This window comes from Vulpes lagopus, chromosome 3 (genome assembly GCF_018345385.1).
Source record: "Vulpes lagopus strain Blue_001 chromosome 3, ASM1834538v1, whole genome shotgun sequence".
Taxonomy (NCBI): Eukaryota; Metazoa; Chordata; class Mammalia; order Carnivora; family Canidae; genus Vulpes; species Vulpes lagopus.
Genome location: NC_054826.1, coordinates 49,412,570 through 49,484,658, shown reverse-complemented (window position 1 = coordinate 49,484,658; position 72,089 = coordinate 49,412,570). Strand labels below are relative to the sequence as shown.

General features: G+C 46.5%; 1 long non-coding RNA gene across 1 annotated transcript; it reads right to left on the bottom strand.

Annotated features, from left to right (window-relative positions):
• Positions 1-24,639: 24,639 nt before the first annotated feature.
• LOC121487798 lies at positions 24,640-68,494 on the bottom strand. The gene is made up of 3 exons (XR_005986915.1): positions 68,326-68,494; positions 67,746-67,784; positions 24,640-33,785 (listed from the first exon to the last, which is right to left on the bottom strand). It is a non-coding gene; the product is annotated as an uncharacterized LOC121487798 (long non-coding RNA).
• Positions 68,495-72,089: the final 3,595 nt, after the last annotated feature.

Here is a 72,089-nt window from a genome sequence, read left to right as displayed (position 1 = left end):
ATCTGGAACAGCCCCTCTCTAAGATTCCAGGCCAGAACTTCTGTAGAACAGCTCTTACCCTGGGTTTGTCTGATGATTTCTTCATGATGAGATTCTAATCCTGCAGCTTTGTAGGAACATCTCAGAAGGGAAGATGCATTCTTGTCATAGCCTCCTGTTAGATGCTTGACTTAGATGGGTCCCTTTGTGGCTGACATTAACTTCGATCACCTGGTTAATGCGGTGTCGCCAGATTGCCAGATCACTCTTTTGTTCATTTGTGATAAATTAGTACTTTTGTGGGGAGGCATTTTGAGATTTTCTAAGTATTCTGCTCTTCATCAGACATTCGTGCCCGTTGACATAGCTCTGTTGAATCACATGTCACTCTTGACCTTGGCCAAGTGGGGGTTTTGCAATTCCCTCACTCCTTCTCCACTCATTAGTTGGCATCCTACTATAATCAAAAGTTTTCTCTTGTCCCTGTTTATTGGTTCACTTGTTTACTTCTGTCTGTAGAGACCCGTGGATTCCTATTTCACTCAATGTGTTATACAGTCTCGTTCTATCATTACCTCTTTCGACGTCAGATTGTCCCAGGTTTGGCTGGCTTTTGTATCCTGTGACATTCCTCCGTCTGGCCTTGAGCACCTCCTTACTTCCTGACACAAGGAGGTGGACTAGGCTTATCTAGGACTTTTCCTGCTCCTGCCCTGGAATCTGTCATTTCTCCAAGAAGTTTTGATTCCTTTATCTGGTATTTAAAAGTCAAACTGAGTTCCGGATGTGCCACTGCTCCCAGACTCACCTGTGGTCCGTCCGAGTTTCTTTCCTTCCTTTAACTGCCATTCTTTCTCTAGTCCCTCCCACTATCCTCAATACATTTACACTGCATCGGTCATCTCAACACAGACCAACCTCCTGTCACTGCCAGCACCCCGACCCCTGACAGATGGCTCCTCGCTAGTTCTGGTTCTGACAAACCATGCTGGTCTACTGCCCCCTGCTCCTATCTCCATGATGCTTACCGCGTTGCTCAGTAACTGTCTGCAAACTTCTGACCTGAGCTCTACTTAAGGGTCAGATGGTATGAACAGACAAGTTCTTCCTGAGAGGGAACTGGCCAGGGGTGAAGAGACACAATGGCTGACACAGTGGGTCATCACCATGTGACAGCCCCTGCCAGGCAGGGCAGGTGGCTCAGCTGTCCTTGGGCTTGATTACAAGAGGAAACAGGATGGTTACCTCCCAGACAGTGTGGCATAGCAGAGAGACAGCAAGTTTTGGAGGCAAGCTAGTCCTTCATATTCTCTTTGTTCACATTATCTAATTGTCTCCACCCTACCCCCACCCCCAACCTGCCTCCTGTGTCTCTTGCTGTGGCTCCATGTCAACTACTCTGGTAGCAGGCCACCTGTCTTTCTCATGCCTCCCCAGAATTTATTCTTCATACACCCAGCAAGACCCCTTCAAACATACCCACCAGGTTGGATGAAAGGCCATGCTGCCATTTGCATGAGCTGTGGAAACTGACAAAAACTTATTTATAGTTTGTATGTTATTAATAGGCTGGGATATTATTAGTCCCATCCCAAGCACAAACCTCCCCATAAATGCTTGGGCAGGGGTGGATGGAAACACAGTAAATATTATTGGATGAAACCCTCATTAAAGGAGTATCATAATACATCATTCTATTTCCCCTCATTAAGTCTGTGCTGAGAACATCCTGTGGTTTACAGTTGTAAACCAGTCCCATCCGACCTGGGAACTCAGGACCACTTCTATCCTTCCTTGGCCCAGCCTCCCGCCTCCCTGAAAGAACATGTTTGCACAGTTGGCATCAGTAAAATGGTCCTTTACTATCAGCAAAGCCTGTAGCCACAACTCACACAGAACTCCAGGGAGACAAGCCGGACTACAGAGGGGGCTGTTTGCCCAAGCCAGTTCTGGGATGATGTGGTTCTGAACAAAAATCAAATTTAAGAAGGCCAGCTCTGCCTGTTTCCCTACCTAAACCCTACTCCTGCAAGGCACTCCCTCTCCTACCTGCAGCAGAAAGGAGAGAGAATGGACACCAAGGGAGACATATGGGCCCCCAGTCCCAGAGTGCAGCCTATCTGAACCCAGGACAAGTCAGGCCAGAGAACAGTCCCATGCTGGGTAGTCACATGGAAGGAGGTACAACATGAGAAATGGAGAGGACTCTTCCAGAGCCAGTAGAACCAGGCCTTGCTCTCCTTGCTAGGCTCCTAAGCAGAAAAGAAAGAGGAAGAAGATGCCCTCTGAGGGAGCAGAGCCAGCTCTATACCACTCGAATCTCATAAGATGGGCAGAGAAAGGTGATGACCAAGGGCACTGGGCCTGTGAGTGGACACTTAGTGACTTCACACTAGCCCCGTGGCCCAACTAGGGCCCTGGAATTTGACCAGTTCCTACAGTTCTTGTTCCCCTGGTGAGTGCGGGTGTCCTTCGTGGGATCAGCCCCAGGGTAGAGTGAAGGGAGGTGCAGGGGCCCAGGGAGGCAGGAGCAGACCTTCTGCAAATATGTCTGGAATTGTTGTAAGAATCAGAAACAGGAGGTGTGTGGGGCACCTGGGTGGCTCAGTCAGTTAAGTGTCTGACTCTTGATTTCAGCTAATGTCATGATCTCGGGATTATGAGATCAAGCCCTGTGATGGGCTCTGTGCTGGAATGAAGCCTGCTTAAGATTCTCTCTCTCTCTTTCCCTCTGCCTCTTTCCTATACTTGCTCACTCTCTCTCTCTCTCTCAAAAGAAAAAAAAAGAGGAAGAAATAGGAATTGGCTTGGAGATGGTTTTCAAGTGCCCTGATGTGGCACTGGCCATGGACTTGTGGCCCATCCATTTGTGAGGAGTGATAACAACCATTATACTCAAGGAACAGGGTTGCCTCAACCTCTCCCTCTGTTATCTGGCAGCTTTTCTTGTTCCAGGGGCTCTGAGGTATGACACTCCTCTCAAGGCCATGCCAGGCCCTGTGGGAACAGAAGAGGGACAGGAGAGGAAAAGCAAGTAGAATAAGGAGAGGAAAGACCAGACAACAGAAAGCTCAGAAACACCCATGCCACTCAGCCTGCCTCTTTCCATCTTTCATGGAATAAGATTGTGCCTGAGAGCACTGGTTGCGTGGGGCACATAGTAAGTGCTCATCAAATATTGTTATTGCCCTTGGAAATGGCTGCAGGAGTACCAGAAGTTGTGGATGATTCATTCAACCATAAAACACCCCTGGATGCAGAGCAGCCATTATTCCCTCCATTTCTAGATGGAGATACTGAGGCTTAGGCTATGAAGTGACCTGGTCGGAGTCACCACCCCACTGGCCTGAGGGCAACAGAGCCGGAGCAAGGGCTTGTCTCCCGCAGGAGGTGCCAGGAGCCCAGCTCAAGGCACAGACTTTATCTTACAAGGAGGCTCCAAAAGACCTGGGAACATGACAGATAGAGATGGAAAAGGTGGGGCACGGACACGGCAGGGTGTACAAGAGAGGAGGCAGGAGATCTGAGGGGAAAGGGGTCAGAAGCCAGATAACCTGCTGGAGAGGGTACGATGGGTGTAGGGAAGGAAATGGAGAGGCCCTTGGAATTTGAGGGTCTTCAAGAGGCAAGGGGTAGCAGCCACTGTCTGAGCTCAGGAGTGAAAGCCACCTGGGTTAGTCTACCATGTGGGCTCTCAGTAGCTGGGTGACTCCTCCTTAGTAGCTGGGCAAATCCTCTTGGCCCTCTGAGCCTCCCTGTCCTCCTCAGTAAAATGAGAGAGATGGCTGTCCCTCCTCCAGAGAGATGGCTGAGCCGAGGGCAGAAAGGAAGTCCAGACCTCTGTCCTCCTCAGACGTGCCTCATGCAGCATGCCGAAGAGGAAGCCAGGGAGGCCACCTGCAAGACAGGTCGGGAGGGGGACACCATGGTTCTCCTAGAGGAAACGTGTCTGTCCTGGTGGGAAAGCCAGGCTCCTTCCCTCACAATTTGGAGGAGCTGGGTGATGTGCCCCAGCTCTGTCCCTTCCTTCTTGTGTGACCATGGGCAAAAGTCACTGGTCCCCTCTGAATCTTAGTCTCCTTATCCATAATAACACTGCTTTGAGGACTACAGATAGTCTTTAAAAAGGAACTGCCGGGGGAGGGGGGGCGGGGGGGAAAGGAACTGCCGGTCTTAATTTTACCGGGACGCAGAGTAACAAAGGGGAAGAGAGCACAGCCCTGCAGAGAGACCAGGGTCCAATCCTGGCTCTCCAGAAAAGTAGCTAAGCAGCCAGAGGCAGGTTTCTCAGCCTCTCTGGGGAGTAAATAGCGGGATAATGCACGGGAAGGCCTCAGTACAGCCTAGCACGCAGCAAGGACTTAAGACATTGCAACAGCTGCCTGCCTCACCCAGCTTTTGTCCCCAGATTCCCAGCCGGGTGGGGCCTGAAAGCTGTCTTGGTGGGGACAGCCCCCCCAGCCCAACCACAGGCTAGTCCCATCAGCGCCTCTGCTCTAAACAGACAGAGGCTGCGTAAGTAAACACCGACTCCCTGGCGGCCCTGGAGGCCATGGGCCTCGCAAGACATCAGCTGGAGGATGGCAGCCTGGTTTGATGCAAATAACAACCAAAGCAAGGGCAGGGCAGGTCATGAAAGACCCTGGCCAGGTGGAGCAGCTAGGGAGGTGCAGAAAGCCGGGGGGCATCCGGGCGCGTCCCTGACTGCTGCCCCGGCCCTGGGGTCTTTCTTGGGACTGAGCCATATGCCCTCCCCACAGTGAGCACCTGCCCCCCAGCGCAGCCTGCTCGCCGCAGCCCCGGGCGTCACCACACAGCCGTGCGGCCCGCAGTGAGCACCAGGCACCTCAGCCACGCCGTCTCACGTAAGCCCCCCACCATCCCAGGGTGATCAGTGCCATCACCCCAGTAAAACAGGTAGCCCCACATCAGAGCGCTGGTGAGCGACCACCGGCATCGGGATTCCGCCTCGGCTTTCCCGCCTGCCGCACCCTGGAAAATCGCCTCGGCCTGCCCTGGAGTCAACCCTCCAAGCTTGTCGGGCTCACCCTCCCCTTCTCTCACCAGCGCCGAGCAAGCGCTCCAACGCCCCGCAAGACACAAGGCACGTTTGTTGAACGACTCTACAAATGGACACGGAGACAAGAACCCGAATGGACAGTGCTTCTCTGAAGGAGGAGGGCCGGGTTGAGCGCTTCGCAAGCACCCACTCATCCCCCCTCAAAACCACCTGCGGGCCCTTACAGCTGAAGAAAGAGACAGAGCTGAAGGGGGGCCGGAGACTCATACCCTTAAGAGGCGGGGCTGGGGCCCTGATGCTGCACTCAGCCCGTCTGCCTGGTGAGAGCCACAGGTGGTGGTCCTTTGAGGGTGACCCCAGATGCTGTCCCTTCTGTGTGGCCAGCGCCCCATGTCGACCTGGCACAGCGCTGGTGACCGTCATGAGTCTGCTCAACGAATGGACGCGCAGGTAAACGAGTAGATGACTTCCTAGGCTCCTTGAAGTTCCTGAAGCATAGTGTAGGTGCTAAAGGCACGGACCCTGAAGCACACTGCCTGGATGTCTGGCCGCCCCTTGCCAGCTATGCATTTTGAGTGAGTTATTTCATTCTTCTATACCTCAGTATTCTCATCTGTAAAATGGGGATTCTAATAGTGCCTCCCTCACAAGGTTGACAGGAGCCCATAAGTCAGCATTTGTAGCCTCCTGGGAACATTTCCTGGCACAGAATGGGTTCCAAATAAGTGTTCTTTGTTGTTTGTTTGTTTTGTTTTTGGGGAGGGGGGAGAGGCAGAAGGAGAGGAGAGAGGGAATCTCAAGCCGACTCCCCAGTGAACACGGAGCCCAACACAGGCCTGGATCTCATGACCCTGAGCCATACAGGTGCTCCCAAGATACGTGTTTGTTAAGATATACATTTATATATATGAATTTATAACTCTACTTTACAGCTGTCTCTATTTTTGGAACAAGTCACAGTTGCGTGTACCTTTAAGGTATGCATTTCCTAACTAGTATCTGACCAAGCTGATACAAGCATTACCCCTTGGTTGCTTGTGCGTGGATACATGTACATAAACTCTTAACTTCTATTTGGTTTTATATAAGAGATTGACGTCAGGCCTTGGTCCGTAACATGGGTGGTGGGGGAGGGTGTCCCCCCTTAGTCTCAGCACTTGAGTCTCTTTGCTTTCTTTCTGTTTAAGGTAAAACACCCTGAAGGGGGTAATTTTAAAAGCCAAAGCTGTGCATGTTCTGTGCTCCTAGGGAAAAAGCTCAGAGCAAGCTTCTCAGAAGCCCTAAGGTGAAGATAAAAGTGGAAATGACTAGTGAGTTCTAGAAAAGCACCATTCCCAGGAGGGAGCTTGGAGCTCAGAGCATGTCAGGATGTGCAGAACCTTCCCCTCATGAGAGCAGAGGAAGGGCCTTGCCCAGGGACGGGGCAGAGACCACAGGCAGCACTCTTTCACCCCATCCACACATCATCTGTGCCGCTGGGGCCAGGCCCTGGTGTCACTAATAGAACATCACCCCTGTCATTGAGAAACTCATTTTTCAACTAGGGCTACAGATGCAGAAATGAAGTAACACAACAGGACCCCAAATGCATGCCACGGCCCTGCTTTCAGTTCCACACAAGGAAGGACCCACCAGGCAGGATATCTTATCTCTTTGAAAGAAATATTTTGATGGGGGCACCTGGGCGGCTCAATGGTTGAGCATCTGCCTTTGGCTCAAGTCATGATCCTGGGGTCCTGGGATCGAGTCCTACATCTGGCTCCCTGAGTGGAGCCTGCTTCTCTCTCTCCCTGTATCTCTGCCTCTCTGTGTGTGTCTTTCATGAATAAATAAATAAAATCTTTAAAAAAAGAAATATTTGGATAGAATGATTAGGATGGAAGGTGAGACCCTTAGCTTATGTACAAATGAGAAAGGATATGTCTCATTAGCACAGGGACAAGGACACAGGGAGAGGAATGCATCTTCTCCCAAAGGGAAGGGGAATCAAGACTAAAGAGACCGGAGAAGACTGGGGACTACCAGGGCAAAAGGCCAGAGAGAGACAGCCGGTGGCAGGATGACCACAAAGAACATGAGAGAAGGAGATCTTTAGAGTTTTGTTGTTGTTGTGGAGAGTACGATGTAACCCCAGGCCTCTGGCCCATGTGCCAAATCTTGAATAAAATCTGCAGTGACCACTGCTTCTTGTGTGTGAGTGGATGATTCCGAGAACTCTTGGAGGAGTGGCTACCAAATACCAGGCATTATTCCACGCACTTCATACAACTTACATATTTAATCTCCATGACAATTTTGTGAGGTTAGTCCTATTCTCATCCCCATTTTCTAAGTGAGGAAAATGAGGCACAAAGAGAATAAGGAACCCATCCCCAGGCTCACACTTAGTGGGTGGCAGACAGAGGATCCAGCCCAGGCAACCTAGCTTTAGACCCAGGGAGAAAGGACCTCTGCCCCCAGGCCACACATTCTAGAGATTTCTGCTCTGCTCCTTCTCTGACCATACCTGTCCCCAGGGCGAGGGCCAAGGACATACCCCTCTGGGCCCCCTGCTCTTCCCTCCCCACTCCTGCTAGACCTTGCCTGGGAGTTCCCTTCCTAAATGGCTCCAGCAGACAAGACAGGGGTGACCCCAAAAGATACTGAAAGGAATGGACTGAGGGGATCCCTGGGTGGCTCAGCGGTTTAGCGCCTGCCTTTGGCCCAGGGTGTGGTCCTGGAGTCCCAGGATCAGGTCCTGCGTTGGGCTTCTGGCATGGAGCCTGCTTCTCCCTCCGCTTGTGTCTCTGCCTCTCTCTCTCTATGTCTATCATGAATAAATAAATAAATAAATAAATAAATAAATAAATAAAATCTTAAAAAAAAAAAAAAAAAAAAAAGCAGGACTGAGTAAGGCCCTGGGATTTTTGGAAAAAATCAAAAGCAAGTATTAAACTTTTTAACAACAAAGTTTGGGGGATGGGGGAATATTCAAGTGATTAATTAGAAAAAACAAAATGTGACCAAATTCATACCCTAAGCTGTTGGTATAGGTCCTATCAGCTGCACAGGAAATGAATGCATCTGCATAGCTGTTAAGTAACTTCATATTAAAGTGTTTTTTAGTCCTTCAGACTGGCTGCTCTTTCAGTATAGCCCTAGCACATAAGGGCATAGGCACACCTAAATAGCCACAGAACATAGGGTGAGACTTTAGTGGTTCTCTCATAAAACGCCTTTTAAAAGTGAAAACCCAAGGCAGAGCCATTGTTTAGGGTCTAACTGGGGTAAACTGCCATGTTTAGATTTGTGGGAAGATTGGGATCTTTAAAAATCATATCAATATCTATTGAAATGTATGCTTTAAAAAAGTAATGTCTAAAATAAAAAATAAATTAAAAAAGTAATGTCTGGGGCACCTGGGTGGCTCAATGATTAAGCATCTGCCTTCGGCTCAGGGTGTGATCCTGGGGTCCTGGGATCGAGTCCCACATACAGCTCCCCGCAGAGAGCCTGCCTCTCCCTCTGCTTATATCTCTGCCTCTCTGTCTGAAATCTATTAAAAAATACAAATAAATAAACATTTAAAAAGTAATGGCTTATAACAAAAAGATACCACTACACACCTATTAGAATGACCCAAATCCAAAACACTGACACCAAATCCTGGCAAGGATGTAGAGTGGCAGGCGCTCTTAATCGTTGCTGGCGGGAGTGTAAAATGATACCGATGCTCTGGAAGGCAGTTTGGCTGCTTCTTACAAAACTAAATATAATCCTACCATACAATCCAGCAACAGCACTCCTTAGGTATTCACCCAAAGGAGTTGAAAACTTATGTCCACACAAAAACCTACATGCAGATGTTTTTTTTAATTTTTATTTATTTATGATAGTCAGAGAGAGAGAGAGAGAGAGAGGGAGGGAGGGAGGCAGAGACATAGGCAGAGGGAGAAGCAGGCTCCATGCACCGGGAGCCCGACGTGGGATTCGATCCCGGGTCTCCAGGATCACGCCCTGGGCCAAAGGCAGGCGCTAAACCGCTGGGTCACCCAGGGATCCCCCATGCAGATGTTAATAGCAGCTTTATTCATAATTGCCAAAAGTTGGATGCAACTGAGATGTCCTTCAATGGGTGCATGGATGAAAAAACAAAGCATGTGCATCTGGACACTGGAATATTATTTAGGGCTAAAAGAAGTGAGCTATCAAGCCAGGAAAAGGCATGGAGGGAACTTAAATGCAGATTGCTTACATGAAAGAAGCCACATGCTCTATGATTCTGACTCTATGACATTCTGGGAAAGGCAAAACTATGCAGACAGTAGAAAGATCAGTGGTCACCAGATTTGGGGGCGGGGAGATGAACAGCAGAGCACAGAGGATTTCTAGGGCAGGGAAAAGACTCTGTGTGACATGACAGTGGTGGATATGTGTCATTATACTTTCGTTCAAACTCATAGAATGCACAACACCAAGGGATAACCCTGAGGTAAACCATAGACTTGGGGTGATGATGATGTGTAGGTCCATCCTTGGTGATAGTGGGGAGACTGTGCGTGTGTGGGGACAGGGGACATGTGGGCAACCTCTATATGTACCTCTCAATTTTGTTGTGGACCTAAAACCGCTGTAAAAAAAAAAAAGTAAGGTCTTTTTAAAAAAAAAAAAGTGGTTGAAAGGTGAAATCATTGAGTTTTTAAAGAATCAAGAGCTGGGGCTGTATCAGAAGAGGAAATGTACTCTTTACCAGGAAATGTACTCTTGCTTTATTTTTTGCAATTCGCTGGTTTTCAGACATGGTACAGACATCGTGTCCTGTCATCCCCTCTCACAATTATAGAAACTGAGGAGCAGAGAGATGCTAGTGAATCACCCAAGGTCAAATAGTAAGTAAGAATAGATGTAGGATTCCAACCCAGTTTTGCCACTACTCTGCTGGTCTCTCTGTAAAAGGATGTGAAGTGTGCAGCAAGCATTGGGGGAAGTCTGAACGTGGATTTCAAATACCTGCTAGGAAGGCAATGGCTTATCTGACATCTCAAGTCAGGATTCAGGAATGCAGACACTGTGCTCACCCCTAAAACCTGTCTACAGACAACCATCAGAGATTATTTTCTGTCCAGTTGCAAAGGATTTGTGCCCAAGATGCATGAACTCCGCATGAAACTGCATCTCACACCTCAGAGTCCGCAGGCAGCCCCAGAACAGAACAACCAAGAATTTGTACAATGTCTCCTGCAGCCGCCCCCTCCTCAAGCTGACATGTGGGCGGAGCTCACGGCCTGACTAGGACAGCACTAAGGAAACATTATGTGACTATAACAAATGGAAGCCTCAATATTTCCTTCTGAAAATAAACCTCAGCCCTTAGGTGACACCAAATCCACTGGCAGGGACTCCATGACCTTGGCCAGGCTCTCACTGAACTCCTTGAGACGTTCACAGCATAATCAAAAGGACAGACACTTAAATACCCATAAAGTTTTCTGGGGTGGGGGAAAGACAAACTTTGGCAATGGTGGCATTTTATTAGATGGCTGGCCCTCTACAGTGAAAATAACCTTTGTATTTAGTAGCCAGATGTTGTTTTTTCCAAATTACTTTTGCCTTTCGTTAAACAGTCCAATCCAGAAGAGTCTTTCCTTTCATCACACAGTGGAAAATTCTTGGTGGCATGCTCCCAGACCCAGGACCCACCCACTCACAAGTCCCAAGAGCCCCATATGCCCTGATCAGGTGATTCTGGAGCCTTCGCTGGAGAGCATGTCATTTCAGGAGGTCTAGGCACACAGCTCAGTGCTGGCCACTCACTCAAAGAGGGGAGGAAGGAGGAGAAAGACTCATGGGACAGATTAGTTTGTTGTGGTTTTATAACTGACCTTTTTTCCTTTTTAAACAATCTGCTCAGAGCAAAAGAAAGAAAACTTTTCCACTATGCTTGGGAAACTAATGAACGTATTCTGTCAAGATTCCCAGGCATGCCATCAGCAGAAGTGGTACAGTTGAGACAGCCTGGGGTACCAGAGTCAGGAACATACCATCCCTCTTTCACTCTGTGTGTGAGGAAGGGAGAGGCCAGGCAAGCTCTCCTTCCCCCTGAGTGGCACCAGCTCCTCTTTTTCCCTAAATGACAGAAGACCAACTCCAGACCTGGAGACATGTCTTCCCTACCCCATCTCCCCCTTTGGTTGAGAACAGATTTTAAATGAATGATTCCAGTCTCCTGTTCAGAATTCCAAATAATTGATGTAGACACCCAACCCTCAAGGAGGGAAGCCATAACTCCCTGCTCTTTTAAGTGTGGGTTGCACCCGGTGACTTTCTCCAAAAGGGGAGATATGGAGACAGGGGGAAGGGTAACCGACAGAGGAGAAACCTGACAAAGCTTACCCTGGCCACGTGGTCAAGGTCAAAAAGAACAGTGAAAAGTCATGCTGACAGTATGTTCCCCTGACAGGATGTGATGTGAGTGGCACTTTACCTCTGTGGTCTTCCTCCCAAAACCATCACCTCATTTTACTCACGAGAAAAGTAACAGACAAATTTCAGGGTGGGAGGGGTCATCCTACAAAGTCCTTGACCACTACTCTTTCAAATGTCAAGGTCATCAAAAGCCCGATGGAAAAGGATAATGTTGAGAAACTGTCACGGCCAAGAGGAGCCTAAAAAGACACGGTCACTGATTCTCCTTTGGAGATACCGATACAAGTTTACTCTATCAAGCCAGTCATTGATCCAAAGGTGGACACACAAGTATGGCTCAGTCTTCCTCAGGCATTCTATTTCTTTTCTTTTCTCTTCTTTTTACAGATTTATTTATTTGTTTGTTTATTTATCTATTTATTTATTTATTGAGAGAGAGAGAGAAAGAGTGTGCACACTCCACTGAGCACAGAGCCCATTGTGGGGCTCCATCTTACAACCCTAAGATCATGACCTGAGCTGAAATCAGTTAAGAGTCAAGTACCCCTTCATCAGGCATTCTTAAGGGAGCTCGCAAGGTTTTGGAGCCAACAGCCTGTTCGATGGTTACTGCAGAGCTACTACTGGGTTAAGGCAGATACTTCACAGGGAGCTGAGATTCTCCTCCACTGGTTCCTCTTGGCATCTGTGAGTGGTAAATTAATAATGACATAACAATAATGTCATAACAATAACAATGACATAACAATAATGTTTATGACTTTTATATGTGTACTGCTATGGACTGTTTTGAAAGGAGGATGATACAGCAGCCCCCAGCCCTACCTACTATAAATTTGCCTAATTTTCATATTAACATATATATAGAATCACACAATATGTGGCCCTTTGGAACTATCATGTTTTCAAAGTTCATCCATGTTGTGTAACATTTATCAGTATTTTCTTTCTATTGCCAAATAGTATTCCATTGGATGTGGTGTATACCACATGTTACTTGTCCATTCATCAGTGGATGGACTCTTGGGTTATTCTCGCTCTTTCCTATTATGAATAATGCTTCCTTTAACATTTGTGTACTGTCCTAGTTTTTGTGGGGATATATGTTCCTATTTCTCTAGGGGTACAATTGCTGGATCATACAGAAACTCTCGGTTTAACCATTTCAGAAACTGCCAGGCTGATTTCCAAAGTGCTGCACCATTTCTATTCCCACCATTCCTATCAGGGCTCTGATTTCTCCACCTTCTTCCCAAGACTTGTTCTGACTGATCTTCGACTATAGCCATCCTAGTGGGTGTAGAGTCACTGGGGCTTTGATTTGCATTTTTCTGATGACTGATAACATTGAACATCTTTTCATGCGCTTATAGGCCACTTGTACATCTTCTCTGGAGAACTGTCTATTAAAACACTTTGCCCATTTTTTAATTAGTTTGTCATTTTATTATTGAGTTGTAATAGTTCATGAGGTGCATATTTATGTAAGCCATCCCAAATCATTCTGCAATAATATGGGATCTAAATTAACACATGTAGAAATAAGACTCATACTTTATTTATTTTTTATTTATTTTTATTTTTTTAATAATAAATTTATTTTTTATTGGTGTTCAATTTACCAACATACAGAATAACACCCAGTGCTCATCCCGTCAAGTGCCCGTCACCCATTCACCCCCACCCCCCGCCCTCCTCCCCTTCCATCACCCCTAGTTTGTTTCCCAGAGTTAGGAGTCTTTATGTTCTGTCTCCCTTTCTGATATTTCCCTCACATTTCTTCTCCCTTCCCTTATATTCCCTTTCACTACTATTTATATTCCCCAAATGAAAAACTCATACTTTATTACTACGGTCTTTTTTCCAATTCACTCAGAAGCCCTGAATTTTGACAATGAAATTTTAGAGGCCAAAATATATATATATATCCCAGATTTCTGAGGATCTAGCAATTTAATTATCTATCAAATTATCAGTAGCAACCATCATCCTTCAAAACAATAATTTGAAAGAAGGGTAATATGTAAATAGATTTCATCCTAGAAAAACCCTCTAATTTTTTTGAAAAAATCTTATAATAGCAGCAAATTATCACATCATTAAGAAAACCCTAGGAACTTCAAGTTCATGAAGGGGCCTCTGACAGGTGGTGAGTGCAAGTTCATTGTTAAACGTTATTTTTTGTGTTACCTAAGGGCAGATGTGTGTCTTACTTCATTTCTAGCTCCAGAACTGGTCCTGTGCCTGATACACAATAAGGATTTACTGAATATTGATAAGTTCTAATTCAGGTGAGCTGATTTGCTATCTCTTGCTTTAAGAACTACATTTCAATGTATTTCTAATCTCAAATGATTTTAACTCTGAAAACTTATTAATATATATTATAATATTAATATAATATATAATAATATATTGCACATATGTAATTATATAGTAAATATATATTAATATATAATGTATTATATTAATATTATATATTAATTATTTATATTAATATATTGCATATATTAATATAATATAATATAATATAATATATATAACATTTTTAATGGTGGTGAAGTTGGCCAGGTCTGTGCTACTCATAGGCTGTGGAACTAATGAATGAGAAAGTAAATTCCCTCCTTGTCAGCTGCACAGGATATGTGCTAGTATTCTCTCCAAGGATTGACTGGCCTCCCCCAACCCACCCATGGCATTGGTGTCGCATGGACAGATTCAGGAATTTTCCTCCTTGCCTGGAAAGTGGCAGAAGGGTTCAGTTCATGAGACTCTGTACTCTTCTATGCCTCCAAGTCTCATCATTGCTCAGTGCAAGGGCTTTCAGGATTTATTGCCCTTTTATCTTTTTCCAAGTATTTATTGCGGGACATCAAAAATGCCCAAAACTTAGTGATGTTATCATCCTATCACATTTCGTGAATCCGGAATTTAGCAGGACACATGCGGTTGATTCTTCTGCCCCACGTGGCATCCACTAAGGTCAATGGTAACCAGCTTAGGTGGGCTCATCTAGAGGATCCTAAATGGCTTTAGAGTCATACATCTGGTGACTTTGAAGGGTGGGAGCTGGCTGGTTGGCTGGCTGGGCTTAGTTACGATCATAAGCCAGAGTGCCTAAATATGGCCTCTCCAGTTAAAGGTGATCGTGCTAGTTGATTTAATGCATGGCAGTCAAGAGCTCCCAGAGACAAACTTCCATGAAAGGGGGGGTGGAAACTACCAATCTCTTAAGGCCCAGGCCCAGAAACTGACAGCACATCACTTCTGCTGTACTCTGTGGGCTAGTCAGAGGCCCACCCAGAGGTGTCGGCCCAGCTCTGGATAGAAGCAATGTCCAAAAATTTGGACATTTAACCTACTGCAACCCCAGAGCCCACTTGCAATCCCTTTCCTCGTAGGCAGACTTCCTATGTGTTTCATGTATATCCTTGAATTTAAGTGTAGTCTGTTCTATAGATTATGTCATTTGGTGTGTGTGTCACTTTCTTTGCTCTGCCTGATGGAACTGTGTGTGCTGATGGGAGCCTCCAGGGACGGCCTCCCCAGTGGCCTGCTACTCCCCTCTCACAAACAGTGTTGAATGAGCATCTTCTGGCATGTGCCTCTAGGATAGAGTGTCTCTGGCCCATATACCAAGGGGTGGCAGGCTGGCCTGGTTTGCAGCAGGGAATTCACACTGTTAATGTGAACCAACGCTGGCAGGCTACTCTGTAGAATGGCCGCACCTGCCCTCATTCCTTTGTAGAGAAGCAGGGTTCCCCTTCTACCCACACTATGGCCAACAGTTGGTATTATCTGACCTTCTAATCTTAACTCATCTGATGGGTATATGCAGTGAAGTTTCACATTGAAGTTTTAAATCAAAGCCTTCTCCCCTCTTGGGAAAATATAAGGGAAGGAAAGGAAGAGGCAGCTGGCTTCCCAGGCAGCTTGGCTAAAAGGTGTCCATCCCATACAGCCAAGGCTGGCTGCAGATCCTGGGATTTTAGGGAGTGTGGACCATTGGGCCTTGGAGTCACTGAGACTCCTCCTCCCCATTTCTCTCTCAGCCCTTCTGGGACCACAGACTTTAACTTTAGGGGGACCTATACCATTCTGTTTTAATCTTTAGCCTTCTTTGCACTCTCTTCTGTTCCAACCTTCCTCCCTTTCTCCTAATCCCCCCACAGAATAGATGTGGCCCAAGCCCAAATCTTTAGAAACACCTGTTGAGACACCGGCTGCCTTTCTCCAGAACCAGGGAACCCTTGAGCGCTCTGACTATTGGGTTTCATCTATGGACCAGGGATCTTTGGCCAGCATACTTGCACTGAAATCAGCAGGGTCCTCCAACTATTAAAATACCTTGCTAGAATCTCTGAAGATTTGCACAAATAAAAGAAAGAGGGAGATGCTTTTTTTTTTTTTTTTTTAACATTGGCTGCCATTGGAACCAGCTCACTTAGGATGAGGACAGAGTCACTCAGTTCCGCACAGACAGAATACATCTCTTTTGGAACTATCTGGATGCAGGGGAGATGCATAGAAAAAGAGAGTTGAACTGTTGTGATTGTGAAAGAAACAGCAGTTTGGAATCTAGGCAACTGCTGCATGCTGATTGCTGGAGGAAGCAGGGTTTGCAGGCGTCAACCCAAGGTCTTTAGGACAGAGCACTTTAACTATGGGAACAACACCCTTCATTCACTGCAGATCCTCAGGAAACATCTGCTAAACTTGACAGTTGTGTGCTGGTGATCAATGAAAACCAGCACTAAATTGACATGGACAGAAAGAAGGAAACAGTCCCAGGGGAGAGACAGTAATGGGATTGAGTGCTCAGTATGAACAGGAAACCAGAGGTAGGAAGTGACCAATAAAGCATAAGCCCCTGTGGTGGTTGGGGAGGTGGAGCATGGGAGGAGGCAGCAGGGTGAGGGGAGAGCTGACTGGGGTTAGCAGTGGGATTGGGGAACATCTGGGAAAGTTCCCCAGGCTCTTCATAATACATGGAATGGAGGTCTCAGGAAGGAGGACCTAAGAATTGTGAGCTTGGGAACATGCAAACTTGAAGGCATGTGGGACACACACACACACACACACACACACCCCTCTGCAGGACCAGCTATCCTAGAGCAGCAGTCTTCAACCTTGGCAGCATATTGGAATTATCTGGGGACTTTAAGAACCTGATGAACCTGCGCTTTCATCAAACCAATCATAACAGAATCTCTGGGGGTAGGACCTGGGCCTCAGGTTTTTAAAGCTCCCAGGAATACAATGTTGCCATTTTAAGAAGATGTGCCAGAGCATATTTTGTGACTATACTGTTAAATGAAAACATAGAGGTCAAGAACGATTTTGTCTAGTATTACTCAATTTTTGTAAAATTTTTAAAGCTCAGATTGATAAGATATACCCTAAAATGTTGACAGTATTTCTCAGAGTGGAGCTATTATGGGGTAGGTTTTCCAACTTTTATGCTAATCTGAATTTTCTTAAATTTCTATAAACATGTTACTTGTATAATGAAACACACACACACACACACACATATATATATAACATAAATATATATACAACATAAATAAATAAAACATATTCTTTCTCTTTAACTGTTTGTGCTCCAAGATGGCCCTCAATGAGCCCATATCCTGGCATCCATACTCCTGTGTATTCTCTCACATTGAGCCAGAGCTGGTCAGTGTGATTAACAGAACACTGCAGAAGGGATGGTGTACAACATCCAAGGCTAAGTCACAGGACACTATGACTTCCGCCTGTTCTCTTGGATCACTTGCTCTGGGGGAAGCCAGCTGCCATGCTGTTGGGTTGCTCAGGCAGTCCAGCGAAGAGAGCCATGTGGAGAGGAAACGAGGTCTTCACCACAGCCAGCACCAACAACCATCTAACTGAGCCACCTTGGAAGTGGGTCCTCCAGCCCCAATCCAGCCTTCAGATGATGGCCACTCCAGCTGACATTTTGACTGCAGCCTCATGAGAGCACCAGAGCCAGCTCTCAGCTAAGCTGTTCCCAAACTTCTGACTCACAGAAACTGTGAAAGATAATGTTTGCTGTTGTTTTAAGCTTCTAAGTTTTGAGGTACTCTGTTATACAGCAGTAGATAACCAGGATAAAGTTTGGTACCAGAGCTGGGGTGCCCATGGGAACATAAACCTAACCCGGCAGAAGCTGAGAGGCCTCGGAAGAAGTGTCCAAGAGTCTAAATGGGATCAGATTAGCAGAAGGGGGATGTTACTGAGGATTTAAAGGAAAATATACTGGAAACTGAAAAAATGGGATTTTGGTTGTGGAGAGGCAGAAATTTAGCAACACTACAGCAACATGGAAAGTAGAGACTGTACCTACTAAATGGTGTGATCTGGCTAGGGAGGTTTCCAGACAATTCCAGGTATTGGGATCCTCCACTAAAGGTACCTTACTCATCACACATACAGAAGAATCAGGACATGTGGGCCTGGCCTTGGCCTCTGGACAGATCTCATCCAGGAACTGGCCTCCGTGGAGTTGATGGTGTGTAGAAGGTTGTGACTCTTGCTGATGACTAGATTGGGTCTTCGAGAGCTTAGGAGCAAGACAACATCGTGTTCACATCCCCTCAGAGTCTAGAGAAGATTAAGCCCTCAATATATGTCTGAAGAAGAGGAGGGAAGTGAAGGGAAGTACCCAAGGGAAGCACCGAATAGATGCTCCACCTTGCCCAGTGGCCTGCATGGACCATGAGAAGCCTGTAAAGTTAATGACAAAGCAACATGGACCAAGCTACGGTGTACTGTGGGGTGCCTGTACCCTTCAGGGGGAGGGCCCTGGATAGGATTTGCATACTGGAGGAATAATATGGAGATATTACTCTCCCTAATGATGGAAGTCACTAACATACATGCTGTCCAGATAATGAGGTATATGATGGCCTGAACTTTAAAATAACTTACCTTTGGGCAGTCCCGGTGGCCCAGCAGTTTAGCACCACCTTCGGTCCAGGACATGATCCTAGAGACCCTGGATGGAGTCCCACATCGGACTCCCTGCATGGAGCCTGCTTCTCCCTCTGCCTGTGTCTCTGCCTCTCTCTCTCTCTCTGTCTCTCTCATGAATAAATAAATAAAATCTTTAAAATAAAATAAATAAAATAAAATAAAATAAAATAACTTACCTTTATTTACTTCTAATGCATATGTGTCCTTCTGCTTATCCAGCACCCTTAAACACCCTTCTTAGCTTTGGAGAATTCCCCCCTTCTGGGTCTCTGACTCCCCAGAGAAGCCAGAAACTCTGTTTCCCAGAACTAGGGTGCAGGCACGTGACTAGGCTCACCAGTTAGATGCACCAGCAGCCAGACTTTAAGAGCCAGCAGCAAGAAGATAAGGCAGCGTCCCATGGAGGCAGGGAGGCAGCAGAGGATCCAGGAGAGTGCCCCAGGCCCACTCAGGGGCTCACAGGGTCGCTCCCAGGAGCTGCCCTGCAGTGGCATATTTAGGCTATGCCCCCACTGCAGGGCTTCCCAGCGTGGTTCCTGGGCTAATCAAGAGATGCTGGGAGCCCCTCAGTATCCTGGAATAAATTCGGTTTCTGCTTAAACTCTCTGCAGATGGTTTCTGTGGTTTGCAGCCAAGCCTGCCCAAGACCTCCCCAAGGGTGCAGCATCTTTGCAAAGGAGGCATTTAATACACTCCAAGACGGCAGCAAGGGGTGAATTTTACCTCATTAGACACAGCTGACTCCAAAACTCTCCCAGACACCCCAGAGGGTAAACAGACCCCCAGTTGGGTTGCATTTATCTTTTAAAAGTACTATTTTGATCATCTGGAATGAGGTGGTCCTCCCATTGCTTCCGCCCTCTCTCCACTCAGATCCAGCCTCCTACTTGTGGCCAGAGAGATCTTTCTTGAAAATGACCCAGCAGTGCCACTGCCCCATGACATCTGTGCTGGGTGTTCCCCCACGCCATCCCACCCCACCCTTCTCCTCTCTGCTCTACCTGCAGGGGGGCATCAGCAGGCCATGGGAGGGCAAGAGGAGAGTGGGCTTGGGAATCCATAACCCAGGTCACTGGGAGTCAGCTGCTTCCCTTTCCTGCAGGCTCGTTGCCATGGGGCTGCCTTCTCTGGGTTCTGAGCATCCCTCCTTGCCTGCCTCCTTGGGGTGGTTACACCTTCCCAAAGAGGTGGTCACATATCACCGCTCAGTCCCAGGTAGGCCCCATCCCTGTTGGTCTTCCTGAATCCCATCCACCCCTTTGTAAGCAGCCCCTCTGAGGGTGACACCTGTGTCCTGAGAGGCCCCAGTCCAGACAATGACCTTTTGTCCATGTTTCACAGAGACCCACCTCCCCCAGGACGAAGCCAGACTTCCTAACTTGGTGCCCCAGGCCCTTCGAGACCTGGCCTCTGCCCTCACCAGACCTCTGTCAGCCTTTTCTGTGCCTCCTGGCCTTTGCTGGTGCCCATCCCCTGTGCAGGAGCCCTGCCTCATTGTTGTCTGCTCCGGGAAGCTATGCTGGGCCCCCAGATGTCCATGACATCTCCAGACTCCATGACATGTCCATGACTCCCCAGACACACTGCCCCATAAGGCAGTCTCTGCACAGGTGTGAGTTATGGATCTCCAGTCTGGGAGAGCATCACACATCACCCAAGTGGGCCCCAAATACCATCACAAGCATCCTTAAAGAGGGAGGCAGGGAGACATTTGAGCACATGGAAGCAGGCTGAGTCGTGACAGAGAAGAGATTGGGGTGATAGGCTTTGAAGACGAAGGAAGGGCCTATGAGTATGGTCAGACTCTAGAAGCTAATAAAAAAGGCAAGGAACATTTTCCACCCTCAGTAGTTCCAGAAGGGGCCAGCCCGGCCAACACCTTGACCTGAGCCAGTGACATGGATTTCAGGATACTGGTCTCCAGAACGAAAAGGGAATAAATTTATGCTGCCTTAAGCCATTGAGCTTGTGGCAATTTATCGCAGCAGGCCTAGGAAACCATCAGCCTTCCCCCCGCCCCCGGAGGCTGGCTTGGCGGCCCCATGGGAGCCACCCTCCCACCTGGTGCTAGCTCAGGCCCTGCTCCCGCCCACTGCACCTGCCCCTCCCCAGCAGCCCCTGGGCAGAGGTGTGCCTTTCCGTTTCTGTTTCCCTCGTATCCGCCGAGGGTCCAGCGTGAGGTGTGGCGTGAACACAAGGCTGAAGGACAAACTGCAGGCCTGGCATTGGCAGTTACCAGCGGAGATCGGAGGCAGGGACGCTCACTTCAGGTCATTGGGAACCTCCCTCCGCCCGCCCCCCGGTGACCCACTGGCCATCCACGCTGGCTCCCGGGACATCAGCTGTGGCTTTTCTACAACAGCTCCCGCAGGACCACATGAGGACTGAGACCCGGGTCCCCCAGGGACTAAACTCCTCTGGGAGCAGAGTGTCACGGCTCCCGTTCCTGGAGTCCCGGGGAGCAGGAGATCATTGGGGGACAGTGTCTCATAAAGCATGGAAGACAAAGCAAAGGACAAGGGAGCTGTGCACACCGGGCCTTTCTCTTCTGCCCCCATCCCCAGCTCCCCTCTGGGACCTGGGGACTGGAGGGGGCAGCTCAGCCCCTCCGGGGTGCTGGGAGGAGGGCGGGCAGCCTCCCCTGGGTGCTTAGCTCTGTGTGCCTGGGCATGGGGGAACCGCAGCGGCTGCCACGCTCTCGGTTAGACTCACAGCAGGGATCGGGAGTCCTCTCCCCGCTCCTTCTCTGAACAAGAAAGAGCCCACTTGTACCACCACGCTCAGCTCCACAGACCCCGGCCAATCAACACTGCCACCGGGGATGGGCTGCAGCCCGCTGGGCTCCCTGACGAAGCCCTCTGGCCTGGCCACCACAACCATGGGTCCGGACAGCCAGGTGCCTTGGAGCATGTCACACCTTTATATATAGCTTTATAAAGCTACTGTGCATTCATCCTTCCCCTGTCCCTTCTGCTAGCCTGAGGAGTCTTTGAGGGCAGCCACTGGCAACATCCTCTTGTGTCCCCAGAACCTAGGAAAGGGCCTGGCATGTAATTTTGCTGAGTGATGAAAACAGCAAGGCAGGGAGTGTGGGCACTGAACAGAAGGAAGGTGTTTGCCATGGTGGCCCCTCTAGTGGCCACTGCTTTACTCAGAATAAAGGTCTGGACACCATCCTCTTCTACCTCGTAAACTTCCTTCCTCCTTTGCCCTTCTGTCTCCTACTCTTTCTCCTTGTTCGTCCACTCCAACCACGCTGGAGTTCTTTGAAACTGCAAAAATGCTCCCTGCCTCAGGGTCTTTGCACTGCCTGTTCTCTCTGGCTAGAATGCTCTTCCCTCAGGTATCCTCATGACTCAAGCCCCCACCTCTTCAAAATTTTGTTCAAATGGAATTTTATTATTGGCCAATTGAATTTAAATAAAATATTAGGGATCCCTGGGTGGCTCAGTGGTTTAGTGCCTGCCTTTGGCCCAGGGTGTTATCCTGGAGTCCCGGGATCAGGTCCCACATCGGGCTCCCTGCATGGAGCCTGCTTCTCCCTCTGCCTGTGTCTCTGCCCCTCTCTCTCTCTCTCTCTCTCTCTCAGTGTCTCTCATGAATAAATAAAATCTTTTTTAAAAAAATAAATAAAATATTAAAAAATACAAAAACAATGGCATTTTATGAATTGCCCTGATTACCCCTTTTTTTTAAAGATTTTATTTATTTATTCATGACAGACACAGAAAGAGAGAGGCAGAGACATAGGCAGAGGGAGAAGCAGGCTCCATGCAGGGAGCCCGACGTGGGACTCAATCCCAGGACCCTGGGATCATGCTCTAAGCGGAAGGCAGGCGCTCAACCACTGAGCCACCCAGGCGTCCCGTGATTATGCAATTTTAAATTGCAACTCCTCCAGCACACCCAATTTCTCTTGCCTGCTCACCCGCCTCCTTTTAAATAGTTATCATCAACCTTATTATCTTATTGTTTAGAGTCTTTCTCCATGTGGGTAAGAAACTTGTTCAAAGATGTTTCCTCTGTACCTAGAGTGGGACCTGTCACAAAGTGAACCTTCGACAAGTATTTGTGGAAGAAATGAATAAATGTGTTGAATGAATGAACAATTAAGGGAAGCTTCACTGAAAAATGACGGTTAACCAAGTCCTATAGGAAGAGGTAGAGCAACGCAAGTATCAGAGAGAACATTCCAGGCAGAGGGAACAGCCAGCACAAAGCCCCTCAGGTTGAAGCATGCTTGTGCATTCAAGAAACAGCAAAGAACGCAGTGAGGCTGGAAGAGGACAAGGACAGGAAGGGTGGGAGAGAAAGGAGAGAGGTAGGGGAGACATTTACTCTGAGATGGGAAACCACTGGGGAGTTTACAGCAGGGATGGAACATGATCTAATTCATGTTTTACAAACAGTGTTGTGTCTTCCGTGTAGGACATAGACCCTAAAGCAGGCAGAGAAGAAGCAGGGAGACTAGTTGGACAATCTCTGTGATCATCTAGGTAGGGAGCTTGGGGAACGACCGTGCAGGTGGTGAGATGGGGCTGGAACTTGAATTGTAGGAAAAACTGATCAGATTTTCTCTTGGACTGGGTGTAGAGTATGAGAGAGAAGAGAGGCATCAGAGACAACTCCGGGTTTCACCATGAGCAACCAGAAAGACAGAGCCTCCACCTATGGAGGTGAGGACAAATGGGATCTGGCTGGGACTGGGGAATCAGGAGTTCCATCTGGCCATTTTAAGCATGAGACACCCATTGGATATCTAAGAGGAAATGTCAAATTACGCAGTTGGGTGTGTGGGCCTAGAATTCCCAGGAGATGCCAGGCTAGCTGTACAGACTTGGGAGTCTACAGCCTCTGGGCACTCTCTCACCTTCGGGGTTAAGCATTCACCCACACAGGAGTGCAGGTAAGAGGAGAGGGGTCCAGGACTGAACCCCGGGCCCAATACTGAGAGTGGAGGACCTATGGAGAGATCCAAAAAGAGCAGTCGGGGGGGGGGGGGGAGAAGAATCAGGAGGGAGAGTTGTCTGGGAGGCTAGATGGAGGCCATCTCCTGGAGGAGGGTGTAGGGGCTGTTGCAAATGATGCCAAAGGCCCCGGGAAGATGGGGCAGCCCTCGGAATAACCCCAAAACACAAGCAAGCCTTTCCCTTCACCTTCTGCTTTCTTAGCAAGCCCAGGAGACCTGAGATCATGGAACAGGACTCGAGTTCCAGCCTTGGCACCAGAGGAACTTTCCCCATCAGGTTGAGACTGTTCCGTTTTGGTGTAAAATAAAACTAGAGAGTTCTACCTTGGCAGGCAGGGGAAGAGAATGAAAAGAGCTCTCAAGGCATACGAATAAATGGGAAATAGGATTTATTGAGGAAAATGAACGACAGACACCTAAGGGGTAGGCACCCAATAGCTGGGAGAGGTGCCCCTAGCCAAGGGAGAGATGAGGAAAACATTCGTACTTTCCTATTTTGTAATAGGGATGTCATAAGGGACATCACTGCAACAACAGGTGAAATGAGAAGAAGGTCCGTAGAAGACCTAGCATTCCCTCCATGCTAATGTTCCCAACTCTGATAACCTGACTAGGCCATGGCAAAGTACGACCCTGTTCTTAGGAAATATCCACTGAACTATGAATGGGTGAAGGAGTCTCACGACCACCTTCTGTCAAATGGCTCAGAACTTAAAAATAATAATATGTATTTAGAGAGGGACACCTGGGCGGTTCAGTGGTTGAGTGTCTGCCTTCGGTTCAGGTCGTGATCCCAGGGCCCTGGAATCAAGTCCCCCATCGAGCTCCCTGAGGAGAGCCTGCTTCTCCCTCTGCCTGTGTCTCTGCCTCTCTCTGTGTCTCTCAGGAATAAATAAATAAATAAAATATTTTAAAAATACATGTATTTAGAGAGAGGACATGCTAAGCAAATGTGGCCAAATATGAACACTTGATGAAGCAGATAAGAGGTATATGAAAGTCCGCGCTATTCCTGCAACTTTTCAGTAAGTTCAGAATTATTTCAAAATGACAATTTTCTGGGGCACCTGGGTGGCTCAGTGGATTAAGTGTCAGACTTGCATCAGACTCTTGATTCTGGCTTGGGTCATACCTCAGGGTGGTGAGGTCAAGCCCCAGGTTGGCTCTGCCCTGGGTGGAGCCTGCTTTAGAGTCTCTCCCTCCCTTTGACCCTCCTGCCTCTCTCTCTCCCTCTCTAAGAAAAAGAGAGAGAGAGAGAGAGAGAGAGAAAGTTTTCTAAAGAACCTTAAAGATCCTTGTAGCATGTTCTTCCAAACCACTTGAATCTTGTTCAGTGAGAACACATTTACGCGTTACTAGAGTGTAGCGTTGTTAAGGTTAAAGTAGACACAGTAAGCAAAACGGCTTCTGAACGGTAGAGCTTCAGCTGTTAGACGTCAGTTACTACAGCATATGGTCACTACACTTCTTATAGTATTATTATTGATACCATTAACATCTCGGGTGGTCTGGAACTGCCAGGAGCCGGCTGCCCCGTGCCCGCCCCCCATCATTTTCCAGCTCTCCCCACCTGGACCAGGCCCCGGAGGTTCTTGCACGCAGCCCTCTGGCTTTCGGCGGTGCCGGCCTCTGACCACGAGGGGGCGCTCGCCACACCTCCTTGTCGGCCGGCAGGCGCCGCGGAGCCTGAAAGCAGGCTCGGGAGGGACCGCGGGAGCGCGGGACCTCCGCCAAGGCGGGCGGAGGAGCCCCTGCCAACCCCAGTGCCCAGGTTCTGGGATCTCTGACATCCAACTCAACTCCCTGCTCCCTTCTTTTTCGCCCTGCAAAGCTGGCTGGCTGTTGGCCCCAGGGTGACATTGAAAAGGCATAAACTTCAGTAATTAACTCGGGATACTGATCTGGAGACCTACAGGGAAACCCACCAATGCAGACTCCCTTCTGCACATTGGAGAGGGCTACGCAGAGGTGCTCACCACCACAGTCCTCACCAAGTCCTAGTGCCTCACCTTGGGAACACCTCACTGCCCGTCACCTGTCATGCCTGCTATGTCACCTGCCGGACTCCATGGACATCTGGATTTGCCACCCAGACCGAAGGAAAGCCTGGATTAGTCAGATACTCTGAGAACAGGCCAGTTCCCATCAGTCACATTTTCTGGTCAACCACCATTTAAGAAAAACCCTTGAGGTTGCAAGGATTTCAGGGAATAGATCTTTAAAAAATTATATAATATGTTGCCATGCCTCTGTGTCATCATTACAACCACCATGAAAACACAGAAGCAGATACTGGAGCTCAAGCCTGGGTGACCTCGAGCAGTCAATCTTTCCATGCCTTAGTTTCCTTGTCTATAAAATGGGGTTATTAATAGCCTGGTAGAATATTTGGGAATGAGGGAGACAACCCATGTCAAAGCATTTAGCCAGTGCCTGGCACATACTAATAGTCAAATGTGTTAGCAATGATTATTCTTAATCATTACACAGGGCAGCTGAACCCATGGGAAGGTGAGGCCAAGGGTTCTCAAATTAGAATGCATGTCAAGGTCACCCGGAGGTCATGCTGCACACAGAAGGCCGGGCCCCACCCCCATAGTTTCTGAACCAGTGGGTCTGGGCTGGGCCTGAGAATGTGCATGCTTTAGCAAGTGCACATGGGATCGCTGATCTGCCAACCCCTGGGACACTGCTCCTGTACATACTGCAAGACTAACTTACTAAAGGTGAAGTTTAAAACATGTGCCTACACATTTGCCTACTCCGTTTTAAAAGGGTCATGGTAGTATTTAAATGTGTTAACATATATAAAATGCTCTAAAACGTGCCTAGTAAATAATGCTTAATATATTAGAATTATTAATAATTAAATAGAGAATTACCAGGAAAATCTAAAAGATTTGGGCATTTGAGCTAGGGGCTTTGCAAGGGCAAAGTATTTTTAATTCCCTTAAAGCCTATGAAGGAACATGTAAGGAAAACAGTTCTTGGAAATGAAGGGCTGTGCACCAGGCCGCCCGATATGAGGTTGAGACCACCGCCAAACCCAGGTCCGTGTTTCCATGGGACCTGGGATCTTCCCACTCCCTAGCGCCCCTCTGAACTGTAGCCAATCCAAACTTCACTCCTGATCTGCAGGTGGCTCTGTCCTGATCCTCTACAAAAGGCCTACACACCCTGGGGTCCAAGGTTAGAATTCACAGTACAGGATACAGAGCACGAAGGTCAGGCACATGGGTGCCAGGAGGAGGAAAAGGACGTGTGCAGAAGGAATGCAATTGGGTAGGGGAGCCATGCAACTGCACTTGGCCCTGGTTTGGGGGAGGCCACCCAAGGGAGGCATGCCTATCCATATCTAGCCTTGCCTTTCATCTCCCAGATTAGTGAAGGGCACAGGCTCAATGGGCAAATAGCCCCAAATTATCTCCAAATCCTACTGGACCCAGAGTTTTGGATGGGGCTGATCCCAGACCCCCAAAAGGCTCAAACCCATTTCCAAGATTGTAGAGCTGAGAAGTGCCCCGGTTTGGGGAGCTCTTAGGCTGAGGCATGGCCAAGGATGGCTGCTCGCAGGAGGCAAGGACAGCACGCAGGTGGCACACATCGTGCGTGGAGTCCCTTGCAGTGTGTGCAATGTAGCACGGGTGAAAAGAGAAGGTGGCCACCATTATGGAGAGCTGACTCTCCATGGGGTCCACACTCCAGCTGGAGCTTCGAGATATCCAAAGACTCTGAATTTGAAGCTGACCTTCCAGATAGTGATGAAAGCACATTTTCCAAGAGAAGTACTTAGCGCATATTGTATTAAGTAGCTTTTTCATTTGATGAGAACTCTTAACTCTAGAAACCGATGACGTGGGAACCTCCCTTCATGCTTCTGCCTGGGTCTTGCATTTTCAGAGACATACCTGCCCACCAGCACCTAGAACACTGCTGGTGCACACAGTAGATAGATGCTCAAGAGGAATTAGTTGAAATAATGAGCTGTGAGGCTGGGGTGGGGGCAATGGTAGGGTTAGGGGCCAATGGCTACCAAGGGTGAGATTTCTTACACCCGCCCACTAGTAGGGCTACATTCCTACTCAAGTGCCTCCAGCACAGGAATGGTACAGTTGTCCTCATGCTCAGCCACCAGAGGAAGCCAGCTGATAGACTCTTCAAGTCTCCAGAATGCCCGGCATCATAGAGGAAAAGTTATGTTTCACATCCCACCACTGAGGGAACATAGGTTTGCATCGGTTAAACTTAGAGACTTAATTGTGTGCTGGAGCTACTGCCCTGGGTCTGAGGGTCCAGGATGTCTTGGGAAAAGGCCTCCTCAGGGAGGGCTCCAGGGAGGCAGATACCTGGGGCACCTGTGTGGGATGATCTGGACACAGGCACACGTGTCACGTGGTGGTGAACTGGCATTGACACCAGACCCACATTGCCAAGGAGCAGGAAGCCGCTGCACAGGTGCATCCAAGGCCATGTGCTGCTCTTATCTGACTGAATCCTCTTTCTCTCCCAGCATCTAGACTCACCTGAGCCCAACCTTCTTCCCTCTGCCCTCTGCCCTTTTCCAGGTGCTTTGAGGGCCTAGACCGCTTGTTGCTAATTGCATCCCCCTGCCCTAATTTTAAATCACTAGGTACAAAACTACTCATTTCTAAGAGTTTGAACTCATGTGTCTTGAGCATTTTGCCCTGACACCATTTCTTCCCTGTGGGCTCTATTAGGAAATCTGCCCCTAACAATGTGTGTTCTACAGAGTGATGGACCCAAATGTCCTACCTGACTGTGGTCTCCTAACTCAAGAGGCCAACTCAACTTCCAAAGTGGTCAACATATTTGCAGAGGAAGCTTGCAGAGTAAGTAATCTCTAAGAAGCACTCAAAAGAATGGGGATTATTTCACATGGAGAAGCCTGATTATATAATAGGTCTTCAGGTTTATGAAAGATTTTGAGAGACAGTGGCCACCAGCTGTTCTGCATCTCCACTCTGGACCAGAGAGGAGGAAATTGGCTTAAGCAGCAGCCCGAGGATGTCAATATGGGAGAATTTCCTGACCCTGGAATGGGTCAGTTCAGATTCTTTTTTTTAAAGCAGGCCCTTTTTCTGAGGATACCAAATGGAGACAAGCATCACCATGGTGTGTGTGGGCTTTTTAGAAACCAACATCTTTCTGCCTACTAATCAGACTCACTAGGTGTATGCCTCAAGATTCTGTCTCTAAGAAGCACTCAGGGTCGAAGGGGAGTGTTGTGGGATCCCTTAAGCATCTTCTCTGACAGCTCCAATGGAGCTATGCTCCTGTTAGAGCCCAGTACCTCTTAATAATGATGGATCTTGCCAAGCACTAGGGCATTTGCATAAGGAAGTGCCAAGGCTCTATGCCACTGCTCTTCCCCTGGCAGTTTTCTGGCCCCTAAAATGGGCTAAGGGTATCTCATGGGATTCTGGGGAGGGGGCAATGAAATAATTTATATGTAGGTCTAGAAGAATGCTTGGCATGTAGTAGCACTCAGTAAATGATAGGCTTCTGCTCCCACAACCCAAATCTCTAGAATTTCTGTGAAGTCTAAATAAACTCCATTTTTGGACAGTAAAACTAGCTGATTTTGAGTTGAGTTTTACAAGATCATTAGGCAAAGCTTCAAGGTGCACGACTTGTGCAGTATGGGGTAAAGTGCAAATTAAAATCCTACAGCCCTGTTGTAGGGACGGAATCAGAATTTACAAAGCACCTGACACAACGTTTTGTGCACAACTGCCAAGTGAATGTTGAGACTAAGACGTGTCGTGGGATTTTTTTTTCTCAGCTCTTGGCCATACCCAAACCTCCTGGGAGCCCCTCCTGGGTCTATCAGACTCTGCAGATTTATGGACAACGTGAACTGGTCTATAGAGGGGAGGAACATCCTCCCTTTTAGCAGAGGTGCTAGGGAGGGAGCTTCTGCAATCTCCTCCTTTGCTTAGTTTCCCGGAGTGGCTACTCTGATTGGACAGCGCTCGCAGGAAGCGGGGTCCCTGATGATGTACAGTGCTGGTCTGTGGCTCCCATTCTGGCTGGCTGTTTTCTGGAAGAAATCTCTGCTGCAGAAGGTGGGTTTAGACTTTAACACCTCCTGACATGCAGTCTTCCAGGAGGCCAGCCTTTGAGAAGGAGAGGGGCGATTAAATGCTTCCTTAGCCATTAATTAAGCCAGGGTTTCTCACCTTCAGACTTATTGGACATTTTAGGTAGGAAAATTCTTCCTTGCATACATTATAGGATGTTTAGCGACATCCCTGGCCTCTCTACCCGTTAGATGCCAGTAGCATTCCTCCCTTAGCTGTGACAGCCAAAAATGTCTCCAAGATGTTGCCAGATGTCCCCTGGCAGGTAAAATTGCCCCTGGTTGAGATCTCTCTCAAAGGCTTGGGTCATGATCCGGTATTGGACCTAAAAGAGGGAGCAGGGACTTTTATTCCCACCAACCCTTGAACTCTTCAGCTTTGCTACAGGGTGGCTAAAAGACAGGCTTTCTTTAGTTTCCTTCATAGCAAGAGAAGAACAGCAAGAAATAGCAAACAGGAGAGAGGTGTAAAGGGAAACTGAGGCACAAGCCAGCAGTGAGTGACTTCCATGACTTCTCAAAGGTGCCACCTATGTGGGAGCAGGGGAGCCTCAGGGCCTGGTGGTAAGGGCTGCCTTGTGCCTGGCAAGTACACTGTCTGGGGTGGAAGGGCCGGCCAGTCAATTTTAGTGACCATCTCTGCTGCGGCTACTGGAGGACTAACGTGTGAGCAAAGACACACACTCCCTTGTGCAGAAACCACAGTTCTCACCCTCTGGCTCCTTCCCCCAGCAAGCGGTGCAAACTGCCCCGGCCGGTCGTCGTCTGCCCAGACCTCTGCCCGGGCTCGTCCGCGCCAGCTGCCTGGTCCGTTCCGGTGCTGGTGCTGGAACCCAGGCTCGGGGAGACGGGGCAAAGGAAACGAAACTCCCCAGCACTGGGCCACTGAAAATAATCACTGCCTTTTCAAAGGCCGACTTTGCCCGGTGCCAAGGCAAGAACTGTCTGTCTCGCCACCTTTCAGTTCTTGTTAAAAAGCAGAAGGCATGTCAGGGCCGGGCCGGGCCACAGGACAGAAGGGGCTTTCTTCGCGGTGCTGGATGAAGCTCAGGGCTTTAATGAAGGCTCTTATGAGCCCCAGCTGGCGTCCCATTTTCCTGAACTGGAATAAAAAATCGCCTTGGTCATCCTTTCCCAGGCTAATTTCAAAAGCATAATTACCATCATTGTAATTGGTTACTATTTATTTTGGTCATTAATAGTCATGCACTCCCCCAACCCTTTGTTACATGTGGATTAAATGATCCAAGAATATTTATGGCACGTGGCAGCCGTGTTTGTCTTCCGGGGTTCCTCAAGCCCCCCAGTCCCCATCAGGATACCATAACCTCTTGATTCCATGACACCCAGAGAGTCCTCTGGCTTGAGTGTTTAAACCACTGAGCTGTGGAGACTGGTGAGAGTTGGAGTGAAACGTCGGGGGTTCCAGAAAGATGCAGAGAGAGTGCTGGGGGGAATTGTAATATCAGGGGGCACAGGGGTGTGCCCTCCACACTGGTGTTGAGGATGGGAGGAAGGCGAGGGGCCACAAGGGTGATAAAATGGACAGTTATGAGATTGTTGTTTTTTCTCTCTGGCCCCCTGAAGGAGGCAGTTAGCAATCATCCGTGTACAGTTAATTTGGGAAGAGAATCCATATTTTCTGCCTTCAAAACAGAGAGCTTGGAAGCTGCCAGAGTGTGACTGCAGAAAGGTCATAATGTCCCCCGAATAGTCAAAATATAAATATAGCCCCCCAGTTTGCCAAAATTCTTAAGACCTCATCAAATGAAAATCCCAGAGGAGGTTAATTTAATTCACACCCCTCTTGAACTGGAGCAATTTTACATCCATACCATCCCACCTACTGTTCTACTGTTAGGTATTTAGTGCTCCCAAAAGGCTCTGGAAGTTACAAAAAGAAAAAAAAAGGCAAATAAGTAAGGGTAAAAGCCTTCAATTCCCCCAAGACTATGCTCTTACATCTTTTACCTCCTATGGGGCAGACATACGCTGTTCAGGTGGGAATCTGATTCAGGCTAAGGCAAAGGTAGTGGCTGCCTCTGAGCCATTTAAGTTCTGGATTGGTGGAAGGTTGAGCACCGAGCTCAAATACACCAATCAGAGCTCTTCTCTGAAGTTTTGAAGCTGGAACCAATAAAAGCACTGGTCAGTCCCTCTTTGGCTGGAAATATGGAACCATTCAGAGACATGAATGAAACAAGCCCACCAGTGGGAAGGATTTGGCCAATATTCAGAGAGAAGCCTATTTCAGAGATGGAGAGAGAGTCCTGGTGACACTCGAGACCCTGGTTTCAGTTATTCCTGAAACCTGGAGAAGAGACACTGAAATGAGTTAGAACACTGTGCTCTGCACAGCACCAGGAGGTGCCATTCATATGGCCACCGTGTAATATAGTGGCCCCTGGGGTTGTGCAGTGTGCAGCTTGCACAGCGGTACAGGGTGATCCCATCTGGAAGTGTCCCTGCCCTTTCTTCAGCTTGCTTGGAGATACTCTAATGTCCTGTTATTAAACTCTTCTTTTTGCCAAATCCATTTGGAATTGGATTTATGTCACTTAAACCAAATAAGATCTAAGTAATATGATAATAGTCATCTATAACCACAAAGAAAATAAGCTGTTAACTCCCCCAGCTTATTCTAGATGGCAAGATAGGAGTACCTGTCTTTCTTACCTATTAATTTTCAATTTCCTAGTCATTCAGGGAAGCAGGGAAGAGGAAAAGAAGAGGAAAAGAAAGTGTGCATCCGCACCCCAGCCACAGTCCTCGGGTGCCAGGCCTTGTAGAGCTGCCAGGCTGTACAGAAGGCGCGTGAATGCAAACAATTTCCGGAAGGCCTTTGGGCTGGCTGTGTGGGAACAGCTGCACAGCTCCTTAATGGGTGTCAATGTCAACGCAGACTCGACATTTTCCAGGGGAATGGGGCTGAGAGAATGCTGTGCTCCAGCCAGACGGTGTCCTGGAGGGGTGGGGGAGCGTGGAGAGACAAGGAAGGTTGCCAGGCGGAATAGCTGCACGTCCAGACCCAGGGACAGAGGATGAGGAAGGGTCGTGGAGAAGCTTTGAATTCACAGTTCCTGCATTCCAGACCTGTAAGGGCTTTCTGAGTATCCCTAGTAAAATATGTAGACATTTAATTTCAGGAATGAACAATAATTAAAGGATTTTTTTAAGGGTGGTGGTGGGGGAGAGGAACACTGGCAGAGTTCTTTATAAGAAGGCAGAGGGAAGAGAATTCAAACAATCCCAAGGAATGTAAATAAGTGTTCTATAAAGAGACGTGGACGGTGCAGTGGGATTAGTGTGGATTTTGAATTTAGCCTGATGTGGGTTCATGTCCTGGCTTCGTGGGACTGTAGAGAGAAGCCACATCAATTCTGGGAGGCTCCATCTCCTCGTCAGAAATAGGGATAAGAATATCTAATTGAGTGTGAGTGTAAGCACCAGACATAATAATAAATGTTAATTAGGCCTACAGAGCTAGAGTTGCTCAGGAAAACACTACTGCGGTGCCAGAATGTGAGCTGTTAGGTTTGCTTTTGTTATTATTTTTCCCCCTTACTATGTTGTGGATGCTGTGCTAGATTCTTATGTGCATCTTTTCTAATACCACTCACCTCTCAGCTTTTATCCTCAGGCCAAATGTTTTTGGAAATATGTAACATAGTTTGCTTGATAAAATAGGAACCCAGACTCAGCAGCCGATTGTTTGAATTTATTACCTTGGCCCTGCTCTCCCTCCCACCATCTGGCCTCTTGTGTATTCTTTTGGTTTTGCTTTGCCATTACTGTTCTCATCTTTTTCTTACTGCCCACCTGTATTAGTTATCCATTGCTGTGTAACAAATTATACCAAAACTTAGTGACTTGACACAAGAACTGCGCATTATCTCACAGTTTCTGCATCAGGGATTCTGGAGCATCTGGGTGGTTCTAAATCAGTGTGTCATTTGAGAACTCAGGCATGCGATGGGCCCGGGTTTCAGGCACCTGAAGGCTTGCCTGGGGCTGTGGGGTCCTCTTCCAGGTCAGCTCAGGCATGTGGCTGTTGGCAGAAGGACTCAGTTCTTCCCTACATGGACCTCACCACAGGTTGCTTGAGTGTCCTCACAACATGGCAGTGGGAAAAGCCCCTTGTCTCCACTATCACCACTTGTATCTGGTTTCAGTTCTGTGCCATCTACCTTAGAAGTCTCTTAATTCAGCCTCTTGTGATTTTTTACCCAGAGGATCTCAACAGCTTCTGGTGATATGGTGCTTTTAATGAGAAATAGATTTTTGGTCTTCCTCACTGTTCCTTGCACAGAGCTCCCCAAAATCCTCAGAATTTCCTAAGTGAAGAGGGAGAGAAAGATGAAGAGAGTGTCATTTGTTATTCACAACAAGCCTCTTTCGACCACATCTGAGTTTACGGTAATGTGGTGGCTTTTGGAAAGCCCCTAAAGATGGGGGAGACCAATCATAAGTTGGAACTTTCAGCACCATCCTCCTGACCTCCTGGGAGGGGACAGGGACTAGAGGTTGGGCGAATCACCAACAGCTAGTGATTTAATCAGCCATGCCTACATAATGAAGCCTCGATAGAAACCTAAAATGACAGGGTTCAGAGCACTTCTAGGATGGTGAACATGTAGAGATGCCAGGAGGGCAGTTTACCTGTAGAGGTTATGGAAACTCCACGTACCCTTGCCCTATGCATCGCTTTCTTTGGCTGTTGTATTCTTTATAATAAACTGATAAGTGGCACCTGGGTGGCTCAGTCAGTTAAGCGCCTGCCTTCAGCTCAGGTCATGATCCCGGGATCCTGGGATTGAGCCCTGCATCAGGCTCCCTGCTCCATTCTGCTTCTCCCTCTCCCTCTGCCCCTGCGCATGCTCTCTTTCTCAAATAAATAAATACATACATAAATACATAAATAAATAAATTCTTTTAAAAAAACATAAAGTACCTTCTTGAGTTCTGTGAGCCATTTTAGTAAATTACTGAACCTGAGGAGGGATCATGGGAGCCCCTGATTTATAGTCAGTTAATCAGAAGTACAGGAAGCCTGGGATTTGCAATTGACATCTGAAGTAGGGAGGCAGTCTTTGTGGGACCCTAACCTGTGGGGTCTTTTTTTTAAAGAGATTTTTATTTATTTATTCATGAAAGAGGCAGAGAGATAGGCAGAGGGAGAAGCAGGCTCCCCGCAGGGAGCCCGATGTGGGACTTGATCCCAGAACCCTGGGATCATGACCTGAGTCAAAGGCAGCCACTCAATCACTGAGTTACCCAGGTTCCCCCTAACCTGTGGGATCTGACACTAATTGCAGGTAGATAGTGTCAGAATTGAATTGAATTGTAGGACATTCAGTTGGTGTCTATATAGAATTGAAGAATGGGTTGGTTTGGGAAAAACCCCACACACCTGATGTCAGAAGTGTTGTATGACTTCAGGTTTTCCTAGGCTTACAGGGCTTTCTCTTTCTGATCATCGGTTGAGCAAGGGTTTCTCAGCCCTGGCACTAGTGACATTTTGGGCCACATAGTTCTCGTTAAGTTGTTGAAGAAATCCTTTGTTGTTGTCATTCTGTGCTCTGTACATCACAGGAAATTTAGCAGCATCCCTAATCTTTATCTACCAGATGCCAGTAGCAGCCCCTCCCCTGCGTTGTGACCGTCAAAGATACATCCGGACATTGTCAGATGGCCCCTGGGATGGGGGCGGAGGGACACAAAACTGCCCTTGGTTGAGAAGCACTATGTTTAGCTGACTCTAAAGTTTCATCATAAAATATGCTAACTATAAAATATACTTATGGTGTTGTGTGCAATGCACCAGGCTATTGATGATTGGGCCACTTTCTCTCTTGTTGTGATTTTCCTTTTCTAGTTGAGGTTATACATATACACAGTTCAACTAGTTCTACAAGGTTGTTAAGACAAACAACATTCCTTAGTTCTCCACACCTGCCATTTCCCCTTCTCCAAGGATACTGTTTTCAATTCTTTTAATATTTACTCCATATCTCTGCATATACTTGAACTGCTTTTTTTTTTTTTTTTTTTAGTTTTTGGCCTTATCCATTAATTTATCCATTAACTGTGGAAGATTAGGACTTATCACTCTTGCCTCCTTTCACTTCCACCACTTCCCACCCCTCCACCCTTCCCACATATTTATATTGTAATTTTGGCTTGATAAGCATTCATTGTTTCTTACATATGTTTATATATGCCTTACAGAGCTGTGGCTATGAACTAATCTTTTATTTTTCCTGGAATTAACTATTGCCATTTTATTGTCACACTTGTTTGCTCAATTTTCTATGTATTTATCATTAATTCAACCCCTAAATCTCAATTTCACTTCCTGAAAAAAAAATATGATTATCTAACTCGTCCAGTGTAGACTGGTGGCCATCTACTCTAGTATAGAGCTGTCAGCCTGGGCTAGTCTTTTGCCATCATCCACATTATCACATCCTGTTTCTGTATGTTGTACTGGGTTAAATATTGTCATCCCTCCCCACATTCATGTCTTTCCCAGAACCTTAGAATGTTAACATTATTTGGAAATAGGCTGATTGTAGATGTAATTAGTTAAGATGAGGTCATACTAGAGTAGGGTGGGCCCTTAACCTCATATGACTGATGTCCTTATAGAAAGAGAAGAGATACAGAGACAGACATGTACAGAGGGAAGACAGCCCTATGCAGATAGAGGCAGAGTTTGGAATTCTGCTACCAGAAGTCAAAGAAAGCGTGAGCCCACCAGAAGGTAGGAAAGGTAAGGAAGGGTCTTGCCCTCCAGGTTTTGGAGAAAGCATGGCTCTGCTGATGCCAAGATTTTGGATTCCTAGCCTCTAGGATGTAAGACAATACATTTCTGTGACCACCCTATTTGTGGCACATTGCTATGGCAGCCTTAGGGAACTAATACATATGGCATGTCTTTTTTCATAGATTATTCTTTCATTTGGTAGAATATACCAGTGGCTTCCAAGAGAAAAGCATGCAGAAATTAAATTTTTTTGATATTTTGCATATCTGAATTATTTTTATTCTATTCTTACATGAGTGATAATTGGGCTAGATATAGAATTCTAGGTTGGAAATAATTTTCTTTTGGAATTTCGAAGTCACTGCCCCATTATCTTTTGTTTTTTTCCCTGTATGCTGTTAAGAATTATTAATTTATTCTAATTTCTGATCTGTTACATGTGGCATGTTTTTTCTACCCTTCAGAAGCTTGGTAGGATGTTTTCTTTATTCTTAGTGTTCTGGAAATTTCATAACAACGTACCTTAGTGTGAGTATATTTTTTCCATTATACTGAGAACTTGAAGTCCCCTTTCATTCTGGAGATTTTTTTGTTGTTCTTCAGGTTTGGAAAATACATTTTTATTATTTTGTAGCTGAATGTCTCCTCAGTTTTCACCGTTGTTTCTTTGTGGTACTCTTCTTTGCATGTAAGATTACTTGGACAGGTCTTCTAATTATTTTCTCTATTTTTCCCTGTTTTCTGTCTCTGTCTTTCTGGTTTCCTTTCTGAAACATTTTCTCAATTTTATTTTACAATCTTTTACAAAACTTTTTACTACTGATTTCATATTTTTAATTTTCAAGAAATATTTTTGTTCTTTTTTTTATAGCATTCTGTTCTTGTTTCTTTGATGCAATGTCTTCTCTTGCAAGGTAATCAATGATAGTTTTGGGAAGTTTTTTCTTCTTCTTGCATAATTTCTCTTTCTTCCAAGTTGTTTTTATTTGTTTTGTTTTCTGACTTGTCTCCTAGATGCTTTTTCATCTTTGGTTGTCTGAATGAGTGGAGTTTCTTGACTGTGAACTTTATTGTGGAGTGCTACTGTGCCAATTGTTTGGAAACCCCTCTGTCAATATCTTCAAATCTTTCCACCTGAGTTTGTTAGACCTAGTAGAGAGGTTTCTTCCAACCTTCTGTCCAGAGGGTGAAGGCCTGGATTCCAGCATTCTGGAAGCTCAGTAAGGGGAGCAGGGTGAAAGAGGGTCATGTGTGTAGTTACTGAGTCACTCTGCTTATAATATGATATCCCAGGTGTCAGATCCATCAGTTGGGTCTGATGTCACATATTCCAGAGTCCCTATATTTCATTCTTCTTGGAAAGCCAACAGTCATTGTTCTGCCAGAGTGGGGAAGGGGCCCAGATGCGTGGGGTGAAGGAAGATGTCTAGGCATCTAACTACTATTAAACAGATTCCATCTAGTATTTATTATTTTATAGCCTCCCTCCCACATCTTTGCTCTCAGTTCCAGAAGTACCATTTGTCATAGGGTCCTGAGTTTTTCTGAGCTTTCTCTTGTATAATCCACTTGGCTCATGGATTTTCTTACTATGAGCTTAAAATTTAGCTCTGTCAGGCCTGCTTAGTCAAAAAATTCTTACCCATAAACTTTCTGGGACCCAAAGTTTTGTTATTTTTACCTCCCTCATTTTCCTTTGTACTTTTATGTCTTAAAAAAAAAATCCCATCATGATAGTTTTAGTGCAATCAGATGCCACATTCAATCTGAACTATTTACTCAGAAGGCCTCATTTGCACTTGCCACCTTATTTTGGGTGCTATTTGGGAAGGGAAGTGGTGTCTGTCTCAAATGTGTTCTGAAATGCCTTACTCAACATTACTTGGTCCATTACTTCCTCAACATTTTGGACCAATCATGAGCTATCCAGCAAAAAGCATGAAACATATTTATTTATGTAATAGTATCTTCCTATGAACCAAAGGATTCATATTTCCATCAGATGCTTTCACTGAGCACTTTGCCATTTCTTTCTACCTCTCCTGCACCTGATCTGAGGGCAGCTTATTCTAGAGCGGTACTGAGAGGAAATAAGGAAAGTGGGGTTGAGGTGAGGGAGGTTTGATGATTTATTAGTTCATGACACATGCAGTCAAAAGGTGACTTGGGGACTTGTTTTATTTGGGGTGGCCAGGAAAACCTGCTGTGAAGTGGTGTGTGAGCAGAGACCATAGGAGTCAAGGAATAAGGCATGCAAGTATCTGGGGGGAGAGTTTTCAGGAAAGAGAACAACAGGGCCAAGGGAACTATGAGGTAAGGTGGGGGACCAGTGAGGCTGGAGAGGAAGACTAGGGGCAGTGTGGTAGAGGACTGGCTTGGTGGGCCTGTAATTAGGTGTTGATCTTTTCTCTGGGTGAGGTGAGAGTCTGGATTAGAGTTACCTGTTGCATTGTGAGTTTTTCTGGCTACAGTAGGAGAAGATAATCATGGGCAAGAGCAGAAGCAGAGAGCCCAATGAGGGGACCTCTGGATGGACATAGGGGAAGGGAGGTGTTGACCTGGAGCAGGTAGCGGGAGAGGTGATGGTGTAGGACTAGCTGCTGGGTAGGTAAAGCTCAGAGGATTTACAGACGAGTTAAATGTGAGGCACACAGAGAAGAGAGGAGCCCAGAATGACTCCAAAATTTTTGACTTCAGCTTCTATAAGGACAAAGTTTCCAGATGTTTGGGTGGGCAATTGGGGGGAGAGCAATCCTAGGAGGGAAGGTCAGGAGTTCAGCTTTGGCTGTGCCAAATTTGAGTCACTTCTTAGATGTCGAGGTGGAGATGCTGAGGCCATTGAGAGGTAGTGGAACTGACAAAAACACCAAGGGTTTATGCAGCCTCTCATGCCAAGTGCCCTCTGTGTGCTTAGCCATATCATTCATCCCATCTCAGCTGCCACCCGCTAAGGGATTATTCTTCTTGTGTGTGGATGGGAGAAGAAAGGTGCAGAAAGGTTAAGTAACTTGCCCATGGCCACAGTGTGGCCATCTGGCCCCGGAGCTCCCTGTGTACCCCCTCCTCTGGAGGGGGCATTTAGATCTTCGGGTTTTGGTGTGGGCAACAGGAGCCTGATGGGGCCTGCATGGAGTAGTGATGTATTGAACTCAGGCTCAAAGGAAGGCAGGCAACAGATTCGTGCAGTTGTTAAAAGCAAGGCCTGGACCACTCTCTTTCACCATACACAAAGATAAACTCAAAATGGATGAGAGATCTAAATGTGAGACAAGATTCCATCAAAATCCTAGAGGAGAACACAGGCAACACCCTTTTTGAACTTGGCCACAGTAACTTCTTGCAAGATACATCCACGAAGGCAAAAGAAACAAAAGCAAAAATGAACTATTGGGACTTCATCAAGATAAGAAGCTTTTGCACAGCAAAGGATACAGTCAACAAAACTAAAAGACAACCTACAGAATGGGAGAAGATATTTGCAAATGACATATCAGATAAAGGGCTAGTTTCCAAAATCTATAAAGAACTTATTAAACTCAACACCAAAGAAACAAACAATCCAATCATGAAATGGGCAAAAGACATGAAGAGAAATCTCACAGAGGAAGACATGGACATGGCCAACATGCACATGAGAAAATGCTCTGCATCACTTGCCATCAGGGAAATACAAATCAAAACCACAATGAGATACCACCTCACACCAGTGAGAATGGGGAAAATTAACAAGGCAGGAAACAACAAATGTTGGAGAGGATGCGGAGAAAAGGGAACCCTCTTACACTGTTGGTGGGAATGTGAACTGGTGCAGCCACTCTGGAAAACTGTGTGGAGGTTCCTCAAAGAGTTAAAAATAGACCTGCCCTACGACCCAGCAATTGCACTGTTGGGGATTTACCCCAAAGATTCAGATGCAATGAAACGTCGGGACACCTGCACCCCGATGTTTCTATCAGCAATGGCCACAATAGCCAAACTGTGGAAGGAGCCTCGGTGTCCATCGAAAGATGAATGGATAAAGAAGATGTGGTTTATGTATACAATGGAATATTACTCAGCAATTAGAAACGACAAATACCCACCATTTGCTTCAACGTGGATGGAACTGGAGGGTATTATGCTGAGTGAAATAAGTCAATCGGAGAAGGACAAACAGTGTATGTTCTCATTCATTTGGGGAATATGAATAATAGTGAAAGGGAATATAAAGGAAGGGAAAAGAAATGTTGGGAAATATCAGGAAGGGAGACAGAACATAAAGACTCCTAACTCGGGGAAACGAACTAGGGGTGGTGGAAGGGGAGGAGGGCGGGTGTTGGAGGGGAATGGGTGACGGGCACTGTGGTGGACACTTGACGGGATGAGCACTGGGTGTTTTTCTGTATGTTGGTAAATTAAACACCAATAAAAGTTAATTAAAAAAAACAAAAAAAAATAAAAAATAAAAAAAAATAAAAAAAAATAAATAAAAAAAAAAAAAAAAGCAAGGCCTGTAGCGCCAGTCAGAGCTGTGTTTGAATCTCTGCTACTTATTAACCTCGAGGAACTTATTTGGCTATTTATTTGTCCTCAATCCTCTCTTTGGTAAAATGGAGGTAGTAGTGGTACCTGCTTCATAGGGTACCTGCTTCACAGAGGTTGAAATGAAGCAACGCATAGAAAGTGTTCAATCAATGTCATCTATTATTGTCACCACTGATATTAAAAGGCAAAAGACCCCCATCCCACTCTCAGTCCACTGTAATAAGATGCTGTGTTGGGAGGGAGGTGGGATTGGTAGAAGGGAGCTAGGTAGTCCACTGTGATATAGTAGAGTTTATAGGACCTTCAGGAATAGCTTCCTTGTCTTTCAGAAGCCAGGAATGGTTCAGAGCATTACCCAAATCCCATGATGTTAAGGAGATTTTGTGGCCAGTAAAACCATCTATGATTCTTCTAGCCCGATACTATTTACTTTCCACTCCTCTGAGACCCCATGGATCAGGGCTACAGGAGGGAAGGGTCCTCCTTCCAGAGATCAGACTCATAAGGAAGCTTCTTGCTTCCCAAGGCCATTTGAACTCCCACCTGGAGGATGCTGGGATCTAGTTTTAAGTGGCCCATGCCTGCAGCCCTGGAATGTTTCCTCAGACGAGACAGTCTCCGACTTACAGGAATGAAGAGTCACCTTTAATTCCTGGGTCCAGAAGGATCCCAAATGAATTTAGAACAACTAAAGACTCTCAGTTCAGAGGGACACTTTAAAAAGCAACCAATAATTATAGTTTGGGAGCCATGAAGTAGCCCAAAGAGACCAAGGCCTATCCATACTAGACCAAAGAAAGAATTTTATTTACCAACTTTTCATTTATGTTCCACCCACTTCCAAGAATTTGGGGTGGCTGGCTGGAGAAGGTGAACAAGAAGCCCATCTCTGAACCTTTACCTGCTGGTGAAACTCCTGAGGTGAATCTACTAAAGTGGATTATTTTGCCAAGAGGAAATGGTGCCAGATCATAGAACTCCAATATGTCACATGGAGGGGCCTGCTACTCATATGCATAATCTACACGGAAAAGAAAAACTATTCCAGATGCTTCTTTTCCTAGCATCATCAAGGAATGAAGTTTTTCATCAAATGTTTCCATAATTAAAGTACCAATTCCTCTATGTTCTAAGCACTGGAATTCTAACATTAGAATTCTTAATGCAGATGTTTCAGGAAGGTGGCTGGAATAAGTGTATCAATTTATTAGGTGGTTTCTATGGTGATGGTTGGTCTAGGAGTAGAGGCAGAAGATTGGAGAGTCTAAACTCCCGGGGAAAGACAGGAGGGCTGGATGGGGCATGGGCAAGTGGACTGACCAAAGAGAGAGGTCTGGTGGCTTGAGCAGGAAGCATGGGAGTAAGAGAAAGTGGGCACATGTGTGAGAGCAAGAAACTCACATTTGTCGAGGATCTATTTTATGTTTAGGCTTTAAAAATGTTCTCTGTAACAACCCAGTGAGATCAATATTATTTATTCTCAATTTTATTTGAGGAAAATGAGGCTCAGAGAGGTACCTTGATGGGCCTGTCACACAGCTAGAAAGGAAATGAGTCCTGACTCGTTCACCACATGATCCAGTAGCACCAGATCCAAAATCATGGCAAGTGTTGAATTCTCAGCTCTAAGCCTGGGGGAGCTTTAGGGATTCTTCTGGTCAAACCTCCTCCTTTGACGGGCGAGGAAGCAAAAGCCCAGAGAGACTCACCCAGAAACTCGGCTCTAAAACCCCAGGTCCTGCTTTTTGCTAATGATGTACAACTTCACAGGGCTGGTCTGCTGCCGTGACAGGCCCTACAGGAAAGCTCCCTAAAATTCTCCAAGCTCACAAAACCATTTTCAGAAATGGAAGAGTTCAGCAGCCACACCTGACAGGAAGTGGATTCTGTTTTGTGCTGGAAGCCACTTTATTTACCATACCTGATCTGGGTCTGTGTCAGAGTGCATTCTAAAGGATCTAGAGGCACACAGGTCAAAGCCTGTTACAACCAGCACCCAGGGGGGAGTTGTGCCTCCTTGTGTCAAGTATTTCCAGGTAGAAGTAGCTTGAGGCTTGGAAATGTTTTTGACATAGTGTGCTTTTTGTTCCTTATGGGATTGGATTTTTTAGGTAAATAGCAGCATGAATTCTAGTGCAAACACACAGACTTCCTTATATCATTTGCAGATAGATTAACATCACTTTTCCTAGTGTTCTATTGACAAACTCTGCCAAACTGAGGCAGCTGGTCTATTAGAAATCAATTTATTTAAAAAGCCACTAATATACGTATTAAATGGAGTTAAACCAAAAGCAGGTAGGCAGTTCTTTTGGGAGTGAGAAGAAAGAAGGTACTGATGAGTTCAAGTGAAGAACTATAAGACCAGTGGGCCAAGAGCTGGCATTTTTTGAGCATGATCTTTGGACACTTTTCTTTCTACAAGTCAGCATTTAGTGAGAACCAGTCATATTGCCTGGGTTTGACTCTCAGCTTTGCCATTTTCCAACTGTGTGACCTAAGGTAATTTCCTTACCCTCTCTGGGCCTACTTTCCTCATCCTTGTGGCAGGATCGTAGGGGTAGAAGGTTATCCTGATGAGATGTTTAGCACAGAAGTGGGTTCACAGGAAGCACTCAGTAACCCTTAGCGGTTCTTACCTTTTGTCTTCATAAATATGCCAAGTACGTTTTCTCTTACTCATTTTGTGAACATCTGCTATGGGCTCGCATGGGGTTAACACAAAGCTAGTTTGGGGCAGAACTGAGGCTTGAATTCAGACCTCTCTACCTGTGAAATAAACCCAGTGAGGAATCAGAGTGGGCCAGTGTGTGGTCTCAGGCAGGTGGAAGGAGTTGAGGTGGCTTTGAACAATAGGGCCACTCTCATGTTGTTTCTTCTGGGGTTGGTGTAGAAGCTTCTGTTTCACAAATGTGAGAAGAAAAACATTATTGTAACCTGAAGATTCTTTTGCCCAAGAGGAATTCTGTTTTAGGGGAAAACTACCCCTGTGATTAGAAAAACACTGAAGTGTGCCCCTTTGATTTGAAATGTGAGGCCCACTGGGCCAAGCCCATCACACTGGCTCTTAACCTATCAGACCCAGTGGCTCCTTCTTATAGGAGTCACTTTGTAAATCCCCTTTACCATCCTGAAATGAAATGAAATGTATCTGGACACATAATTCCTTCCCCCAAATTAATATAATGCCCTAATTATAATAGAAAAGAAGGGAAAAAAGTAATTCATCATAAAATAATATGTGCTTCAGTGCCTAGACACATAGGCATGGCCACACTGGGAGAAGTATTTGAAGTGGCCAAATATGTGCTCCAAACTATAATGCATAAGTTTAGATTTAAAAGAAGTAAAATACATGAACAGAAATTTCACAGAGGAAGACATAGACGTGGCCAATAAGCACATGAGAAAATCTTCCGCATCACTGGCCATCAGGGAAATACAAATCAAAACCACAACAAGATACCACTTCGCACCAGTGAGAATGGGGAAAATTAACAAGACAGGAAATAACAAATGCTGGAGAGGATGTGGAGAAAGGGGAACCCTCTTTCCCTGTTGGTGGGAATGTGAACTGGTGCAGCCACTCTGGAAAACTGTGTGGAGGTTCCTCAAAGAGTTAAAAATACATCTGCCCTATGACCCAGCAATTGCTTTGACCCAAAGATACAGATGCAGTGAAACGCCAGGACACCTGCACCCCGATATTTATAACAGCAATGTCCACAATAGCCAAACTGTGGAGAGGGGCCTCAGTGTCCATCGAAAGATGAATGGATAAAGATGTGGTCTATATATACACTGGAATATTCCTCAGCCATTAGAAATGACAAATACCCACCATTTGCTTCAACGTTGATAGAACTGGAGGGTATTATGCTGAGTGAAGTAAGTCAACTGAAGAAGGACAAACATTATATGGTCTCATTCATTCGGGGAATATAAAAAACAGTGAAAGGGAATAAAGGGGAAAGGAGAGAAAATGAGTGGGAAATATCAGAGAGGGTGATAACATGAGAGACTTCTAACTCTGGGAAACGAACAAGGGGTAGTGGAAAGGGAGGTGGGCGGGGGGAATGGGGTGACTGGGTGACAGGCACTGAGGGCGGCACTTGACGGGACGAGCACTGGGTGTTATGCTATATGTTGGCAAATCGAACTCCAATAAAAATAAATAAATAAATAAAGTAAACAGGGCAGCCCAGGTGGCTCAGCGGTTTAGCGCCACCTTCAGCCCAGGGTGTGATCTTGGAGACCCTGAATCGAGTCCCACATCGGGCTCCCTGCGTGGAGCCTGCTTCTCCCTCTGCCTGTGTCTCTGCCTCTCTCTTTCTCTCTCTCTCTGTCTCTCATGAATAAATAAAGAAAATATTTTAAAAAACAAAAAATAAATAAAAAGATAAACAACAATCAAATAAAGATTTTTGAAATTCCTTCATAGGTTGAATTAGGAGTCAACTTAGTATATATGTCCGCTTAAAACATAGAATCATCTAGTAATGCAGACAGACACAGGTGGGTTATATGGGTTACTCATGTACTTTGAGCAGCTTTGCTGTCAGTGACATATTTTTTCTGAAATGATGATTCAAATCTTGGTAAAGTTCCAAATAAAACAAAATAAAATCTTCTCTAAATTTACACAGGAGTCACATTCTGGGAAACTCAGTGTATATTAAACTGTGCAAAAAGCCCCCACACATTTTGTGTTTATGTGTAAAGCTGAGCTAGGTTCCCAGTCAGATCATTATAAACAGGTTTTGCAGCTACACGGATGTCTGAAGGATAGCTCAAAAGGCGTGTAGGATTATAAATCAAAATACGAAAGGCGAAACTAGAAAACTTCTAGAAGGAAACAAAGGGGTAGGCAAAGATTACTTGGGACCATAAATTATTAACTCTAAAGGAAAAATCGATGAATTTTACCATCTTGAGATTCTGTTTCATCAAATGACACTTGTAGGAACATGGAAAGACAAAGTGCAGAATGAGAGAAGATACTAGTAATCCACCTATTCATGGGACAAGTCACATACAGAATGTGTATAAGGAGCTGCAGATCAGTAAAAGCAAAGGCAAACAACGCAACAGCAAACAAGGCAGATATGAGCCGACCCTTCACAGAAGAGGCTATCCAAATGGCCAGTGACCAGTGTGGTAGCACGTACACCCTCCAGAATGGCGACTGTGAGACAGACAGACCATATAAATGTTGGCAAGGAAGTGGGGCAACAGGGAACTCTCCTGTGTGGGTGGGAATGTCAGTTGCCACAACAATTTTGGGCAACCCTACGGCAATAGGTACTAAGGCCGCAATATGCCTCTCCTGTGACCCAGCTATTTACTCTTAGGCGTCTGCCCAGCAGAAACGGGTACATCAGTGAATCAAGAACTATGTGTAGGAATGTCCAAGGCAGCACTAGTCCTAAGGGCTCCAAACTGGAAACAAGCCCAGTGCCCAGCAAGAGCCATATGCAGCAGCATGGAGGGATCTCACAAACATGGTGGTGAGTGGAAGAAACCAGACACAAGAATACACATGGCATGAAGCCATTTCCAGGAGGTTCAAAACAAAACAAAAAAAGGTAGGGGGTGGGCAGATTCTTAGAGTGAAAAGTCAGGATGATAGTTATCCATGGTGTGGCTGCAAGGAAATCCGAGGCAGCTTTGAGGGTTCTGATAATCTGATCTTGGTCTGGCCGCTGGTTACGTGGCTGTGTTCATCTTGTGCATATGCACTGAGTGTACACTTAGATATGTGTAATCTTTTACATGCATGCCATGGTTCAATCAGTTTACCGTAAATATTGAAAAAATTAAACCCCACTAAATGCCACTGGCTTCCCACCAATCATTGGAACAGCTAAAAATGCTACACTGATTTCCAAAATGTTTCCAAAGAACCACTGGCCCACACTGCTAGGGTAACACAAAGAAATGGGGAATCCTGTTGGTGGGCAGGTCACAGGGATCGAGGCACCTATTGGCTCACACCCAGGAAGAGTTGGGAGGAAACTATAGAAGAACCCCAGAAGCAAGGACGAGGCCTGGAGCTTGGAGGGAGTTGCACTAAAGTGACCTCGGATGCAGTCCCATATATTGGGCTGTGCAGTCTGGAGTAGCAGAGGTGCCAGCTGGAGGCGCTCTGTTGGCCATGCTCTGTGCCTGCATGGCATGGATGCTGAGAGCCAACCCCTGGAGGTGGTGGTTCGCCAGGCTAGTGAGCACAATGGGGTACAAAGTGAGAGTCTCTGGGGTCTGCATCCCCTGAGTGTCTAGGGGGTGAGCCAATACTTCCTGGGACATTTCTGAGCCCCAAGAACAAGCCATAAGTTCACTGGTCACAAGTGCGAGTATCAGAGTCAGCAGATCACCAGTGACGGGATGGGAAGGAACATGGCTCTGGATCCTAGCATGTCCCAGCCAGTACCCAGGCTAGGGCCCCTTCCTTCCCATGCCAGGATGGTGTATAGAGGATGTGTGCGGCCTCTCCTACACACACTTGGTTGCAGAGGTGCCTCCTGGGCATCACTCAGTCTGAACAAACACTAAGCAGATGATTAGAGCAAAGTCTTAGGCCCTCACCTCCCTGGGTGGTAAGCCTTTAGATGCTGCTGGGTTATGTGGTTACAGGGAGCAAGCAGGGATAGACTAGAGTGCACTAATGGGACTTGGAGCAACTGTTTACAACCTGCGTGGTGATGTTTGACATTTATCAGCCAGTACAAGTGTGCATTTACATGTTGGCCAAAGGTCAGCCCAACCTGAGTACTGTCCAGAAGACAAGGGGGAGGTCATCTGAAAGACATTTTAGCCAAGAGACACCCAGGCAGCGTATGCTTCTGTCTTAGAAATCATTGTATAAACCACCTGAAGTTGAACAAGAACTCAAGAAACAGAACATTCTGGCCTACAAAGCAGGCTGAGGCAGTTCACTGGGTGTCGGTTCTACATGGAGTGAGAAAGGAAGAGGCATCTCAGCCAGAAGTCAGTCCAGGAGAGATGGTCTCTCAGCTAAGATTAAGTTCAGCTGCTAGGAAAGCACTATGCCCAGAAGAGCAGTGGTTTCTACAAAATAATGCTGACTTTTCTCTAATTTAAAATGGCTCTACAAGTAGTTAGTCCAGGGCTGGTGTGGTTGTTTTGCGGTCACTGTTGCCAGGTTCCATCACTATTTCTGCTTCCTCAGCCTTAGCCTTTGCTTTCATGCTTAGTTTGCCTCATGGCCCAAGGAGGCTGTTGGAGCCCCAGCTATCTCTTACAGATTCCAGAAAGGAGGATGGACGGAAGGGCAAAGGGATACTCCATCTCACTGTTCCCCTTTTAAGGAGTGTCCTTGACCTTGCCTAATGAAGACTTGGAGTAATTTCCAGGATATCACAGGAAGAGTGGGAGCAGCAAGACCACACAAAAACAGAGACACCTTACAGGTATTCATGTCCGGAGCAAGCATTTTGCAGAGCCTATTGGAGGAAAATCCCTATGATACGATTTTCTCCATCCTCTTGCATACAGTTTAATGATTTCTGTCTCCAGTTCCAAGAGCTTGTATGGCCCTCTTGTAAAACAAACTACTCCAACAAACATTTATAACTACATTTTTAAAACTCCTTTGCACGTTCTATCTACTGACTTTATGGTGCTTTTTGTCTGGAAATGGCATCTAATAGAGCTAGGCTGCAGCACATAACTTGCCCATAGGTGGCATCAGCTCACACACCTTCACATGTCTGCACGAAATGCATCTTGAGACTGAGGTTTCAGGTTATGTAAAATGAATTAGCTGCACACTTCTCTGCTTTGGGAAATTTGATACTTACTATCCTTCCAGTAAAAGGCAATAGCTGAACTGGGCTCCCTCTTGCCAAGGCTCTGATTGGTGGCGCTTCCCAGTTGACTTGCCATGTCCATGTCTCACAGAGAGATCTTTTCCCCCATTACAGTTTAGCCTCTGAATTACTGCTGCCATGTCACACTCAACAGGTGTTCCCAACAGCTCTTAGGTCACATGTCAGGGAAACCTCCAAGGGCCACAACACCCCAAGATGCAATGATTTTGCTCTTAAGACATAGGCATGATCCTCTGTTGAAAGGAGCTGGCCTCCTGCTCGGGAATGCAGTATGATTCCTTCTCAGCCAGGAGACAACTGCCTAAGCTGGATATTGCCCACCAGTGTTGTCCAAGTAGGCAAACTCCTGGCTCCTTATAAATCCTCCCTCAGAGTTATAATTTTTAACAGCAATTGCGAAACAGCTTTGGGCCAACCAAAGGAAACACATTGGACAGCACTTGAAAAACAATCTAGGCCAACATGCTGCCTTCATCCAGGACTGGGACTTAAATGAAGGTGGACTTCACCAGGAGCAATTTCTTCCTCAACCACTGCAGCTGGGCAGAGAAATGGGGCTGTAATGAGTTAGAGAGGAAGTTAACTGTGATAGCCTTGTTAGTGCATTTCAGAAAGCCCAAGCCTCCCCAATGTTTCCATGATCTCCCCTTCTCCCTTGCTGAGTCAGAGCTGGGCTTTGCAAAACTCCTGTCAGAAATGTGTTCTCCATGGTCCTTTCCAACTGCGCTCCCCCCCACCTCATCCCCACCCACACATGCACATACACGGCCTGGGATTCCTTTTCTCCTGGCTCACGGCCTAGCGTCCATGGCTCCTTCTTCCCATTCCCCAAGCCCCACACCTAGGGATTTTCACATTCCTACCCTCTGTCTGCAGAGTTATTAGCACTCTGCTTAGTCTCCTAGACGTGCTCACAGAAGCTTATCAACAGGCTGAGCAGAGCAAAGGCCTTCCCAAGACTGTAGACCATCCACCTAAGTGAGTGTAGAATCACACCAAGTCCTGCCCACTGATCACTCATTCCACAATTAGCAGTGGGGGCTCTTCTGCGTGCCAGGCAGTGGATGGCATGGAGAACATGGATTACATTCTCTGTCCCTCTGAATCATATTGTGTGACAGCTGCTTTCATTTTGTTGTTTGAAGAATGCCTGGAAATATTATTGTTAATATTGTGTTTGTTGTTGTGATAACACCTTTTGCCTTGACGCACCTCTGCAACAATTTTGCCACATGCTATGAGCTCTACTCTCCAACTTTAGTTATTTGTAAACCACCTTTACGAGTTCTGTCATAAGCACGTACCACCTATGTTTTACTGGCTTTATAGAAGTCTTTTAAATGACTCACTTTCTTTACTTAATCATTTTTAAAATTTTTATATCACTACCATAAATGGAAAACTTGCCGTAAATAGAAGGCAACCCTAAAATCAAATGCAATTTTAAAACTATGCTATGAAATTTTAGCTAAATACAGAAATTTGAGCCTGTGCCCACTCTCTGTTAAAAAGGAGAGCACAGGATACAGGTGTTAAAGGCAGTCTAACACCATACTGACACCACTTAGCATCATCCAGATAGGTAAATGCTCTCACTGAAGAATGTAGTACAATTTCATGACATCTCTCTATACCATCTACAATCATGTTAGTTGCCACCAGTAACTTCCACCTAAATCAGTCAGCATAGTCATGTTCTGCAGCAGTAATAGACAACCTTCAAATCTCAGCAGCCTAAAATACAAAGGTTACTTCTTGCCCATATTCACTGTGAGTTGGCAGGGCCCACACTCATTCTTGTTGCTCAGAGCTCCAGGATGATGAAGCAGCCATATTTTGCATGCTGAGGGTCACTGTGCTAGAGGGAAAAGAGAGAGGAGTATGAAGAATGCACTGGTTTTTAACACTTACACACAACAGTGAAATCTCACCACTTCTGTTCACTACTCAAAGGCTAACTCAAGCCACATGGCCAGCCCCGACTTCACCTGAGCTGGAAGTATAATCCTACAATATCTTGGAAGGACAAAGACCTGGAACATTTGTGATCAGCCACACAGACTTCCATTTCACCCCATGCACTGATAACATTGCCCCAAATAATTGGTCCCCAGCCTCTCTGGCATGGATTTCTATACCACCCACAACAAGCAGGCAAACCAGGCCACTTACCATGCTGTGACCATGACTGTGCTCTGCACTCTTCCTCCCCTGCCTCTGCTCATGGCTCCCACTCAATAGAACACCTCTCCCTCTCTCTCATCCTACCCACCCTTCAAGATTCTACCCATTCCTGAGGCATTATCCACCCCCCAAAACTGGAAGTTGTGTGTTGTGTGTGTGTATGTGCCATAGGTGTGTGTTTTCCTAGGGTAACATTTTAGATTTTCAGAGCTAAAAGGGATGGATTCCTCCATTTATAATAGGGCTTCTCAGCCCAACACTGTTGACATTTGGGCAGGATAATCCTTTCGTGTGGAGGACTGTCCTGTCCATTGTAGTATGTTTAGCAGCATCCCTGGCCTTTGCTTAGATGCCAATGGCAACTTCTCCCTCCAACTGTGACAACAAAATATGCCACAAAACATTGGCTATCCCTTTGGAGGAAGGGTAAAATTTCCCCTAGTTGAAAACCACTGTTTTATAGGGCAACCAGGGCGAATTAAACATTGTGCTCAAAGTGACACAGTGAGTTAATGGTCGAAGGGGCTGGAGGAATCCAGGCTCTTGATCCCCCGCCCCCAAATCACCTTTAATCTAGGGTTCTTGGCACTGGTACGTGGGGCTCAGGCTGGAAGCATAAATGAAAGAAATAGACTGAGCTCATATTCTTTTGACATATTCGATGTGCCCATCGAACAGTTCCATAAGAAATATGCTCTCTCTCATCTAAAACACACCACACACACACACACACACACACACACGCACACAGACTTTTTGATCTGTCTTACAGTCTTTGACTTTTGATGTAGATAACAGCACAGAAGTATTTCATTTTCCTTTCCTTCTATCATAAGAAAAAGAGTGGTGTTAATCCAGTAACAATGTTACAAGAGAGACACTGGGGTGTTCTGGGGGGTTCCATAAAACTGGAGCATGTATGCTCCATCCAAAAGGCCAAGTATCATAGCAAGTTGTTAGGATTTTTCAAAGAGATGAAATCCAAAATATAATGAGATATCTTCTATTAGAGGCTGGAAACTATTTTTTTAATACGTGCAAGCCCAAACTAAAGGCCACACAAAATACCAGGTTTGGCCATGAAGGTCTGCCACCCATACATTACACAAGTGCCCACATCATGTACTGGTGTGAACATGTTACAGCCATAGCTCACAACACACCCTGAATGTCAGTCATCTGGAGGGTTTTTAATACCACAGAGTCCCAGTCCCCACTTCAGATGTGCTAAACAAGAAAGTCCCCCACAGTGGGCCTCTGGGACCCAAGTTTTTTAAAAGTTCCTACATAATTCTGATGCACCAGATCCCCTGACACCTGTAGAAAATGTTGTATTAACTCCTACCCTCCCCAGACTGTGAGCTGCTCCGGGGGTGGAGGGGACCACAGCTTATCCATTCCTGTTTTCCTAGTAGCAGCATAGAACTAGCACAGACTAGGTGCTCTTTAAACATTTACTCAAACAATTACCAGAAAGGTTGAAATAGTAATTGCTTCCAGGCTTTTCTCTTGGATCTCATTTTTTAAAAAAATCTCTGTGGTATTTGCTTGCAACATTCTTCTATCAACTCCAAGGTTCCTTGGAAGAAAGATAGCTATGGAGGGCAGGGAAAGGGACAGCAGGCAAGTCGCGCTATTGCCACTTTGAATAAAAGGAGAAAGTCTGTGATGAGGTTTTAGTTCCAGGAAGGACAGAGACACTTGGCTCTCACCAAGCTCTATCCTGGACGAGACTTCCTCTGGCACCCTAGAGGGCAAAGAAGTTATGGCTTCATCTTGCGTGGGCTGCTCTGGGAAGAGGTGCTCTTCAGCATCATTTATTGAGTCTAGCACACTTTAAATCCACCCACACCTAAATTCCTTTCCAGATATGCTGGGACAAAGGCACAAAGATACAGGAACAAGAATGTTTGCTGCCACGTTGCTGGAAGGAGTGAAATTGTGGACAGACCCTAAATATCCACCAGTGGACACGGCTGAAATTGACGATGGTCTATCAGTAGGACAGGAGACCAGCCCTATTCGTCTCCATGAGGACAACTCACTCAACCCCTCTACAGTCCTCTCTACCATTTGCATTTACCTGGTCACTATTTATTTTTGGTCTCAAACTCCAGATTATAATTTTCCCAGAAAGAAGCACTGTGCACACTGTAAGAAAAAAAAAAAACTAAGATGAAAATAGAGAGGGAGGTAAACCATAAGAGATGCTTAATCCTAGGAGACAAACTGAGGGTTGCTGAAGGGGGATGGGGTCACTGGGTGATGGGCATTAAGGAGGGCACATGATACCATGAGCACTGGGTGTTACATGCAACTGACGGATCACTAAATCCTACTCCTGAAACTAATAACACACAGTATGTTAACTAAACTGAATTTATTTTTTAAGGTTTTATTTAAAAGATTTTGTTTATTTATTCATGAGAAACACAAACACACACACACACACAGAGAGAGAAAGAGAGAGAGAGAGAGGCAGAGACACAGGCAGAGGGAGAAGCAGGCTCTATGCAAGGAACCTGATACGGGACTTGATCCCCGGACTCTAGGATCATGCCCTGGGCCGAAGGCAGGCACTAAACTGCTGAGCCACCCAGGGATCCCCTAAACTGAATTTAAATAAATAATTTTTTTAAAGAATAGATACACAGCTACAAATATTGAAAGAAAAAAAAAGCCCACAGTGCAGTGCTAAGGAGCAGAGAAGTTCCAGAATGGTATGTGTGTCACAGAGTTCCAGCAGCAAGCAGAAGGCAAACTGAAGAGCATGCAAGGGTGTGAAAAGGGGTGTCATGAGAAAACTGGTATGGTGCTAGGGCAAGGGTAAGAGAACCAGCAGGGGTTGTGAAGCACTTGGCCTCAGGATACAAGGGAATGCCGAAGGTTACTGGACTCCAGAGATAGCTGCACTGTGGAAGAAAAGTCCAACATCACCTGTGGGCTCAGGGAGTCTGGCCACTTTGAGAACCACAGGGAAGTTAAGGCAGAAGCAGAAGGGGAAGAGGGAGTAAATACCTCAGCCTCTCCTCCTCTGACCCTTCTATGTCTAGGCCACCCCACTCAGAAACCAGAGCCTGTGGGGACCAAGGTGCTGTTGTAGAGATTGGCCTCCCAGACACAGAGCAGGGCAGAGAAAAATGAAGAATAGTTGCAGGGCCAGGGGAGGAGAGGCAAATGGAGAAAAGCCTCCAGAAATGTGGTTTGATTCCGTTTGTGTATATGTATATGACATCTTTTCACATGCATAAAAACATCTGGGCACACACGGCAAACCACCCATCAGTGGCTTTCTCTGGGAGTGGAATTGGGGGTGGTGAAGATACTAGAAAGGAGAGGTTGACTTCCTGCCCTTTTGCATTCTAGGAATCTTTGACAAGGAACAGGAGACTTCCTTAGAATTAAAAATGTCATCACTGACTCTGTGGTGCTGGACCCCAGATGAGAAAAAGAGAGTCTTTCCTGACCCTGTAGAGCAGGTGGGGTCCCTCTGAGGCACTTGCCAGAGCTGGGCAGGGGCACTGTAGGGACAAAGGTACGGAACCTGGAAATCAGAGAGAGCACCAGGAACAGCCGGCAGGACACTGAGGCTGTGCTCTGGGTATGAGGGCAAGGCAGGGTCTGAAGCCAGGTAGGCCAATCAGGACACAATCTGAAGGGCCTTGAGTGCTCTTTCCTGTTTGGAGGGTCCCGTGCTTCCAGGGCCTACTTCCAGCTCTGCCATTTGACTGTGGATCCTTGGACAATTTACATGACTTCTCTGAGCCTCGGTTCCCCATCAGGAAGAATAGACTAATGACCTGTCCTGATCTCACGGGGTTGCAGGATTCAATGAGATATCTGTATGATACCTGATACCTAAATACCCCTTGATTAATCATGGTATTATTGTTATTATTGTTAACACAGGTCTTTCACAGTGTTGCTAACTCGTGGCCCATCCCTCAGCTGTGACCACAGGGCAAGCAAGGTAAAGGCCCCAGGGTCCTCCCATCAGAGGAGTCAACCTTATACATTCTGTGGCCACACAGCGTCCCCCCCACCATGGCCAGCTGTCTGACTGCCTGTAAACAGATGAGCAAGATGAGCAGGTGGGGTGGCCAGTGAGACAGTGCAGATGGCACTGAGCAAATCCAGCTGCACTTTTGGGAAAACAAGTCAGAAGTGATGGGGGCCCCAGTGGACATCTATGTGACAGACAGCATATGCAGGGAGGCCTCCGAAGGAAATTATGAGATGTACCAGACCATGATGTGCCTCGCCAAGAACTATCTCCACCCTCGACCTCCATGACCCATATCCAAAGAGAATTGCAGACTGTCAGAGGTCACCCTGGCAGGGCTCACCGCAGAGACTATGTACGCCCTCAGAGGTCCAGTATCTCAAAGAGCACTGTCTTCTCGGCCCCCTTCCTTGAGTCCCTGTCTGGCTTCTGGCTCCTTCCCACTCCATTCACCTATGCACCTCTCTTCCGAGGTCCCTGGAACAGACACATGCCCTGGAATATGGGATTGCCTGAACATAGCTGCCCACATTGGACCAACCATGGCCGAGTGTCCTGGGGCACCTTTGGGCAGAAAGTCCGACTCTGGCTTGGGCAGGAGTCGGGAGAGGACCCACCTTCACAGCCACGTGCCATGGTCCCTCCTCCAAGCTCCCTGCCTCTGCTGCCTCTGAACTTGTTTCTTGAACCAGGCAAGCTCTGTGAAGATGGCCATGTATTCCCCTCTCCTTTTTACCCAGCTGACTTCTTCCCATCTGCCAAGGGCTCATGCAGACATTGCATGCTCTGAAAGCCTGTCTACTCCTTGACAGCGTTAATAAGTTCCTCCTTTGTGCCCTCACAGCACTTGGAACATACTGTGCCTGGTCTATAGTACCATCATCTTCTTCTGCCATGTTTGAAACTATCCATAGCTCCACCATATACACATGGGTGCACGCGTGTGCAGGCAGATGTACGTGTGTGCACACGCACACGAACACACACAAACTTTCTTCACTTTCTATTCTAAGGGTGATTCCAGAACTTTATCCAAAGAGGTGGGTGCTCTTGGTTTTCACTATGAATTGGCAAAGCTATTCAAAGGAGACGAGGGCTTTTACACTAATACTGCACCAATAGAGACACTCATATTAATACCATTCATTTTACCACTATTACTAGTAATAAGAACAAAGATTTACATCAGGGAAGGGGCACTGTGCTTCTCATGTTGTGAGGATTATCTCTAATCCTAGGGATAATCACACTGGGTAGCTATCCTTAGGTTAGAGGTAAGAAACCACCAGCCCAGAGGTGAAAGGGAACTTTCTCAGGCCCCAGCTAGAAAGTGGCTGACCCAGCTCTCAAATCCAGGTGTGGCTCCAGGGAGGGCATCCCCTTCCAAGCCCTCTGCTCTCAAGCTTCCTTTCTAAGTGGCAGGTGGCCTTCTCACTCCCTGTCATGCCCACACCGTAGCTGTGCAGCTTGCATGATATCAGTACTCCTCACCTTGTGTGATAGAGCCGTGCCGTCTCTGGGGATGCTGTGTCCCGCTGCCAGAAGCTTTCACCGTGAATATGCCTGGCAATGTCACAGTGTGTTCTGAGTCTTTCTCAGCAACCAGTCGGGCCCACACTGATCACTTCTCCCCTTCCTCCTGCACCCAGTAGGTGTGACTGCTGAAAGCCATCACTGGAACCTGAAATCTGGAACAGTAACTCAGAAGTCCAGCTGCCTGAGTCAAAGGCTAGCTCTACCACTTGCTCCCCTTGTCACCTTGGCAAGTGTGTTATGCCTCAGAGCCTCAGAGCCTCATGTCTTTCCTCTATCAATACAATGACCTACCTTCTAGGGCTGCTATAATGAAAAAAGGAGATGGTCAGTACAAAGAGCTTAGCGCAGGCCTTCCTCCAAGGGAAGTACTCATTCAGTGCTAACTTAAAGTACTAAAAAAGTGTTTATGTGCCAGGCAGTTTCTACAGTAGGCTGGAGGTGGGAGGTCCTGATCACAAATAGATCCCTTTGACATGGCATGTTGGTGTTGGCATGGAGAGCATTGTAGAATGGCACTCACCCATTGCCGCTTAAGTTGAGGCTCTCCAGAAGAGATGCACCAACTGACTGGAAGGGACTGTACACACCACTTCATGTTTGTTATGCCCTGTCATAGGTTTCCCTGAAATTGATTCTCACGTCAATTTATTTTGTCTCTCCCAACTGGACGTTTTGAAGTCTTCTCAACTGTAAGGTGTTCACGTGTTATCCATGTGCTTTCTCACATCCCACTTTCAGGTCTCACACTGCATCACTGATTGCTGGACTCCCCTAAAATCTGGGTTTTCCTTAATATTTAGAAGAGGAAGAAAGAAGAAGAGAAGAAGCCTTTAAGAAACAATTGTCTCAATGCCAATGTCTCCCTGCATTTGATTGGCACTGTAGCTCCTTGAGGTAACCATGCTATCACTTCCATTCCACAGAGAAGAAAACTCAGGATCAGAGAGGAAATTTACCCAAGTTGACATATTTAGAGATAACATGACAGAAATCTGTTCCCAGGGTCATCTTAGACCTAGGCCTCCTCTGAATGCCAAAAGCACCATTTTCAAGCCATTAATGAAATTTAAAAAGAACCTCAGGTCATGTTACAAAAGGGAACCAGGTCAGGTCGAAGTGGCTTCTGCAGCCATTTTCATCTAAGCCAGTCCCTTGTCATCTCTGTGATCATCCTCAGTGCCAATAATCAATCAACACATTAAAGTGGAGCCCTTTTCCATGAGCTGAATGGCCATTGTGTCTGCCTTCCTAAAGATCCATGGCCTCCATTTATTTCTCCCCCGTCAACTGCCTTCTGGCCTGGATGGAGTGCCTTAGTGCTGGAAATCATACTACGTTTCTTGGCAGCATTTCCACATCAGCCTTCCCAAGGCCCTTCTCACCCACCACCTGCCAAATCAGGGACATGCATCCAAAGGGATAGACGACCGGTCAGCCCCACCAGACCCGAGTCAATATTACTTACCACCCGAGACCTAATTTAGAACCCCCCTTCCCACTGCCATGTATCTTGGCACTGACATTTGTGGCTATCTTTCTGGCATGGGGACTTCTGCCAAGATTATTTTAATGCTGACACTTCTGTCTATTCTGGGAGGATATCTCTGGAGAGAGGCAGCCAGTGCCCATGTCTCAAGACCTCTGGAATGTAATATTGAATCGTCCATGGTACCCTGGCTTTCTGGGTGGGAATCTATATTATGTACTCTACAGAGACCTGGAAAGATTTTTTTTTCCTCCTCTCACATGTTAGAGGAACCTAAATGTTCCCAGCCTCCGATGACCCACATTTGTAACCAATCTATCAAAACAAACCACAAAAAGGACTGGAGTGTCCATACATGCTGCATTGTGAATGAACCTCAAAACACTATGCACAGTGGAAGAAGCCAGACTCAAATGGCCACATATGGTATGATTCCATTTGACTGAAACAGAATGGGCAAATCCATAGAGACAGGAAAGCAGACTGGAGTTTACCAGGGGCTGAGGGGCAGGGGAATGTGAGTGACTGCTTAAAGGGCAAGGGGTTTTCTTTGGAAGTGATGACAATGTTTTGAAATTAGATAGAGGTACTAGTTGCACAACACAGCAAATGTACCAAAGGCTGCTGAACTGTGTATCTTAAAATGTTTAATTTTATGGGGATGCCTAGGTGGCTCAGTGGTTGAGCCTCTGCCTTCGGCTCAGGTCGTGATTCCAGGGTCCTGGGATTGAGTCTCGCATGGGGCTCCCCTCAGGGAGCCTGCTTCTCCCTCTACCTTTGTCTCTGCCTCTCTCTGTGTGTCTTTCATGGAAAAATAAAATCTTTCTTAAAATAGTTAATATTATGTATATGAATTTCACTTCAATTTTTAAAAATATCCAAATCATTGCAAAAAGTTTGATGTGGCTGGCAGTGCCTCATACATGCATTGGGATACAAAATGAATACAGTAAGAAATCAGGACAAAAGAAAAATGGGAGTAGAAAAGAAAATGAATCCCGGGTGTGGCTGGCATACAAACTGCAAGCCTTGAGCTGTCATTTGATTATACGAAGTGGCTGTGAATTCAACTGGAGCTTCCCAGCAGCTGAAGCAAAACGGAAGGCACCCGAGTTCTTCCAAAATTTGCAGAGTAAAGAATGGAATGTGTCAGAGGTATGCAGAAAATGCTCTACTGAAGGCTGGAAGAATTTTCTCCCACAAATCCCTAAAGGAGACAATGTTAGAGACGGGCTCTCACTGACAGGGTTTCCCAAGGTGCCCCTCTGCCTGGCCATGCAACTCAAACACCAGCTGTTTACTGTAAGAAGCAGGTTTGGCAAACCTCCCAGTCTGTCCCTCCCAGGCCCACAAAGAAAACGACTCCATTCAGAAAACTATGGGACCCATGGACCCCTAAAATAAACCAGAAGAAATGTGTTGTCTAAGTTCACCTAATATTTGCTGGGCATCTACTGCTGTGCCCAAGCAGGCTTAGGCCCCGGTCACACAACGGTCAGCAAAGCAAACCTCACGAAGCTTGTCCTCTAGAATGGGAGACAGACATTATTTTTTTAAAATCACATAAATGTATCTTTACTAACAGTGTTTAGGATGAAGAAAAAACAGAGGAAAGATATAAACAGGTAACAGTGGAGGAACTGGTCATGGCATTTAGGGGAAGGTTTCTCTTGAGGTGGTGACGTTCGAGATAAGCTCTGGAGAAGAGTTCAACCAGAAAAGAGAAGGGAAGGCTTCCAGACAGAGGAAAGAAGATTGCAAAGGCCCTGAGATGAGAGGGAGGAGCCCAGAGGGTACTGGGAAGTGAGGGAGAATCAGTGTCACTGAGACAGGGTGTGCCAGAGAAAGGAAAGGGAGAAGGTGAAGAGAGATGGACAGAGGCCAGATCACCGCAGTCTGAAGAGGAAGACAGGAATGTGCAGGTCTGGTTGCACTGCTGCCCATGCTGGGGTGTGGAGGGCCATGGAAAGATGGCCATTAGGGTGGGGAAGGAAGCTGGTTTTGAGGACTGAGGGATATCATGGTATTGTTGCACCCAATGGTCCCTAGATGCAGGAAGCAAGAGTCCAGAATGAACAGGCCCTTGTCCTACTGATAATATTGGGCTAGAGAGTTCTTCCTCTCATTTGGAAAGCCTTTCCTGGCTATATCTCTATATATCACTAGTATGTGTACCCAAAATGCTGTTAATTCTTTTTTAATGTTTACCTCTAGTATCTGCAAGATCTTTCCTCACATCCCTGGAAGTCTGGAGAATCTGTTGGCTTCCACAGTAACCATTCATTGAGTTTGTTACATGGTAGACGCTTAGGACATTACAACTCCCACATGAGATAGGCATGATTAGCTACATTTTACAGATGAGAAATTGGAGACAGAGAAGTTGGAGTGTTTGCTTGTGGTGATTCAGGTAGAAAGTGGAAAATCCAGATCTGACCCAGGTCTTCCTGATGCTTCAAACTGCTGCCTTTTGAACCACAGTTCACTGACTGTCTAGTGATCCCTGAGGTCACCCATGGTATGCCTTCAAAGGCCCTCAGTCTTAAAGCTCATCTACACCTCCAACCAGCTGGTAGACCTTAAGAAAGGCACCAGCTTACGCTTTCCTTTTAAGATAAAGGAGTTGTCTGACTTAGGGTTTCTAAAATGCATTCCTCAACAATTTAGTCCTTCAAGGTTCTCCATAACAAAGAGTTCCCATGATCAAATCCACCGAAAAAGCTTTGCATACTCAATCTCCCTCTTGGTGATTCACTATATAGGTAGGGCTTTGAAAAATCTCCTACAGTCTACTTATGTCCACACCTATTGGAGCATGGAATCCTTTTGGTGTATAATTCCTAAGATCACCCTAGGAAACTGGTGATCCAAAGCACACAATGTCCGAAGAACAAACTTGAACACTCAAGCACTGATTGTACATATCATTCTGGGCTCTGGAAAAAATGTAAATGGTCAAGATAGCTCCTGCCCTCAAAGAAATCCTACTCTGGTGGGTGGCATAAGCATATCTACAATGGACTATAATATTATATGTGAAATGTCTAGCCTGGTGTCAAGGAATAGGCACTTATTGGATAAGGGAGGGCTAGAAAATATGTTAGAGGAGGAAAGTAAGATAGCCTAGCAAGAGGAGCAATGCATCATGTGTGGGTGGAGAGGAATGGCAGTGGTCACAAGGACCAGAAAGAAGAGGTCACCAAGTGGGGCCTTAAAAGGTAAGCCAGAAGAGAGGGTGGAAGAGAAGATGATCGGAACTTCAGAGTCAAGGAAATGGATCAGCCAAGGCACAGAATGTTCAGGAAAGGGTAATTAATTTGATGACAGTGGATGAAAATCCAGGGGGTACACAAGAATACGGACCCAGATGTTCTCTGAGAAAACATTCTTCCCTGGCTATGTGTTTGTGACCCAAGGACCTTCATCAACCTCTCTTGTCTTGTCTGTGACACAGCCAGAATTCCTGATCTAGATTTTCTGATCATGCCTGCTGCATTCCAACCGTTCACTCAGTCAAGCTCTAACCCCCAAAGAGTGGAGATACCACGATCAGAGAGTAAAACTTCAGCCCTGAATTTCCCTCTCAGTTTTCCTTAACTAGGTTCCCAAAGGTCACATGGAGTTCTACTTAACAGTTAGGAATACTTTAGGCTGTAACAAAAAATTCAACTAAAGTAACTTAAACCAATTTTCCTCCTGTGGGAAAGGAAGGGTGAGAGTGAGATGGAAATGCTGGTATCTGGGGGGTTGCCCCCTAACCCACAATACCCTCATTTCAGGGATCTGCCCCAGAGAAGTCATATGGTCATCCTAACTCCTACCACAGCCATCTCCTTCACCAAGGAGGTATTTTGTTTTTCCCACATGATATACCTGCAGACAGAATGTGCTGATTATAATTCAGCAGCTCAGTCATGTCAGGACCACTGTCTCTGCAATTCTTTTCTCTTTTTCATCTTGTTTACATGGTCAGTTATGGCTACACCCATCACATCTGTGCTCAAGGTAGAAATAAGTGAAAAGACAGAAAGCACATATTTCCACAGAGCTCCCAAACTCTCCCATGTGCACATGTCCAGAATGTTATGTGACTGCCTCTAGTTACATGCATGTGTGAGGAAGTGGGTGTCTCATTGGGGACTGAGTTCACTGCTGCTCTGAACAAAACCAAAGTACTGTCAGCAAGGAAGAGGGACATGGATACAGTGTCAGTCATGAGCAATGCCTGCCATCTGTGGGCAATAGAATTCTGCTATGCCATCAGGTAGAATGTGGACCCAATGACAGAGCTCAGCCCCCACAGAATGACTGTTTCTCAGACATTTCTACAAACCACTCAGTTCTCTTAAGGTTAATGCAAAAAATAATTTTACTGTTTAGAAGAGTTAAGTGGATGGACTCTGTGGGATTTAAGGATTTCTTTAAAAGGTCTTGGGGAAAAGGCACAACTAATTATGTGCCTTAAACCTAACACACAGCAAACTCTGACTAGGGTACTTAGAAGTACAGGACAGCCTGTGCTCTCAGGGATGCAGTGCTCCGCCTTTCTCAGCAGAAGCTGAACCTCAGCAGCATCTTTAGAATCTGCCATATTTCCCTTGAGGTGGCCTGGGGATGGGACTTCATGCTTCATTGAAAAGGAAGGTTCAAAATAGATACACCGAGAATGACAGCAAGACTGGGGAGGTCTGCTGGGTGTAAAATTATAGTTGTGTCTTTCTTTGATTTTTGACTTTCTGTTTCCTAAAATATTTTCATAATGAAGGCTCAGTTCCCTGCTCTCATTCTGCCCTTCATCTGGTGTCTTCAAGGTGGGATAATGATAGCTCCCCTCAACTAAGTGCTCATTATAAGTCAGATACAATGCTATGTGCTATGCTCTGCCTTACTGGGCCTCATAACTGCCCTGAAGAATAACTGTCCTCATCCCATCCTGTACATGAGGAAACTGGGGTCCCACAGGAGCAAATGAACATGCCCAAGACTATTGCATATCAGGTGCCAGACACCTAACCATCATGCCACTCGGCTCTCCAAGGCTACTGCTCAAGCCTAAGAACATAGAAGCTGTTCAGCTTTACATAGGTCCTCATAGGAAACTGAATCCCACTGGGGCCCCTGCTAGCTCTGACCCACAGTGTCTGTCTTCTTCATTTAGGAACTGGGCAGCCAGTATTAGAACTAATATAAGTGCAGCTGCACCTCAAGCCAGGCCTTGAGTGACATTTAATTGGAGTGACAATTGACCCTCACAACAGTTCAACAGAAAATCTAAGAGACTGGTTATTGTGATGATCAGCCCTGTGTTCTGGCAGATTTGAATCCTGCTAGCTGTGTGACCTCAGGCAAGTGTCCTAATCTCTCTGAGCCTCATTTCTTCTTCTGTTAAATGGTGCCTATCACGGGAACTTTGTGAATAACAAGTTAAATAATCCATAAGAATTGTATAGCACCTTGGGTGGCATCCCTTAAGCTCTCAGTCAATATCAGCTACTGATTACTATTCTAGAGGGGAAGTTCTATTACCCTTATTTTAAGGATGAAGAAACCAAGGCGGCTTGCCCAGGTCACATAGCTAGAAAGTGGCAGAGTTGGGATTGGAAATCAGGTCTGAGCTGGCTTCATTCACAAGTCACGATGCATCTTTCCATCAGGAGTGACCAATGAAGCATCTCTAACAGAACATGAGCACCATCAGAGGGAAACAGCGTGTGCTGCCAAGGGAAGATTTTCCCATTTGATGGCCAAAACCTCGAAGAATGGGGTCTAGGCATGGCCAGACCCTGGGCAGAAGTGACGCATAGCAGATTCCCCTTTTTGCTGTTAGCAGCAAGCACGTGCATGGGGAGCCTGCCTTCTGGGGCTCCAAACAGGAAAGTCATGAATTTGCATCCTCCAGAGATGGTACCCAGTGCTCCCTGTAATATCTTCTGGAGGTGTCAGCACATCACAAAGCATTCCTACTTGGCCCAGAGAAGCTGCTCCCAATTATACCCAAGGTTCAGAAACAACAAGACATGTGGGCCTGCCACTAACTATTCCTGTTCAAGTCTATGGAATTTCGGCCTTTGAGGCCTCCATCGGCAAACACTCAGAGATATTTTCCCAGGCCAGTGCAAACATGCTTCCAGAAGGCTTCTCCAAGTGCTCCTGCCTTCTTCAAATAGGCCAAGAGGGTTGGGTTTTTTTTCCTCTTTGGGCATGAGAAAAGTACAGCATGTATTGCACATAAACGTAAACAGTAGGTACAAGGTAGCCAGAATGGTTTGGTTTTGATTTTTTCATTAGAGCATTGAAATAGATGACCAGGGCACTGCCTCTAGGGCAAGCTGCCAGAGTCCACTGGGCAAGAGGCATGGGGCTGGACATGGCCGGCATAGCTCTTTGGTGCTCTTTGCACTGACATGCTGCAGAGAGACAGTGCATGTTTGCTAGGCTTTGTGGTGAGTTTTATAAATCCCCATCTGTGTGCACAAAGCAGAGAATTCTCTGCCCTTGGGCCTGCCCACCTGGATGCACACCATCAGTGTGAGGTGTCCTCTTCCTGGAAATCAGATATCTGAAGGGCCAGTAAGAGACCAAAGGGGCAGCTTCATCCCACCCAGGGTGTGGAGAAAAAGCAATAGGCTGTGGCAGAAAGAGCGGTAGGCTTCAAAAAGATGACCTGGGTCCTGTCTCACCTCTTTCATCCTCATCAAGTCCTCTGTTCTCATCTGGAGAACATGGTTCATCATGCCCTTTTTGCCATCTTATAAGGTTCATCCAATAAGGAGATGTGTTTGCAGGCTCTTATCTGCAAAGAGCCCAACCTCGAGGAGGTGCCTACTTAGTGTTTTTGAATGAATGAGGGAATTAACAACTTGGTACATTTGCAGGGAAAACAAGGGCACTTGTTCTGAAAGCAGCATTTAGAATGTTTGTGGTTAAAGGCTGGGCCCATTTAAAGCACCGGGTAGACATCCTCTATAATTTCCTGAGTGAGCGGACAAAGCCAGGATACATCATCTTAAAGCCAACCCTGGCCCCTTGTGCCCTGCTGTTTAAAACCCTCTAACCACCTCACTAAGAAAGGCACCCAAATTTTGGCCATGGACTTTAAAATATGGCTGCAAATTGACCCTCCCCCAGAACTACTGAATCAGAACCTCTGAGATAAGACCCAACAATTTGTTTTTAACAAGCCCTCTGGGGGATTCTGATGTACTGCTGAAAATCACTTCTGCAGGTCCCAGTGATGGCCCCCAAAGGCCAGTGTCACAAATATCTATACAGACCTTTAAGGCTATAGTGGCCATCACTGTGACTCCCTTAGCTGCAGGCTCCAAATGACAGTTTCTATTTGAGCAAGACCTGCCAAGGAGTTGCAGCTCAAACTGGTAAGTCATCAGAAACTCCTAGCAAATCTGGATAAGGGAAGTGACCTGACTAAGGCCTTGTTGCAGAAGAATTTTGCTAGCAAGTATAGGATGGAGTTTCAAGGGGTGGAGGCAGATCAATGGCATACTCGTCCAGGTACCCTGTGTATTAGCTAGAATGCTTTCAGCTGCAGCTGCAAGTAATGGATTATCAAATGAAGGGTGTCTGAAACAGTATAGATCCTTACTATGTCACTTTGCAAGAAGCCCAGAGAAGAAGGCAGCATCACTTCCGAAGGACTCAGGTCTTCCCATCTGATGGCAGGTCAACCCTCATGGTCACAAGATGGCTCTCGAACACTGTATGTTCACTTAACACTTCAACGCAAAGGACTCTATCTTCTCCTTGGGGGAGAGAAATGTTCCCAGAAGTCTCCTAGAGGACCTTCCCTTATATCCCCTGCTCAAACTTTGGGGATCATGCTCACTCCTAGGCCAATCACTGACTCAGGACAATGGGATTGTCACAATTGGCTTTGATCCATCATGAACAAAACTGGGGCTCTGGATGGAGGAGAAGAGGAGAAAAGACAAAGGGCAGCGAATATGCTAACAACTCTGAGGGTATTTCTTCAGAAAGGGTTGAGCTCAGAGCCTGAGTGTCAAGTAACAGATGCCAGTGGGAGATGTCCTTGTAGCACATGGAAGATCCTCCGTAGCGAAGTAGGAAAAGATATTAGGAGGAGGAGAAGATATTAGGGTGAGCATAAACCCACCTTAGAAAATTAACTCTGTGGAGAAGCAGAGGCAGAGGGAGAAGAGCCAAAGCCACAGATTTAGATGTGAGAAAACTTCTAGATTTTTCTTGGAGCCATTTCATGAACAAAGGAAGACAGCATGACACTATAGCCATGGCACTGTGGACACCCCCACACGGTGAGGGGTCTCTTCTCTACCTGAAATCTTTTGGGGATCTGAGCTAGGGGGATGGCAGTTACCAGAGGCAGCTCAGCTTCTCAGGAGCTCTCAAATGCCTAGCGGGGCACATGGCAACCTGAGAGCAACCCTACATTGGGGATCTCAGGTCCTGATCTAACACTTTGTCTTTAGAAGCCAAACAACAAAACACCCCACCTGAGCATGCAGGGAGTTGGCATGGGGTCCATAGGGAAACCCAGGTGCCTGGGCTCATCAAGAACTTCCTCTCCGGAATACAAGGCTGTGACTATGAGGCAGAGTGGTCTGCCACACACATACCAAGGCCGGGGGGTCTGCCCCGGGGGCGAGTGGTAAGCTCTCAGGGCCCAGGAAGACAGAGAGCCCTGGCAGAAGGTGGGCATGAGTCACAGATGCCCCCCAGCCCCACCACACCTGGCCCCAGACTCCATCCATGAGGACACATTGCAGGGAGGGGTTGGGGACAAAGGGCTTCAAGGGGCTTTGCACAGAGAAGACCAAGAGGCTCCACAAACGGGAAGGCTGCCTTCCGCAGTGCTCCAAGGGAAGTGGTCCCAGGAAAAGCCCATGTCCCTTTTCCCGTGAGCCAGCTGGGAACAGGGTAAATAGGGTGCAGGCGCTCCCACTAAGGCACCTGCCCAGGGAGTCGGAGTCAGCAGGTTTGGATGAGGTAAGGACTGCGTGTGAGAGGCTAAGATAGATTGTCCCAGAAGGCAGGTGCTGCTCCCACCTCATACTGGAGCTACAGAGGGGTCGGCCAGGGTGAGAAGAGTTTTAGCAGGCTGAAAACAGAGTTCTGCACGACCCTCTCTGAACCAGAGTGCAATGTCCCTGGAAGCCTTTCTCCCGAAGCCCCCGCGCCTGGAAGATTTACTGTTCTAGGGGGTCTGTGTCTGTACTGCCACCTGCTGCAGTCCCAAGGCCCTGGGGTCAGCAGCTGCCTGCAGGCTCCCCCCCTTCCCCTGCTACCTTCCTGCAGCAGCCCCAGGGATGGGCAGTTTGCCCAGCCTCACAGCCTCTGAGTACTCCCAGGGGCACCTCTCTCTTCCTGCCACCTGAGGGGGCACGGGTGTACCTGTGCCTTCCCCAGCAGGTTGCTGGCTCCTGCCTGTCATCCTCACTTACAGAGAAGGCCTCCACGAACAAGGGGTGGTAGAAAGAGGGGGGGAGTGGGGGTGACTGGGTGACAGGCACTGAGGGGGGCACTTGATGGGATGAGCACTGGGTGTTATTCTATATATTGGCAAATTGAACACCAATAAAAAATTAAAAAATTTAAAAAAAAAAAACCAGAGGGCATGACTGATGATTAAATTATGAGCCGCTGGCAATTGATTCACCCTCCACCCATCTCCCCTCCCCAGAAACCAGGGTGATGAAACTGAAAGTTTCCACTCTCTAATCACATGGTTAGTTCTGCTGGCAACCAGCACCCATCCTAAGGTGGGGTCCGGAAGTCACTTCATTAACATAACAAGAGACACCTCTTAGGAACTTCCAAGGTTTTAGGAGCTCTGTGCCAGAGCTGGGACCAAATACATATTTCTGATTATAAATCACAATATCACCATCTGTATCTCCAGAAAGTAGCTCCATCAAGCTACATAGTGCAAGATGATAACATTACACTCACCTTTGTTACCTGTGAAGTGCCGGAACCCAGGAGGTATGTCTGTAATAGAAATGAGTACATGAACCAACCCTGTGGGAGTTCCCAGGGCCTCTAAATCATTGCCGGTGTGGTGGTCAAGAAGCTGGGTTTTAGAACCAGGTAAAACTGGGATTTACATCCTTGGCTTAATAATCTAGAAGCTGGGTGTGCATGAATGAGCTCTTTTCACATTAGAGCCTTAGCTTCCTTCTTTGTAAAACGGGGAAGGCAATACCCACTTCGTGGGGTTCCTATACTGCAGTGCTACATAGCAACATGACAGTAATAATAACAACAAAATCCAACTAAACTAAAAATTAATCCAAACTCAGAGATAGTTTCAGAATGAGAAAGAAAACTATACTGTAATGCTTTTTAAGTGGTCCGTGGCATGGAAGATAAGGTCAGGAGGAAGTGAAGTGGGGCCTGGGAAACAGGTGACAAATGACCAGAGGGCCTGGACACCTTAGAAGCAGTATTTCCCGAGCTTGAATGACCTTAATCATCAGCAAGCATTCAATACAAAGATTCTGAAGCCCTCCTTTTGGAGATGTGGACTCACTAGGTCTGGCGTGAGGCTGAGACATCTGTGTTATAAAAATCACCCCAAGTTCAAAAAGGGTGTTGCCTGTGTTCTCCTCTAGGATTTTGTTGGATTCCTGTCTCACATTTAAATCTTTCATCCATTTTGAGTTTATCTTTGTGTATGGTGTAAGAAAATGGTCTACTTTCATTCTTCTGCACGTGGCTGTCCAATTTTCCCAGCACCATTTATTGAAGAGACTGTCCTTTTTCCAGTGGATAGTCTTTCCTGCTTTGTCGAATATTAGTTGACCATAGAGTTGAGGGGCCATTTCTAGATTCTCTATTCTGTTCCATTGATCTATGTGTCTGTTTTTGTGCCAGTACCACACTGTCTTGATGATCAGAGCTTTGTAGTACAACTTGAAATCTGGCATTGTGATTGCCCCCAGCTCTGGTTTTCTTTTTCAATATTCCCCTGGCTATTCAGGGTCTTTTCTGATTCCACACAAATCTTAAGATCATTTGTTCCAACTCTCTGAAGAAAGCCCATGGTTTTTTGAACTTGGCCACAGCAACTTCTTGCAAGACACATCTATGAAGGCAAGGGAAACAAAAACAAAAATGAATTATTGGGACTTAAGATAAAAAGTTTCTGCACAGAAAAAAAACAACCAACAAAACTAAAAGACAACCTACAGAATGGGAGAAGATATTTGCAAATGATGTATCAGATAAAGGGTTAGTATCCAAGATCTATAAAAAGAACTTATTAAACTCAACAGCAAAGAAACAAACAATCCAATCATGAAATGGGCAAAAGACATGAAGAGAAATCTCACAGAGGAAGACAGAGACATGGCCAACAGCATGTGAGAAAATGCTCTGCATCACTGGCCCTCAGGGAAATACAAATCAAAACCACAATGAGATACCACCTCACACCAGTGAGAATGGGGAAAATTAACAAGGCAGGAAACAACAAATGTTGGAGAGGATGCAGAGAAAAGGGAACCCTCTTACACTGTTGGTGGGAATGTGAACTGGTGCAGCCGCTCTGGAAAACTGTGTGGAGTTTCCTCAAAGAGTTAAAAATAGACCTGCCCTACGACCCAGCAATTGCACTGTTGGGGATTTACCCCAAAGATACAGATGCAGTGAAACGCCGGGACACCTGCACCCCGATGTTTCTAGCAACAATGTCCACAATAGCCAAACTGTGGCCTCGGTGTCCATCGAAAGATGAATGGATAAAGAAGGTGTGATCTATATATACCCTGGAATATTACTCAGCCATTAGAAAGGATGAATACCCACCATTTGCTTCAACTTGGATGGAACTGGAGGGTATTATGCTGAGTGAAGTAAGTCAACTGGAGAAGGACAAACATATGATCTCATTCATTTGGGAAATATTAAAAAACAATGAAAGGGAATAAAAGGGAAAGGAGAGAAAATGAGTGGGAAATATCAGTGAGGGTGACAGAACATGAGAGACTCCTAACTCTGGGAAATGAACAAGGGGTGGTGGAAAGGGAGGTGGGCGGAGGGGGGATGAGGTGACTGAGTGACAGGCACTGAGGGGGGCACTTGACGGGATGAGCACTGGGTGATATGCTATATGTTGGCAAATCGAACTCCAATAAAAATATACAAAAATAATAATAATAATCACCCCAGGGGCACAGCCAGGTCTGGGTAGTGTGCATGGAAATGGGTGATCCCAGCTGAGCTCCAGACTCCTGTGTTCTCCTCACAATGTTTCATAGTTTTCAGCTTTATATTTACATATATAATCTATGTTTACTTAACTTTTGTATATGAGGTGTGAATCAAAGGTTATGAGTGTGTGTATATGTAATTGCTCCAGAACCACTCGTTGAAAAGACAGACCAATTCAGTTTCCTTTGCATCTTTGTTAAAAATCAATTGGCCAGGAGGGAGGGGCAAGATGGCAGAAGAGTAGGGTCCCCAAGTCACCTGTCCTCACCAAATTACCTAGATAACCCTCAAATCACTCTGAAAATCTACAAATTCGGCCTGAGATTTAAAGAGAGAACAGCTGGAATGCTACAGTGAGAAGAGTTCACGCTTCCATCAAAGTAGGAAGACGGGGAAAAAAGAAATAAAGAAACAAAAGGCATCCAAGTGAGAGGGGCCCCGCGAGGAGCCGGGCTAAGGCTGGGGCGAGTGTCCCCAGGACAGGAGAGCCCCGTCCCGGAGGAGCAGGAGCTGCACCAACCTTCCCGGGCGGAAAGGGGCCCGCAGGGAGGTGGAGCAGGGCCCAGGAGGGCGGGGATGCCCTCGGGCTCCCGGGGACACTAACAGGCACCTGCGCCCCGGGAGATGCGCCGAGCTCCCTAAGGGCTGCAGCGCTCGGCGGGACCCGGAGCAGCTCGGAGGGGCTCGGGCGGCGGCTCCGCGGAGGGGGCTGCTGGGCGGGAGCGCGAATCCAACAGCGCAGGCCCCGGAGCACAGGGCGCCGGGACACAGCCCAGGATCCGGCCTCCCCCGGGACAGGCAGAGGGCAGGAGGGCCCAGGACCACAAGGACGCTCCTGCCCTGAGCTGAGCAGGTCAGCGGCCCCGCCCCCGAGCCTCCAGGCCCTGCAGACGGAGAGCCCTGGAGCTACTGCGGGGGCTGAATCCAGGGCTCCAGAGCTGGCCACCGCCACTGGGGCTGTTCCTCCTGGGGCCTCACGGGGTAAACAACCCCCACTGAGCCCTGCACCAGGCAGGGGGCAGAGCAGCTCCCCCAAAGTGCTAACACCTGAAAATCAGCACAACAGGCCTCTCCCCCAGAAGACCAGCGAGGAGGACAAGTTCCAGGGGAAGTCAAGGGACTTAAAGTATACAGAATCAGAAGATACTCCCCCGTGGTTTTGTGGTTTTTTTTTTTTTTTTGCTTTTTTATTTCTGTTTGCTTCCCCTACCCTTTTTTTCCTTTATTCTTTCTTCTTCCTCTCTCTTTTTTTTGTTTTTTCTTCCTTTTTTTCTTTTTTCTTTTTCTCTTTTCTTTCCTTCTTTCTCTCCTCTCTTTTTCTCCTTTTCCCAATACAACTTGTTTTTGGCCACTCTGCACTGAGCAAAATGACTAGAAGGAAAACCTCACCTCAAAAGAAAGAATCAGAAACAGTCCTCTCTCCCACAGAGTTACAAAATTTGGATTACAATTCAATGTCAGAAAGCCAATTCAGAAGCATTATTATACAGCTACTGGTGGCTCTAGAAAAAAGCATAAAGGACTCAAGAGACTTCAGGACTGCAGAATTTAGATCTAATCAGGCAGAAATTAAAAATCAATTGAATGAGATGCAATCCAAACTAGAAGTCCTAACGACAAGGGTTAACGAGATGGAAGAACGAGTGAGTGACATAGAAGACAAGTTGATGGCAAAGAGGGAAACTGAGGAAAAAAGAGACAAACAAAAGACCATGAGGATAGATTAAGGGAAATAAATGACAGCCTGAGGAAGAAAAACCTACGTTTAATTGGGGTTCCCGAGGGCGCCGAAAGGGACAGAGGGCCAGAATATGTGTTTGAACAAATCATAGCTGAAAACTTTCCTAATCTGGGAAGGGAAACAGGCATTCAGATCCAGGAAATAGAGAGATCTCCCCCTAAAATCAATAAAAACCGTTCAACACCTCGACATTTAATAGTTAAGCTTGCAAATTCCAAAGATAAAGAGAAGATCCTTATAGCAACAAGAGACAAGAAATCCCTGACTTTTATGGGGAGGAGTATTAGGGTAACAGCAGACCTCTCCACAGAGACCTGGCAGGCCAGAAAGGGCTGGCAGGA